Source organism: Haliotis asinina, chromosome 13 (genome assembly GCF_037392515.1).
Source record: "Haliotis asinina isolate JCU_RB_2024 chromosome 13, JCU_Hal_asi_v2, whole genome shotgun sequence".
NCBI classification, from domain to species: domain Eukaryota; kingdom Metazoa; phylum Mollusca; class Gastropoda; order Lepetellida; family Haliotidae; genus Haliotis; species Haliotis asinina.
In genome coordinates, this window is record NC_090292.1 from 45,987,081 (window position 1) to 46,054,691 (window position 67,611).

General features: G+C 40.8%; 2 protein-coding genes across 2 annotated transcripts; one reads left to right on the forward strand and one right to left on the reverse strand.

The window, feature by feature from the left end:
- Window positions 1–1,067: 1,067 nt before the first annotated feature.
- LOC137259594 (uncharacterized) lies at window positions 1,068–8,963 on the forward strand. The gene is made up of 4 exons (XM_067797212.1): window positions 1,068–1,107; window positions 4,899–4,967; window positions 7,175–8,568; window positions 8,954–8,963. The coding sequence occupies exons 2-4, from the start codon at window positions 4,935–4,937 to the stop codon at window positions 8,961–8,963; spliced, it is 1,437 nt and encodes a 478-aa protein (XP_067653313.1). The 5' UTR covers window positions 1,068–1,107; window positions 4,899–4,934.
- Window positions 8,964–17,659: 8,696 nt separating this feature from the next.
- On the reverse strand, window positions 17,660–50,956 carry LOC137259595 (sodium- and chloride-dependent glycine transporter 2-like). Its single transcript, XM_067797213.1, has 14 exons — window positions 50,743–50,956; window positions 49,025–49,156; window positions 48,257–48,430; window positions 42,581–42,710; window positions 41,561–41,693; window positions 38,580–38,714; window positions 37,618–37,721; window positions 36,553–36,677; window positions 26,548–26,660; window positions 25,472–25,600; window positions 20,975–21,074; window positions 19,573–19,673; window positions 18,627–18,794; window positions 17,660–17,764 (listed from the first exon to the last, which is right to left on the reverse strand). The coding sequence occupies exons 1-14, from the start codon at window positions 50,828–50,830 to the stop codon at window positions 17,660–17,662; spliced, it is 1,737 nt and encodes a 578-aa protein (XP_067653314.1). The 5' UTR covers window positions 50,831–50,956.
- Between the last annotated feature and the right edge of the window lie 16,655 nt (window positions 50,957–67,611).

Consider the following 67,611-nt stretch of genomic DNA (forward strand, 5'->3'; position numbering starts at 1 on the left):
GAGGGATGACCCAACACCGGACCCCCTCTCTTTGATGAGTTGAGTGAGTAAAGTTCTAAGCCACTTTTGGCAATATTCTAGTGATATCATGGCAGGGGACACAGCAAACCTGCCTCAAGTGTGACAAGCAAACTCTAGATCTTATAACCACTAGGGCAGCATTTCTCCTTGGTGGGGTGGAGTGGGATGGTATCTGCTTGTGCTGATGAGATTTTAAGTTATAAGAAAACATCTCTAACTTTGTTAACCCTTTGTCTTTATCATCACTTGTTAATTAATTTATGTATATATATCGCCTGTTCTCTCCCTGTATCATTTACACTTTGAAAACGATACAAGAACCTGTATCGAAACATCGTGTTCCAGTATTAAAGAAGTTGTCATCCATATACAGTTATCCTATCTCTAACTTCAATGGCAGTGAATGTTTTATCATTATAAACAGGCTGTAGACCCAGGTTTGATTCCCATTACTGGTGTCTCCTCCCCTCTTCTACTCCCCCCCCCCACTTCATTTCAGTATCAAAATGTTCTCGTCACGATATGGCTGAGATATTGTCGATGTGACGTTAAATATTAACTCACTCACTCTACTCCCCCCACCCACCCCCAACACACACACACCTGGGGATCTGTATAATATACATATATATTACTAAGCCTGCTTTCATCATGTAATTTCTGCACTTGAATAACACCATTTTATGACAACCTGCTCTTACGTAAATATCTGTGATGTTCTATTAGAAGTAGTTACACTGTTCTGCAACAAGAGGTTTTTACATATGTAATGTTATTGATCTTGGATGTAGTGATTAATTGTCCTCATTACATTATGACTGAATTTTGCTGATGTGACTATAAATATTAGCTCACTAGCTCACATTCAGAGTTACTGTAAGTCATCTCGGGCTTCAATGGCCCTGAGTGTCTAATACTTACATCAATATTGTCATTACAGGTTGAACAACAAACTATTGACTTGGCACTAAAAATAATCCACTCAAAGAGCATGATGGGTAGATTTACCCCACGTGTCATAAGCTGCGGAGCGTTAGGAAACAAGGATTTGACTGGGGGTAGATGTGTTCATAGACTGCACAGCAGGTAAGTGTTTGGGGTTAGGCACACATAGTAGAAAGGTCTTGTTTCCTACAGACGACCCAGTTCACTATAGCAGGTGACAGACCGACTGAATCCACAAGTGATGGGTCACTTATTTCACATGTGGCCTGCTATTTCAGGTTTAAGGAGAGCTATATGACAATGCTGACTGTATCAGGTCTCATAGTCCCTCAACCGTCACTACTTACCTTTCTGCCCTCTACTTATTCACACTGTGAGATTATGTATTATTTAACCATCTTTTGTTGATATGTTTATGTTGAAAATGCAATCTTGATAATTATTATGTTTTAACTGCATAACATGATTAAGTCATGTGATTCAAGTTTCTCGCACCCATTCACTCATCCGGTTTAGAATATTGCCTTTCAATAACCCATGCTTGGCATAAGAGACAACTAACAAGATCAGATGGTCAGACTCACTGACTTGGTTGACGATTTGCAATCGATGCTCATTCTGTTAATCACTTGATTGTCTGGTCCAGACTTGATTATTTACATTCTGCCGCCATATAGCTGGAATATTGCTGAGTGCAGCGTAAAACTAAACTCACTCATTGATGCATCTAAGTCCATTCTTCAAACAGAAACTGAAATGTAGGTTAAGAGCTGGGATTTTGTGCAGATAATGGCTTTATAAAAAGTGTGGGTGTTTTTCATTATTTGGGTGTTTTTTGTTTAAGTAAATTAAATACTTAGCATTAATAGCATACTTTTTTGGTTAGCAGAAGAATTATTTTTAAGTATGGAGTATTAATTTTTAAAAAAACATTTTGTTAGACAATTATTTTGCTTTTTATGTAAATTTGCAAATTTGGATGGGACTTTGCACAGAGACTGGCTGTGTTTCCAGTTACGACTGGAAATCAGTGTTTTTGTTTTTTATTTGGTTACTTAAAATTTTAAAGTTTCATGTATTCTGTTAACTCATATCTTTGAACAATGTATTTTTGTAGCAGAAAATTTGGTTTTGACAGCAAGGTGTTTATATTTGAAGCCCTTTCCTTGTCGGTTCATATTTTCACACACAAATATGAATAAAGATTACAGTTTTTAGGGTGTGAGGAGGTGTTTGCTGGGATTTTGTTGAAACAGTTATTTTCATCCAGGAAAAATATATTGCAGTAGTTATGAAAAGTGGCTATTCTGTCTGATTAAATTAACATCATTGAACAAATTATGGTGGTGTGTGGTCCTAACCATAGAACTTCAGTCCTGCCCCACAATGAAGCATGTTTGATACATGTGGTCTCACCTTCGGCAAGTGAGATGCTTCAAAACTGCTTCAGTTCACCTAGCACATAATGGGTACCTGGTGGGATGTCAAGTGACAGTTAACCTATTAGTGCCTTGGGTTTTGGGGGTAATGATGTTCTGTCCTTCGATTGTTAGTGCTATGAGCATTCAACTGGTGGATGGAGTTTAGCAAACTATAAATGCAGATTTTTTAGGCTTTTCCCAGAGGGCAGTGTTCGAAATAACGGCCAGCCCAGAGGACCAGCGCCAGTTGTTATTTTATCGGGCTGGCAGTTTTGAATATATGCAGGCACTTATCGCCTTCAGTAAATCAGTTGTCAGTCATTTTGTAGCTAGAATGTTTCCCCATTTTTCTACATTAACGTTTGGTGTTATCCAGAATGCATTGTGTTATGATAACATACAGTTTCACTTCCTGGTATTTCACCACTGTGGAGTATGATTGTCTGACAAATAAAAACTCCTCAGTGTGCCATAGGATTCACTTGATCTTGCAGAAACAGTGTGAAACTGTGTACAGTGCAGTCTGGCTTTTATTGGGCCTGTAGATTTCATTCAGGGCCTGTAGATTTCAAAGCCTGCAGTTTGCACCAGGTCCTGATGGCCAGCTGGTAAATTAAAGTATTGCAAACACTGCCAGAGGACTTTGAAGTCATTGTCAGAGTCCATCCATATTGACAACAGAAGGAATTGGGACTGAGCTGGTTCTATATATAGCCTGCTTGTTAGGTATTGCTTCAGTGTGTCATCATACGAGATAATCTTTAGGACAGGTGTGCAGCAGTACAGGTAACTGCATGATTTTCGCCTAATTCTATCACTGTTTTTAATCGAAGAATATTTATTTATTTTAGATACATGTCTAACATTGTATGCATCCACAAGCAGCTGAAGGAATGGTATAAATCCAGCTGGGGTACCATGCATTAATCAGAAGTATTGTAAGTCCATGGCCTCTAGTTTGGTGACATGACTTTGGTTTCCAGTGATGCTCAAGCTTCTTTTTGTGTCGTTTAATATTTCAAATAATAAACTATGAAGGATGATTTTACTAATAACAGTTCTTATGTAATTATTGCATATTGAAAGGAATTAAATTTGTTAACTGACGTGTAAATCAATAAATATTTTATGATTGGAAGTTTGATTGAGTAACTTTAGATTGTTACTGGCTGTATCCTCGAGTGGGGTTAAAGCAGTGTAAAAATATTGTCCTGAGAGGGTACTAAAGTCCCCAATCATTCAGAGTAAATTACAACATTCCACTGTTTTTAATCATAGCACATGTGTATTTTTAATGTATGGCTAGATGTGTCTAAACTGCCAACTGCTGAAGGGATGGTATGAATCCTGAGCTAGCTATAGGGCACATACAGGAAGCAAATAAACTATAAGTCCCCTTGGTCCCTAGTGTGGTGATCTACCTTGAGTTGTTGGCAATCTATAGTCTATTTTTATATTGCATTGTCCTCTATAGTTAAACTGTTCTGAATTTAACAACTAGCTTTAAATGGATATCTGTGGTATACTGGTAGTTTTACTGTTTTACGTCAGCAGGGTTTTAGTGTCTGATTTTCTTGGTATACAATGCAATCATTAATTGTTCTCGTCATGATATGGCTGCAATATTGCTGATGTGATGATAAATATAAAATATAAATATAAACTCACTTTCTCACTTTTATATTGTGTTGTTGATAAATAATGGTTTCTTTCAACTGATGTTAACTAGTTTTTTATTTTTTCTGTAACATTCTAGTCATTATGTTGTCCATATTTCTAATAAAGTTTAATGTTCAATTTTTCACATTAGAACTGAAACATTGACATGAAATTTTAATTTCACTCACTTCACCTGATTCTACATTGTCTGATGGAAAATACACCAAAATTTTGAAATTCCAAAATAGCTATGTTGTAATTCTACCTGTTGTGTGGATTGTTTGATAAGGTTGACTTCACATGGCGAGGTAAACTGTCTGATTTATCAGTCGTTGATCTGGCATCTGTCCAGGTATTGCTTCGTGTTCATTGATCAGGCAATGTATGTAGGTGGCTGAGCATTCATTGTAAGCCTTGCAGATTCTATGTCTTACAACCCGTGACAAGGGTTAGAATGGGTCTTTAGTAACCGATACTTGTAAGGTGCTACTAACAGGATTGGGTACAAGGCTCGCTGGCTTGGTTATCCCACTTATGTAGATTAATGCTCACGTTGTTGATCACTGGATTGTCTGGTCCAGATTTGATTATCCATGTAGATTCCTGCCTTATAGCTGGAATATTGCTGAGTGTGGCATAAAACTAAACTCACTCACTTCATCTTTACTGGATTAATCCTTTGTTATTTTGGCGGGTGATGGGGTAGCCGAGTGGTCAAAGCATTTGCTCATCACGACAGAGACCCAGGTTTGATTCCCACATGGGTAAAATATGTGAAGTCTATACCTGTTATCCCATGCTGGAGTATTCATGGGTCTATGTGAAGATGTAGATGAACACTCTCTGTTTCAGCTGTTACAGTGGTGTAGCTGATCTAAACCCATCACCATGAGATCTACCATGGGGAAAAACATGTTGAAGGTAAGGCATGATTTTGCTCATTGAATTATCATAATTCCGAAAGTTAATATATGGTTTGCATGTGTTCGTGAATATTTGTGCTTCTGATCACAGGATTGTATGGTTCAGACTCAGTGATTTACATAAATCACACAACATTCAAAGAACATTTAAACTTACCAGAATTTTTAACCATAGTATTTTCGTGATTCTAATGTTAGCTAAGTCATCCAACAATCACTAGCAACTGATGGGATGGTGCAAATCCAGCTATAGTCCATGCAGGTACCAAAGGCATTGTAAGTCCCCATGGACCCTAATCTACCTCCAGCTGCTGGCAATCTGTAGACCATATATTATGTTGTAATGTCCTAAAAGTTAAATGCTAGTTTGAAAGCTGACAGTTTTAGTGTCCTTTGGCGATATAATTTAGAAAGTAATAATAGGCCAGACCAAATTTATTTCTTGTTACGGATCTGCCGCTCGTATGTTTTTCAAGAATAAGGAAAAAACATAAATTAATCATTTTTCGCTGAGAACAGAAAATCCTACTGTTTTTAATGTAAAATGTAAACTTACAAGAAAACTTCATGTAGATTGTGTTTTATACACTTCATAAATTACCAAAAGTAAAATACTTTTAGTTGTCAGAAAGCATATTACTTTGACTGGTGATTCTATTCTTTGTTTTTTTCCTCCTACTTTAGTTTTTCTGCTAGTCCTAATTCTCACAGTGATGATACCGACAGGTTTTATAATATAAATACATACATACACATTGTTTAGAAATGTCCAATTTGTTCTCGTCATGATGTGGCTGAAAAATTGCCGATGCGACGTTAAATATTAATTCACTCATCACTTGTGAGATTTTAACCTATTCCCAACACAGTCAGTGGCTGTGCAGGTTACCATAAGTGATTGCACAAGTTCCAGATACGATTATGTCCTCCAACTGGGAAGTAAGTGATATGACTTGTTAGAAGAAACATTTGTGTACTCATAAATCAGTTGTAGAACAGTGATCATATGATTGAGATTTGTAAATTAAAGTAAAACAAAATTGAAACTGAATTATTCATAATATATCCTTATAGGGTCAGGTTCTGTTGAAGTTGTCTGATACACTGAGTACTTGTTATAAAATGTGCTTAGGCCAGACCAATTTTATTATTCGTTTTTCAGATCTGCTGGTCATATTTGTTAAAGAGTAAGAATAAAAAAAGAAACAATAATTTTTGCCTGCTCATAAAATACAATCCTTATGTTTTTATTGCCAAAAAATGTAAACTTTTAAGAAATATTTTTAGATTGTATTTTGCCTCATACAGAGTCATGCAAAAAGTATTCAACACTTGGCTTAATTTCCATAAACTTATTTGTTAATTTAGTGTAGCATAAATAATTTTCATGAATTTAATTTTCATAAGTTCCTATTCACATTTTACACATTTGTGAGGAATCATCTTACCTGGAATCACATAATTTCTGTTTGCTTATATATCGAATTGCAACAATTTAATCAACTTCCGTACAGTGTTGTGTACTCCTTCAACATGATGGCCTATGGTATTGTGCATTGTCGAACCATACGTTAATTGATAAATGTGATGCTATTAGTTAAATAGTGGTCAGAAAATTGATTGCTAATTATGTGCAAAATGCAGAGATGATTTCAAATTTGCCTGTAGCTGTCAAATTTTACAAAAAAGCTCACTTCAGGAAAATTATATATGCTGCATTACATGTAAAGTCTGGACATGACCCGTGAAGGTCCTGGGGTAGAATAGGCCTTCAGCAACCCATGCTTGCCATAAAGGGTGACTATTCTTGTCGTAAGAGGCGACTAACGCGATCGAGCGGACAGGCTCACTGACTTGGTTTACACACTTGATCGGTTTTCAATTGCGCAGATCAATGCTCATGTTGTTGATCACTGGATTGTCTGGACCAGACTCGATTATTTACAGACCGCCACCATATAGCTGGAATATTGCTGAGTGAGGCGTAAAACTAAACTCACACACTCACACACACTGTGGACATGACGTCTCGTTTATTTACAGACCTCCACCATATAGCTGGAATATTGCTGAGTGCAGTGTAAAACTAAGTTCACGCACTCACACACACTGTGGACATGACGTCAAGTTGCCAAATACTTTTTGCATGGGTCTGTAGCTTTAGTGTGGCCTAATATTACTGACAAAACTATGATTATTTCCCAGGGAGTGTGGGTGTTCCTGGCCCTAGTTGGCCTGGTGGTGGCACCAACATTAATTTCCAGTGGGCAAGGAACAATAACTGTGGTGCAGAAACCAGGAGACAAGGTTCTGGATGAGTATGACGTCTTCACGATACATATGCTTATGAGTCGCAGTCTAGAAAGTCTGGAACAGCATATCTCACACGACTGGTCCTATATCCCCAATCATGAAGGAGCATCATCATCGCTACTGACACTTCAGAGAAAACTTGAGGAACAGGATGTTTTGGAAACACTGATTGTACTTGACACACTACCCGAGTTGCTGGATGATGACCTCATCTGGAGGGCTGTGTTAAAGGCGTGGACTACACTAGAAGATGAAGAAGAATTACTGGAAACTCACTTTGGAAAGAAAACCTCACAAAACAAACATGTTGTACTGACAAAAGGTGCTTTTCAAAGCTTTCTGACTCAACTTAGAGGTGAACCATCTGAAAGTGATGAGGTTCAAACTTCAGCAAGCAAACTGGTCATTATGGATGGTGAACCACAACTTCTGAAGCTTCAAGAATTACGAGTTCTGTTTGAAGCTTATGTGCAAACCACTTTGCTGTACCAAGAACAACAGAGTAAGCAAAAACCTCCAGGAAGGTCAAGCAGAAAATCTGGGTCACATATCAGAGAAGCAGCAGCTACAGATAGCAAGGTTGTATTGACAAAAGATGCATTCCGCTGCCTTCTGAAACAGGTAAAACTTGACACATTGCAGGATGAAGATCATGAGTCATCTCGTAGTGTAGATCAGGAAGTATCTGCAAGCAAAGTAGCTGTATCTGAAGGCCGAAATACATCACCTCTCATGCTCCAGAAAGAGTTCCTCATTAAACTGGTATCGCAAACTATGAGCACAATTTACAGTCAGTCAGCATTGCAGGACCAGCTGAAGTTCCTTGGTGAATTACTGGACTACGACTTACTTGAGAGTCTAGAAGAGCCAGAGTCACCCAGCAAATTAATTACCCCCTTGATGTACCAAAGAGCGTTCTTCAGTAAAGAGTTATTGCAAACAGTGAACACCGTTTATGGAGAGTTGGGATTGCAAGAAAAACTGAAGATGTGGGATGCAATTCTGGACTTGGCATTTCAGGAGCATCTTGAAAAGACAGATTCACCCAGCAAACTAATTAGCCCCATGATGTTCCTCTCTAAAATACTATTGCCAACAATGAGTACACTTTATGGAGAGTCAGGACTGCATGGCCAGGTGAAGTTCCAAGGTGGAGAACTGAACCAGAACTTACCAGAGAGTGTAGAAGAGACAGAGCCACTAAACAAACTAATTACCCCGGTGATGCATCAAAGAGAGTTCCTCAGTAAAGAACTATTTCAGATAATGAGCAAACGTTATGGAGAGTCAGGATTACTGGACCAGTTGAAGTTCCTTGAGAGAGTGGACTTGGCATCACAGGACCATCTAGAAATGATGGCTTCACCCAGCAAATTAATTACACCTTTGATGCACCAAAGAGACATGTTCAGCAAAATACTATTGCAAACAATGAACACACTTTATGGCGAGTCAGGATTACAGGACCAACTGAAGTTCCTTGAGAGAGTGGACTTGGCGTCACAGGAGCATCTAGAAATGATAGCTTCACCTAGCAAATTAATTACCCCTGTGATGCACCAAAGAGACATGTTCAGCAAAATACTATTGCAAACAATGAACACACTCTATGGAGAGTCAGGATTGCAGGACCAACTGAAGTTCCTTGAGAGAGTGGACTTGGCGTCACAGGAGCATCTAGAAATGATAGCTTCACCCAGCAAATTAATTACCCCTGTGATGCACCAAAGAGAGGTCTTCAGCAAAATACTGTCGCAAACAATGAACACACTCTATGGAGAGTCAGGATTACAGGACCAACTGAAGATGTGGGATGGAGAGGTAGATGAGACAAAATACACAGTTGCAGCTTCATCTCAGATCTCCGATGGTCTGAAGCAAGATGCCTGGTTGAGTCAAGAGGTAAGTCTTCTCATTTATCCATTGAAATTCAAACATTTCCTTTAGAAATAGTGGTAAAATAAAGAACAAAGAATTCACGAATGTTCACCTTAATACTGATAGTTTGAAACAATATCATAAGTCAAATGAAAAATAATTACACTTTTTCTCTTAAATCTCCAAATGAGGATTGAAGTAATAGGGGTTTTGGTCAACTAATCCACAGGGCAAGCATTGGACAAGACAATGTCGTCGTGATCAAACTGTGAAATATATTTGAGATTACACTATCCTGGTAAAGAACAGATTCTCGTACTTTTCTTGGGTTGAGTCCCATCCGGGATGATTAGTGACTGCCTGTGTTAACAAACAGCACAACAGCTTGCTTTACTTGCTTCTTTTCGCATTTGACCCAATTAAACTGGCTTGAGATTTTAGAATTCATACCAGATAAACCTGAAATTGTGTGTTTGGATCAACTAATCTGAATGTTGGAACTTAAAAGTGGCAACCGCTTCCCCACAAACTGGAATAACCTAATCCATATTCTCTGATTACATGGGTACAATATGTGAAGCCCATGTTGTTGAGCAAATATTTGTACCTGAATATTCATCAAATTTAATGGTTAGTTGACTTCATTCAAGTGTGTTATACTAAACTAACAAAATTTTGATTAATTCTGATTTTTAATCCTTTTAATTGATTTTCTATTATTTCCAATTGTGAGAACACCACTATGGCCAGGGCACACAATGTTATCCCAATTATTATTTGATTTCCTGCAGGCAAGAAGGGAGAATACTGTGCTCAAGTCAAGTGCCTGTAAGTACTGCAGAGATCTCTGTTCAGTGTGAGTTAGTGAGTATGTCAAACTTTTATGTTACTTCACCAATATTTCAACCATATCCTGACAACAAAACGTTATGATGCATTAACAGTTTTTTTAGATGCTGTCAGCAATTAGGTTATCATAGTTTAATTAAAACTAGTATGATATCAACCTATGAAAGTCTTACTCAGTGTGTTTAGTACTGACAATCCCTCTCGCTCACACAGTAAGATGGTGTCAATCATGATAGTCTAGTTAGATTCTGGCCTAAGCAAACCTTGTCTTGTAGTAAACAGAATAGGGGTATGGGACCGGAAAGCAAAATCGCTATAGGGATTTCCAAAAGGAAGACGTACAGTTGCATTTGAGCAAATCTTAGAGACACTCAAATACAGCTGTACTTCTTCTTTCTTTTAATCCCATACCCCCATTCTGTTTACTATGTGCCCCAGTGACATACTAGCCTGTGGAATATGCAATCAGGAATAAGAATAAGGAATAAATATCAAAAGCAGCATGCCATGCCACCATGTCTTTTAAGATATGCTTTTTGTGCCAAGGAAGGGCATCCACTGAGTAGGTGTTGGACAGTCTCTTTAAATTCATTGCATAATCAACATTTCATGTTAACATTTTGATTAAGAATCAAATTCTGATGATTACGAGTGGGAAGTGACTGGTCTTGACCAACAAACAGCCCTGAACCCTCAGTCTCACATTTGAGACCAGCTGACTTCATCTAGACGAAGGAGTCGGTTAGATGCTGTTCTGTTCAACACACTGCATGTACACACGATGCAGTTTAAAATGCTAAACCAATTGTTGACAACACAATGTACAAAGATGCTGTAGATTTATAGGATCTAAAGGTTTTATCACCATACTATTTTGGGACCATTGGGACTTGCTGGACATTTGCTTCCAGCAAGACTGTAACTAGCATAGACTGTAACTGGATTAACACTTCTGGATTTACACATGCAAATGCTCTCAAACACATACATAATGCACACACACACACATACATAATGCACACACACATACATAATGCACACACACATACATAATGCACACACACACATACATAATGCACACACACACACATACATAATGCACACACTCATGGATTTACACATCAACATATACATGTACATTCACAAATCTGTGAAGAATTTAGTTAGAACTGGTAGCAATCCACAGTAGTTGTAACAAACAGGATCAGTCCGTCAAAGTTGAAGACTTGTTGATGCATGTCATAGTATCCCAATCATGCAGATTGATGCTCATGATGTCAGCCACTGGATTGTCTGATCCAGACTCCATCATTTACAGCCGTCCAACATATAGCTGGAATTTTGCTGAGGGCGTCATTATGACAAACAAAGAGACAAAGATAATCATATGCACACATACTCTTACAGACCCAAATCAAGTCCACAGCCACAAACAATCCACCATTTAAATTCAAATCTTGCTCATTTGAAATGTGCTGTATCCTCAAGGGGGTGTGAAGTAAGTGCATCAAATGTATTGCAAATAGCCATGGTCCCTTTTTTCTGATCTTCCTTTAGCTTTGGTGATCTGTAGACTGTTTTTTTTATTGTATTGTCTTCTATTGTTAAAATGTTTTAGAATACTCATACTCCAGCCATTGTTTATATTGTGTTGTCCGTCAAAGAGGTTTAATTTTAATGGTCCATGCTAGTTTTGATTATCTTCTTAGATGATCTAGTTATTTTACAGTCCTTTATCAACTAATTGCTTTAATTAACTTTCTCTGTTATCTGTTTAATGAATTGTGTTAGTCACTGTTATGTTAGCTCATTAATTTGAAATATATATCTGTTTTCAGTTCTCTCCATCTGAAGTTATAAAGAAACCACAGACATACACGCACATACACACAAATGTGCACACACACGTGCACTCATACACACGCACACACATGCCCACATGTCCACACACAGGTGCGTGCCTAAACGTACACACACACACACCATAATGTGAATTCACATCAACTCACATGTTATGTTTTTTGTTTATTTCCAGCTCCATCCAGCTGTATGTATAAAGAGACCCTACAAGTCGTGCAGCTGTATACAGACTCGTGTTACAAGAGGTCGGGCAGCTTCACACAACGGATGGCAGGTTTAGGGGGATTGTGGTATGACAAACTGAAGTATCATGTATTCAGTACTGCATATTCAAACCCCCACAAACTACATAATAACGACCTAGAAATGTTAGCCATTTGGGTTGCTTTAAAACTACATGGTAGAGGTTGGCAAGGTATGAATGTTGAAGCATATTGCGATAATGAGTCGACAGTTAAGTTGCTAAATGCATATTGTGACGGATCGTCTTTAAATTTGTTAAAATGTAAGACTAAGAGTCGAAAACAGAGGAGCAGTAAAATTCAAATGTTTATTATTAATAAGATTAATGAAGAAGTATGTAAGTATAAATTTAGTTTATCTACTATCCAAATTGGTGGAAAACAAAATTGTCGAGCTGATATGTTGTCAAGACGTGGAATTGAAGAGTTTTCATCTCATCTCCCTAGTGGTACAGGATTTTGTGAATATGATGTTGTGGCTGAACTAAATTCCTTTGATCGAGATCTAGAAAGCTGGATGAAAACATTTTAATGAGGTATGTGGGTGGATGGATGTGTTCAGATAGATATGCCTGAATGGATGATGGATTGACAGATGTGTTCAACTGGATTTTCATGAAGGATGGATTGATGGTGTGTTCAGATGAATATTCATGAATGGATGGATTGACAGATGTGTTCAGATAGATGTGCATGAATGGATGATGGATTGACAGATGTGCATGAAGGGGGTGATGGATTGACAGATGGATATGCATGAATGATTGACAGATGTGCATGAATGGATGGATTGGCAGGTTTGTTCAGATGGATGTACATGAATGAATGATGGATTGACAGATGATATGAATGGATGATGGATTGACAGATGGATATGCATGAATGGATGATGGATTGACAGATGGATATGAATGGATGATGGATTGACAGATGGATATGCATGAATGAATGATGGATTGACAGATGGATATGAATGGATGATGGATTGACAGATGGATATGCATGAATGGATGATGGATTGACATGTGTTCAGATGGATGTGAACGAATGGATGAGCAGATGTGCACAAACAGAAGAATGTTTAGATAGATTTGATTGCACAGATGGATGAATGTGGATGGGTGAATAATGCAGCACTATTCCAGCTTCAGGTGAGTAAGTAGGTTTGGTTTTACACCACACATTTTACGCAATATTCCAGCTATATGGCAGCAATCTGTAAATAATCAAGTCTGGACCAGACAGTCCAGTGATCAACAGCATGAGCATCAATCTGTGAAACTGGGAAACAATGACATGTGCCACCAAAGTCAGCGGGCCTGGCCACCTGATCCTGTTTGTCACCTCTTACGACAACCATGGATTACTGAATGGGTTTATTTAAGCTACGGTGTATTGAGTTGGTGAATTAGTGAGTGGGTGGGTGTATAATTTTTCAGTCGATGGATGAATTGTTTGTGAGTGTGTATATGGTGTAGCTGAGTCAAGTTCAGGTGTGTGTGTGGCTGGTGAGTTAGTAGATAAGTTGTTTGTTAGTTGATGGGTATATTGTTTATGAGTTGTTGTTTACGAGTGGGTTGGTATGTGGGGACAGAATGGATGAATTGCTCTATGATTTCTTGAAAGTAATTTTGAAATAAGGTTTACAAATATCATTAGTAGCATATATGGACTTATAGTTTCCTTTTTCAAAATGGAAACATGCATTTATCTTTCATCTGAATATTTACTTGAATCCTAGCTGAGAGCAGCATTAAACAACAAACAATCAATTTTCCACCTTTTATGACATCATAATTATGAAAGAATAAATCAACATGGTATTTGATGTTAATGTTGAGTGGACTATTTATTGAGAATTGATAAATAGCAAAGAAAGATAACTTTATTATCATTATGAAAATAAATTTGCTCTTTTCTCATGATTCTGGATAAGCCCTTAAACATTCTATACATAAAATATTGCATAGCATACCCAATCATGACTATCCTTAAAAACAAATTCCTTTTTGTGTAAAGAGTGAAGAGGATAAGCATGTTCTGCCCTACCTGTAGCACTCGCAGTGGGCAAGCTGGCTAAATCCAGCTAGGTTGTAGTGTCGGGATCTAGCCCACCTGTGACCAGGTGTGAAAACCTTGGAGTCAACTTTGTGTGCAGACTCTCTCCATGTTGTCACAACCCCTAGTGTGCAGTACACAACCCTGTGCACTTAAAAGAACCCACAAATCCGTTGGTATATGTCCAGATGGTGGCCACATGAACACGTGCATACACCTAGTTGCGGATACAGCAACATGCAGTAAACTTGGACAAAGTACTGTGACTATGTGTCCCAGTCTGCCCAGCTGTGAACTGGGTACCTCATGATAATACAATGTGATGCTGAGACCAGACATCCAGTGATTGAGGGAAAACAAATACCAGCACTTTGAGCAAGCAATAGTTGCATGGATAGGAGTGCTATGTTATGATATGGATCTCGGGTCCAAGTGAGGGTACCAGTGAGCTCCCTTATCTAACTGGCGTGCTGGTTTGCTCGGGGGAATTAACTCAGCAAAGAGTCCGAAGTCACAAGAAGCTAATTACAATTTTATTTACAAGAGATGGAGTAACAAGGGTGGCCACAGAGAGTCGGTACAACCTCTGGGCTGAGGGCTAGAGCTGACCTGTGTTGGGAGTCTAAACCCTACTGATGGACAAATGAAGTTGGAGACTATTTAACTACAATTTAAACAATACAAAGATTCTGATTTGCTGACTGATACAAAAATGGGTGTAACCTACAATAGCCAATGAAATACAGAATAAACAAAATGGTGTGTGTCCTACCATTACAACTTCAGTGACCAGACAGGGGGAGTACTTAATCTTTTAATCCTATTCTAAGTGGCATTAATCTTGTTGGCACATTTACTGGATGCTTGATTGCTTACTCTGGGCTGGATCTTTAACGACCCTTAACTGGTGTTAGCATAATGTTATTTTACTGTAGGTGATGGCATGTGTACCTCATCAAAGCAGTTTATTAACCTGTCTAGACATAACCCTTGTCTTAGTGAATGGTTTGTCTTACAGTGGTGTTCTGATTACCTCAGGCTAGGATTTTAACTGTGAAATTGTGTGGTCATAACTTATACCTTTTTCAATAGAATTTCTGTGAGATAAGCTTTACTACTTTTGAGAGGAGTCTTGTCTAAGCTATTACTGATACATGATGAAACTAATATTCTATATTCATATTTTCCTAATATTTGAATGCTAATATATTGCTTGTACTGGTTACAATTTATAATGAATTTTGGTATGAATTATCATTTCATGATAGCTATATGAATACCCTATAAGACAGGATAAGATTTACAAAATTTGTCATAAATGGAAGCATTTTCTTGCCTGCCACAAGACAGTGGCTGTAAACAAACCAGACAAGGGATTCATGAACTGGAAAATCCAGTTAGATATTTGGAATTACACCAGTAACAAATGAATGGTACCAGTGGTGACTTTTTGAATAAAAGATACTAAAACTGACAATGTTTTGTGAAGTTTATATAGCATGGCACGGAGTCATCCCACAGGTGACATCCATATCTTATAAGACAGCCAACAGGGTTAAACTCAGCTGATATGGAAAACATGTCAGACTTTTGATCAGAAGGTCTATGGTTCGAATCCAGAAATTTTATGGTCACTGCTTTGGCACCTGAAATGGTACTGAGCAAATTCATGTTAAATCTGAGCAAATGACGTCTCAGAACTTTGTTGTGTGGCCCAGAACTTGCATGGAGTTCACAGGTTTGTAGCAGGGCATTTAGTCATCCCATAGATGACGCCCTTTCCATGTGCGCATGAGCATCGATCTGTCCATGGCTTACTGAAGATCAGTATTCTGACCTGAATATTCAAGAACAAGAAGGGAAAGATGAGGATCTGCATGTAGTGAATGAAGTTGTAGTGTTGGTGCCCACAGAGCCCCTTTCATGACTTGTTTCCTTGAGACTTCCTCCATAAGTGACTGTAAGCTTGGCACCTGACCACTTATAACTCCTGACAAGTTAATGGTTGCTTCAAACAAAGTGAAGGTAGTCATGTACCCCACAAGGTTATGGCAGACTTGCTATACACCAGGTCAAGGTAGTCCTGCAGCATGCAAGGTGATGGTAGTTTTGCCAACCAAAAGGTCAAGGTAGTCTTGCTACCCACATATGCAAGATCGTCCTGCCTCCATAACGGTCAAGTTAGTCTTGCTACTCACATATTCAACATCGCCTTGCCACAATAAAGGTCAAGGTAGTCTTGGTACCCACATTATCACGATAGTCGTACCACAAGAAAGGTCAAGGCTGGCTAGCCACTCACATATTCCTGTTAGTCTTGCCACACACAAGGTCAGTGTAGCTTGCCACTCATATATTCGAGTTAGTCTTGCCACACACAAGGTCAAGGTAGGCTTGCCACTCACATATTCAAGATAATCGTACCACAATAAAGGTCAATGTAGGCTTCCCACTCACATATTCGAGTTAGTCTTGCCACACACAAAGTCTAGGTAGTCTTGTGCAACAAGCTCTGAAATATGCAACATGAAGCAGTAAAGTGCATCGAAGTGCAACATATAGCAGTGAACGAAATGCAACGTGTAACAGTAGAGCAAACGGAACGAGAAGCATAGCGCCTCACAGGCTGCTTTGGTTAGTAATAATAATAAGATCTGGGTTATCCGGGGTAAAAATAATCAAATTCTGATTACAGTGTCCAGGGGGCAGATAGATACTTGGCGCCATATAAGAGAATTATTATTTTAAAATCAAAATCAAATCAATAATACTTGATTACACTTGTGTTTACACTTCAGCAAGCATGGATTTCAAATTGTCATCTTGTGTCATCAGGTGTCATCTTGTGTCATCAGGTGTCATCAGGTGTCATCTTGTGTCATCAGGTGTCATCAGGATGTGTGAGTGAGTTAAAATTCAAAGTCGCGTTAGCTATATTTCAGCCATGCTGTGACTGGAACAAGTTCTGTTATTGCTGCATCTTTAAAAACGTCACCGAGGGACAGTATAACAGAGGGCTGTACATCACCACTAAGACAGGTGACATCACTAAGCCTGGGGCCATGTGGACTAACAGTACCTCTGCTTCCTTCAGGGATCCCAAGTAGGATGTATACAGTTTCCTTACTTTCTGGTGAATAGCCCAAGTGCAGCCAGAGCTTACATTGAAACACATATTCTGCTGTTAAAACACACACGAGGTGATAGAAGACTATCGTGACAAAATATCAAGATAGGAAAGGTGATGGATATCCTGACAAAATATCAAGATAGGAAAGGTCAAGATGTGTCTGTAATGATACAGTTTCCGATATGATGAGTGGGCTGTTCCCTGCGATACATCTGGCCTCAGAAATCTGATGATGCTCTGTGAAATACGGTTTCCGATATGATGGATGGACCGGTCGCCAGGATTCAGCTGGTCTCAGTGATTGGATGATTTTGTGTGACATACATCTCCCGATACGATAGGTGCGCCGGGCCCCAGGATTCAGCTGTTCTCCGTGATTGGATGATTTTGTGTGAAATACATCTCCCGATACGATAGTTGCGCCGGTCCCCAGGATTCAGCAGGCCTCAGGGATTTGATGATTCTCTGTGGAACACAGGGAACTTCGTTTATCACAGACTGAACTGTTTTTCGTCTTGTAAGTGATACACATGAAAGGTAAAATTGTGGATGTCAACGGAGGAACGAGACATGTCCCTGTATGTTGATACGCCTTTATCAGGTGATTGTCACCTTTTATATATTTTTGGCGCGATTAGTGGTTGTGTGTTTTAGTGTAACCACAAGCCTAAAGTTAGTGGCTTCCCACTTTCGTTTCATTTACTAAATATACCATTTGATCTGTTACAATAATTAAAGGGCATGTAGGGGCGGAGTCATCCTGCAGATGACATCAGTATCACATCAGCAGCTTGATCAGTTTAACCTCTTTCTTCATGCTCACATGGCGTGGGACTTCGGATTAGAAGGACCGTGGTTCGAATCCCAGCACAGGATCTGTATACATTATCAACAATTTCCACATTGTTGAACATTCAGAAATACAACTAGCGTTCTTGCCGGGGTAGCAATTGCACTTCAAACGTACACGCGTTAAACTGTGTGGATGGCAAGGCATGCTTGTGATTTGTCCATTACGTTCATTTATCAATTACAGCACTTTGTGATAATGGAATTTATTTTCACACTGGTTCTTGTGTATTTCCGATCTGGTGCATCTATATCTACAGCGGCGGGGTAGCCTTGTGGTTAACGCGCTGATGTTTCTCAATGAAATACGACCAATATGACCCAAGACCCGGTTCGATTCCTCTCAGTGTGTGAAGCTCGTCTTTGGTGTCCGCCGCCTTGCTGTTGCTGGGATAATGGTAAAGGCGGCGGTTATAGCTCTTGTAATCTGATATTTTTCAGCAGGTCAACCATTAAAGATCACACGCAGATATATTACCTGTAATATGGCGCCGTCCTCATTGTAAATGGTCACAAACATCATGACAACAACAGGGATGCACGGGATGATGGCGATGGACCAGCCGATGGAGGCAGCATAGTCAGGATACACATAGTTGCCATACGTCGGGGGCACATATTTTGTCAGAGTAGATATGAAAACAATCTGAAACACTCAAGAAAATAATTTCATAAACTTTATTGAATTTTACCTTTTTGTTTGAGTGTTCCAGCACTGTTCCAGCTGTTTGGCAGCGGCCTAGACCAGTGTCGTAACTGGCGATTTGGGTTTTAGTAACCCTAGTACCAGTTAACTGTTACGATGGCCGTTGTGACCTGTCAGGGGTGATGTAAACTCTGGTTGCATACTCGCTTGGTCCGTCCGGGCTGCTACATCTGGGAATGAGGGGTCTGACGACCGGGACTCCCAACTAACACATAGCATTCATGTACTGGCACCATGACATGCCAGGAATCACTGAACACAAAGTTCTGTACTCACATAGTTCTATCCCAACTATGGAAATGTACAATCCTGGCGTTCGAACGTTCTGCCAAATGTGTAAAATGCGCTCACACTGCTCTTTTAAAGGTGGTGGAACCTGATCCAAACCTTGTCACATGACCATATTCAATCCCTCTAATTTGTTAAAAGTTACATCATTCCACGGTCTCACGTCTGCCACGTGATCGGGAAAATTCCAAAATCTATTTTATTCTACTACTGATATATTCTCCTTTCCAGACGATTGGGTGTTCACCTTATCCCTAAAAACTCCAATGTCAATGGATATACGAGCCATAAATTATGACTGGTCCCAAAACACAAAACTACCTTACTTAACACATCCAACAAGATGGGAGGACCAGTTCTTACAGGTCGCCTGAGAGGAATTCAGATTTGATTTTTACAAAATCTGTGTCGTCATCATGCAGAACCGTACCAGGAGCATTGCTGGTGTGACGTACCGCCACGTGACTCGGAAGAAGCACGGTGTAGGTCGGCCAGTCATCAGTTCCATATCTGCACTCAGTCGATTCACCCCTGTTACAAAACATACAACACGTAACATATTTGTAAACATGCATACTGCAACACTGAAGGGACAGGCGTCAGTTCATCTGAAGTACTTTAGTTCTAGATAACCTAGGAAATTTCGACACACATTGAGTTTAATTAGAAAGACAATACAATCAGATGGAGTGATTGTATTTAGTTTTACGCCACACTCAGCAATAGTCCAACTATATGGCGGCTGTCTGTAAATAATTGGGTCCAAACGAGACCATCCAGTGATCAACAGCATGAGCATCGATCTGTGCAGAGAACTGAGAACCGTGTGCCATGTGTCAACCAAGTCAGCGAGTCTGACCACCCGATCCCAAGACACAGAATTAGTTTTTTTGTCTAGGTCAGCCTCAGCAATATTTTAGCTATAACGGAGGCTGGACCACATAACCCAGTGCTCAACATCATGAACATCGATCTACACATTAGGAACAACGGAATGTTTCTCCCACTCTAGCGATCCTGGTCACACAACACAAAGCATAATAGGCTGTGACAGTGAGTTGGTATGGTTTTAGCAACTTTTAGCAACATTCCAGCAATATCATGGCCGAGGACACCGAAAGTCAAACGGGCTTCACACATTATACCCAGGGGGAATCCAACCGGGGTTTCGAGTGTGACGAGCGAACGCTTTAACCACTAGACTACCCCACCGCCCCTCAATGATGATACCAATAATATGAATACCATATATCCGGGGTAGAATAGGCCTTCAGCAACCCATGCTTGCCATAAAAGGCGACTATGCTTGTCGTAGGAGGCGACTAACGGAACAGGGTGGTCAGGCTCGCTGACTTTGTTGGCACAATCATGTCATCGGTTCCCAATTGTGCAGATCGATGCTCATGTTCTTGGTCACTGTATTTTCTGGTCCAGTCTCGAGTAGTTACAGACCGCCACCATGTAGCTGGAATATTGCTGAGTGCGGTGTAAAACTAAGTTCACGCATTCATACACACTGTGGACATGACGTCAAGTCCCACATACTTTTTGCATGGGTCTGTAGTTTTAGTGTGACCTAATATTACTGACAAAACTATGATCACTTCCCAGGGAGTGTGGGTGTTCCTGGCCCTAGTTGGCCTGGTGGTGGCACCAACATTAATTTCCAGTGGGCAAGGAACAATAACTGTGGTGCAGAAACCAGGAGACAAGGTTCTGGATGAGTATGACGTCTTCACGATACGTATCCTTATGAGTCGCAGTCTAGCAGACCGCCGCCATATAGCTGGAGTATTGCTGAGTGCGGCGTAAAACTAAACTCACCCACTCACCATATATCCATGCAAGTACAATGCATTCCAGAAAACCAGCAAAGAAGAGGAAGACGGCCGCCATGTACCAGTCTATCAGCTGAAAGATGTACATTCCTCCCTGAAATGACGTATCGTTTGATTGACAATTTGAGAATGAGTGAATGAGTTCAGTTTTACGTCGTATTTATCAATATTTCAGCAACATGGGTGGGGAACATCAAAAATGGGCGTCACATCGAACCCGGGTTTTCAGCGTGATGAGCGAACGCTTTATCAATCGGACTACCCTGGTGGTGTCCCCTTGAAATAGGTGAATAATAAGACAGTTATAGTGATACTTTGTGGGGTGGGTGACATCAGCAATGTTTCAGTGACTAAAACCTGTTATACCTTCGTGAACACTCACATCGAGAAAATGAAAACCTGTTAAACAATCATGAACATACGAAAGCCATACGAAAGCCTAATGCTGCCACTTTTGTAGCATAAGATATTTTTTTCAAAGACAATTCTCGTTACTTCAATTATTTACTCGTTGCTTCGAGTATTTTCTCGTTATTTCAATGATTTTCTCGTAACTTCGAGTATATTCTCGTTATTTCAAATATTTTTTCGTTGCTTCGATTAATTTCTCGTTACTTCGAGAATTTTGTCGTTGCTTCAAGTTTCTTTTAAAAACTTGAAATTTCGAGTATTTTCTCGTTATTTCAAATATTGTTTTCGTTGCTTCGATTAATTTCTCGTTACTTCGAGAATTTTCTTGTTACTTCAAGTTTCAGTCAAAAACTAGAAATTTCGAATATTTACTCGTTGCTTCAAGTTTCAGTCAAAAACTTGAAATTTCGAGTATTTTCTCGTTACTTCAAGTTTCTTTCAAAAACTTGAAATTTCGAATATTTACTCGTTGCTTCAAGTTTCAGTCAAAAACTTGAAATTTCGAGTATTTTCTCGTTACTTCAAGTTTCTTTCAAAAACTTGAAATTTCGAGTATTTTCTCGTTACTTCAAGTTTCTTTCAAAAACTTGAAATTTCGAATATTTTCTCGTTGCTTCGATTTTATTTTTCTTAATTTCTAAGTTTGATGGAGGTAGCATGTATATTTTAGGAGATCTGCTCCGAGCAAGATGACATCCTCATAGTCACAGCCTAAGTCACATGTCCATGGATACAGCAAAAAAATAAAATTCATATCTGAGTATAACCATCAAATGGCACATCTATGGATCATGCTTGGTACGTGCGCCAAATTTCATGAAGCTAGCATGTATAGTTTAAGGAAATCTTCTCCGAACAACATGACACCCTCATATCCACAGCCTAAGTCACATTTGGGAGGAAACCGCAAAAGCTTAAGGTTCATATCTGGGTTTAAACCCCAAATGGCAAACCTATCTATCATGCTTGATACGTGTTCCTAGTCTGATGAAGTTATCATGAATAGTTTAGGAAATATGTTTGGGACGGTATCGACCCCCCAAAAGACAGGCCACTTAAAACAACACATTTTATGGTTGGTTGCACAAGGCTTAATTTAGCTGTGTCGTTGAAAATTGTGGTATGTGTCCTGATAAAAAAAACAACATTAAGTTTAGAAGTGGTACGGTTATACGACCTCTGGCCATATGAAACTTTAAGTGTTATTGAAATTGTTCATTTAATATTTTCAAGAAAACTGCTTCGCCACATGTTGTATGTGGAGACTGGAAGCAAAGCAATTCGTACTGATATTCATACCAAAATAGTATGCTTTTGGAGCAAATTGACTTCAGTCAAATCCTCAAAGTTATCGAATATATGGTATCATTTCACAGTTAAGTCTTATTTGCGGTTCACTCCAAAATGACCGACCTCCTGTAAGATAAATTCAGTGAGTACACTAGTTAGCTCAGCCATGCTCTCCACCCCTATTCCATTAATGAGTTCACTTGGAGTCACATAGTATACAGTCTGTTCAACCTTGGAATTTAAGCAATACTCAATCATCAAAAGGATTTCATTTCACAATGTATGAAATTGAACTTATTCCAGAACCCTATCTTAAATTAACCTTACAAAGTAGAATTTCACTGACAAAATTTAGGACAACAAATCATAGGTTACCAATGGAAACAGGGCGCTGTCTGAATGGTTTGAAAGAAAGCCGACTTTGTAATCTTTGTAAACAAGCCATATGTGACGAATTCCATGTTGTACTAATATGCCCACCACTTGTCGAACAACAACGAATATCTTTTCTGTGTGAATCCCTCTACCTGTACATGTATTTTTCCCATGAAATGTGATTATCAACCACTCACTCTCAAATTATCCAAATGTATGACACACTGTGCCTTCTCAAACGATATCATGTAAATATATTAATTATATTCACATATACAGGTATGTTCTATGTTTCACCTTTTGTGTTTTTGAGAAAAAAATGAAAATTCTGTTTGTTCTTCTACCAGTCACTACAGAGTATAGTAACAACACATTTCCATCTTTCTTAATTTACTTGTAATTAGAGTGAAAAGTAGTCGAGAACTGAGTTGCTTGAGAAGCTGAGAATGTTCTCAAGCACTTTTAACATAAAAAGTCTTAATATAAAAATCATAATTCATTACATGAATTAAAACAAAGTATAGTTTCCATATCTGGGCACATGTTATTATTATCAGCTTAATTAAGCCTTATGCAAACAACCCTAAAGTGTGTTGTTTTAAGCGGTCTGTCTTTTGTGAGGTCTGCTTTATGGGAAGATAAGATGTTGCAAGGGTGCGCATCCTCCCTATTGAACTGAAAGTTTGTTTTATGACCACTGAAACTCGGGTGGTGTAGGGTGTAGCTTGTAGGGTGTGTGTGACTATGAGGATGTCATCTTGACCGGGGCAGATCTCCTAAAATATACATGCTAGCTTCATCAAACTTAGAAATTAAGAAAGATATAATCGAAGCAACGAGAAAATATTCGAAATTTCAAGTTTTTGACTGAAACTTGAAGTAACGAGAAAATACTCGAAATTTCAAGTTTTTGAAAGAACTTGAAGCAACGAGAAAATACTCGAAATTTCAAGTTTTTGAAAGAAACTTGAAGCAACGAGAAAATATTCGAAATTTCAAGTTTTTGACTGAAACTTGAAGCAACGAGTAAATATTCGAAATTTCAAGTTTTTGAAAGAAACTTGAAGTAACGAGAAAATACTCGAAATTTCAAGTTTTTGAAAGAAACTTGAAGCAACGAGAAAATATTCGAAATTTCAAGTTTTTGACTGAAAATTCTCGAAGTAACGAGAAATTAATCGAAGCAACGAAAAAATATTTGAAATAACGAGAAAATCTCGAAGTTACGAGAAAATTATTGAAATAACGAAAAAATACTCGAAGCAACGAGTAAATAATTGAAGTAACGAGAACTATCTTTGAAAAAAAAATATTTTGTGCTACAAAAGTGGCAGCATTAGGCTTTCGTATGAACACTCACATCGACAAAAATAGAAAGTTAACCTGTTATACATTTGTGAACACCTACATCGAGAAAATAAAAACCAGTTGAACCACAACATACTAAAAATACCGTATATTAAAAGCAACCAGGAAATCACAGATACTGATGTAAAACTAACGTGTAAATCTAAAACCATAGATAGTACAACATAACAAACAAGCTCCAGATTGTCAACGACTGAAGGTAGATCGCCATACTGGTGACTATGGGGGTCTTACTGCAGGGTCGGTAGCTGTATTTAAACCGTCAGTTAGCGATTGTGCTGTCTTTCTATTCAGAAAAAGATATTTATCAAAACTTTCCAAACAATTCAATTTCGTTGAAAAGTTAAAAATTACACAACAATCGGCATTATAAAAAACGTCTTTATTATAAGCTCTTTATGAAAAGCAGGGGAACCTGAACTTTCAGTTTGGATTGGAAGTCTTAAGCGTAAACAAACTCTTCAAAAACAGACATTTCATGCATGAACGCACCGCCATTTCTTTTTATCACATATCTAAACACAGCGTATGGGACGCATGCGCACAATTTACTTTGACAGTTGCTCAAGTCAAATTCAAACGGATCTTCACGGGTCAACTTAAACACACTTACTGTATTAATTTATCATCCAAAACTGTGTTCCACAAGAGATATCGCTTGTGTGAGATCTGACGATATCTCCTTGGAGATATCGCTATGACAATGAAATTTTGGACAATGCCCTGACAATGCCATGACGTCATGAACTTGATGCCGTCACAATGACATGACATCGTTGCACTACCAATCTAATAATGTACATTTTTCACTGAAATCTTACGAAGAATGATTAGGGATGATAAATAGAATCTCATCCTTGTGTAAACCGATCAACACTTGTTGATAAAGGTAAAAATATCCTCGGCAAGCCTCGGCAAGCCTCGGAAATGTGTTGCTTTATCAATTCGTGTTGATATCAGTAGACACTATTCTCAATTTATCCACTTGGTAAAATATATTCTGCAAAAGGTATTCTAAAACAAAAAGGACAACATTCCAATACATACCTCTGTGGTTGTTACAATTCCCAGCAGAAAAGATCCGAAACAGTAGCCAAGCGTTACCGTGTTTCTCCATTTCAGTAGAGACGGGTATTCGTCAAAGATGACGGATGCTACAGTCTCCACCATTGAAAACTGTAAACAGGATAGGAGTGAGTGGGTGAGTTTAGTTTCACACCAGCTATATGGCTGCGGTCTGTAAATAATTGAGTGTGGACCAAACAACAAGGGATCAACAGTATCGAACGTCGATTTACGCAAATGAACTGGGACCCGACAACATGTGTCGACAAAGTCAATCCCAATAGTCGCCTCTTGGGACAAGCTTGGGTGAGTGACTTAGTGAGTGAGTGAATTTTGCTTTACGCAAGGTGTATGTAAATAATGGAGTCTGAACCGGACAATCAGGGCATCGATCTGCGCATTTGGGAACCGAGGACATGTGTCAACCCATTCAACCCCGATGACACGTATCAACAAAGTCAATCCGGATCCCGTTAGTCGTCTCTTACGACAACCATGGGTTACTGAAGAGCCTGACGACTCGATCCCGTTAGTTGCCTCTTACGGCAAGCATAGATTCCTAAAGACAAATTCTAATGCGGTTCTTCGCGGGCCTGGAACTGACGTACATCAATGTAACAGTGTTATATGTATATAAAGTTTGAAAAAAAAATGTATCTTTCACAGGATAATTAATTCACCGCCAACGTTGCAAATCATGTCTCGCCAAAGTTTAATTGTTTAGACATGTTTCCCTAGTCCCGATATACAGTATTTCGTATCAGTTTGGGCGTTAAGTTTGATTATAACGAATAGATTTAATAACACAGTGGAAGCTGTCAAAACCGGTATGTCTCCAATCCGGCAAGTTGTCAAAACGGGCATAAAATATCAGTCCCTCTCGTGGCTTGTACATTTTTCATCAGCTCTACAATCCAGCACATTGTCTAAACCGGATTATTTCTTCAGTCCCAACGAGTGCTAGTTTAGACTGCTTCTACTGTGATAGGGAATATAACAATCTTGTACCGGTAATAGGGGGAAAACAAAAGATTTCGATTTCAACAAACACCTCTCACCAATGTATCTAATACTAGCAGCATTAGCATAATAAAGAAGAGAAAACTCCATAGTTGAGGAACCGGAAGCTGTGCTAGGGCTTCTGGGTAGACAACAAAGCCCAACCCTGGACCTGGAACAAATATTGTTCTCATGGATTCTGAGAAAAATTCCTGGACGCATTTATATACCATGTCAAATATACCAGAAAATTTCTCTATCAACAAACATAATCGTTATTTATCCACAGGAACAGTCAAAGTAAACTTCGCCCCAGCGTTATTCGTTACACTCCTACACGGGGTCTAACGAAAACTAGTAGGAGGTCGGGTCAAGTAACCGTCCAGTCTAATTGACCAATCAGACAACGGCTACTGTTAAGGGTTTAGTGGAACTTACATAATACACCGGTCACTGACAATGATCTCTGAACAAACGACAATCCGCACATGAGCCATTCTCAAAAGTTGCGTCAAAAGACAACATAATATACATATGGAAATTAATTAAGCAACACCAAATTCAAAGACACATAAAAACTTAACAAAGTTTAACGAAGTAATTTTGATGATTGATTATTCAATTTTGATGTATTGACATACAGCATGAGCTTTTCATGGGTTGATATGACGCGCGTGAAGCTTGCACAGCGCACGTGCATTGCTTTAACCTCAACTTTCGAAAAATGCACTTTTTCCCTGGGGTGTTTACAAGCGCAGGTTGTCGATTGCATTCGGTTTTTCATTCATTTCAATGTCATGGCACGTAGGAAATTATCAGAGGCCACTCGTTGGCAAATAATCGGCATGAGGAATGCTGGTATGTCTCTAAGACAAATCGGGACTCAAATCGGACGACATCATTCCATAATTTCAAAACTTTTGAAAAAATACCGGGCCACTAATGAAGTTAAAGACCTGCCTAGACCAGGAAGACCCAGGAAGACCACAGTCCGGGAGGACAGAGCTTTACTGAGACTTGTACGGCGCAGGTCCTTCGACTCGAGCTCTCGGTTGAGACAGGAGTGGCTTCCAGGGAGACCCATCTCGAACAGGACTGTTCGGAATCGTCTGAAAGCTGCAGGATACCGGGCAAGGAGGCCAATCAAGCGACCCAGACTGTCTCCAGCCCATAAGGCAGCCCGACTGGCCTGGTGTAATGACCGTTTGCACTGGAACATTGCCTCTTGGAGGAAGGTCCATTTCTCAGATGAGAGCCGGTTCTTGCTGCACATGGTGGACGGTCGTACTCGGGTCTGGAGGCAGAGGAACACAGCAATGGCTCCACGGAACATCCAGGAGACTGTGGCCTTTGGGGGAGGTTCCGTTATGGTATGGGGGTGCATTTCCATGAACTGCAAGTTGGATATCATTACCATCCGTGGCAACCTTAACGGTGTTCGTTACCAACAGGAGGTTCTTGACAGGGCTGTGGTACCTCATTTTGAGAACCATCCTCTGGCAACGAGACCCATATTTATGGACGACAATGCTAGACCTCACAGGGCGCATGCTGTAAATGATTTTTTGCGGCAAAATGCAATTGACAGAATTCCATGGCCTGCCATGAGCCCTGACCTCAACCCCATTGAACATTTGTGGGACTTTATTGGCCGTCGTGTGAGGCAGAGAGACCCACCAGTCCATAATCTCAACGAATTGACGGCTGCCCTGCATGAGGAGTGGAACAGGATCCCCCAGAATCAGATCCGGAGACTCATCCAAGGAATGAGGAGGCGCCTGGAATCGGTGGTGCGTGCGCAGGGAGGACACACTAGATATTGATGAAAGTCGGTGTGCAGACTCTCAGATGACTGTTCTTTCTTTCCATGTGACATTTGTGTTAATACACCTGACAACAACGTCTGTGGATGAATAGTAAATTGTGTCCATTTTTTCATGAATTTAAGACAGTTTTAAGAATTTGGATTTCGTTGCAATAAAGCAAAGTCTTGATACTTTTTCCCTTTAAGTTGTTTGTCAGAGATCGTCTGTTGAATAAAAAAGTGTCAAACTATATCAACCCGGCATATTTTGATTGTCAGAACACTTCAAAGTTGCTCCAATAGAAAAAATTGGGGTGTTGCTTGATTAATTTCCAGGTGTATATAAATACAAAATAATCAATCACTATTTTCACAAATGACAAACTACATTGTTAAGGTTCACATATCAATATTATTTGAGGCTTAATTATGTTCAATATTTTCATGGAGACTAATTACACTATTTACGTCGAAGCCACGCGGTCTTTTCTGTAACATCAATAATACTTATATTTTTTCTTTAAAATACCTAAAGATTTTGCATTGCAAATTCTACTTTACCTGTTATTTTGTTACACACACTTAAAAATTCAGTTCTATGATTGCATGTTTATGAAATAAACCTGATCTACACTGTGTCAGATGAAAAAGTAAAATCTGCTGGTACTTTTCAATGTTCTTGATATCCCCTCAACAGTCTCTCATAAAAATATTGCACTGAAGGCGATTTGAAGAGAATATTTTGATATTTCTGATTGATTTCTGACAATGTCTTACTCTTTTGATCATAAAGCATCCAGTCCTTTTATATGAAAGACAGTATCGTTATGCCAAAGACACTCTACGTTATTTCAAAGAAAATATGTGAAATAAATTTCAAAAACTGTTTAATTGTAACAAAATTCTTTGATTCATCTGTAATGAAAGAAAGGGTTACAAGTAACAAATATATCCAAGTTTGGATCATCTGCCTCAAACTGTCAAAGTAACAAATAAATCAACAAAATTAATCTCTGTATTTGTCATACCAGTTCTGAAAAATATACAGAAATGAATGTTTCACTGATTTTTTGTTTTAGATAATCACCAAATAACTTTATTTAGGAAACTGGATGTTCAATGTTTTGATTGTTTAATTTGACTAATTATTACAGTGCCATAACTAGTATGATCAGTCACACACTGTCAAGACAAGACAAAGATATTTATTGTACTTAAGGCCTCCGGCCCATATACAAGTAATACAAGTACATTGTTAGCACATGTTACAGACATTTCACGGAAGAACTTACAGTGCAGATAAAATATTGCTTCTAAGGTTAACAGCATGTTTCACATAGAGGGCAAGATTACGTATTACATTTTCATTTTTGGAGGACAGAATGGAAGTATATGCAGTTGATGGATATTTCAACAGGTAGTTATTTGGGATATATTTTTTTCTTAAATCAGTGTAATGTGGACACACAAAAGCGAAGTGGATTTCGTCTTCTATGGCCGAGTTACATAATGGACATAACCTTAAATGTCTCTCTATTAAAAGTCGTCTGCCCTTATTGACTGATAAGTCTAATAGGCCCAATCGAAAATTTACAAATATACGTCTGATATTTCTAGATCTCAATACAGACAGATATAATTCTGGTTGGATTAAGCTCTTAAAAGATCTATACAACTGATATCTCGAACTGTTGTCTAGACAGAAATGCCATTCTTGATAATACATATTTACAGATTGATCTCGAAATTGTTTAAGAAATAGACTGATATTACCAACTGTTTGATTTAGCCAAACAAATCCAAAGCCATGAGAAAACAAGAGATTTCTAATATAGGAAGCCCATGTTGTCTTACCCCTAGCGTCTAAAAATACAAGCATATTATAAGCTAGTTTTGGGATTCTTTGTTCATGCATTCCAAGAATCTTTAACCAATATTTTAGACATCTGATTTGAGAATTTATATAGATCGGATATCTACCGCATTCTCCATAAACCATACAAGATGGTGTTGCTTGCGCTACATTTAAAAATCTTTTGCATGCTAAAAGGTGCAGTTTCTCCAGGCATTCATAACGTTGAAATCCCCAAATTTCAGAACCATAGAGCATAATCGGTTGAATTTGTGCATCAAACAATTTAAAATATATTTTCGGGGTTAAAATTCCAATATTTTGGGAGACTGACATAACGTTAATCAGAGCCTTCTTAGCACGTGATTTCAAATCTATAACACTCTTTTTAAAGTTCATGGTATGAGAAAACATTAGTCCGAGATAGGTATAGTGGTTAACAACAGATAGAGGTTTGCCATTCAAAAACCATTTTTCTTTAGAGGCCACAGGGCCCCCTCTTCTAAAGATAACTATGTTTGTTTTTTCAAAATTTACAGATAATTTCCATTCATTTGTATAACATTCCAAAATATTCAGTTGGTTTTGTAGACCAACAATAGTATCTGACACTAAAATTACATCATCGGCAAAAAGGAGGATAAAAATTTCAATAATATCTGGAACCATTTGCACACCATGTTTGCCTGAATTAGAAATATCATAATACAGTTCGCTTATAAAGAAGGAGAACAATATAGGACTTAAAATACACCCTTGCCGAACTCCCATGGGGCAGTCAAAAAAATCGGTGACATCATCACCACAACGAACACATGATTTTATATTCAAGTACATAGATTTTAAAATAGTGTACATTTTCCCCTGTAAACCAGATTTTCGTAAGCAGTACCATAATTTAGAACGATCCACAGAGTCAAAGGCTTTCTTAAAGTCAACAAATGCTACATAGAGTTTGTTTTTATTACGCGACAGACATGTTTGTATTATCGCATATAATGTAAAGATATGATCAATGGCTGAATATTGTTTTCTAAAAGCCGCCTGGCATTCAGGAATTAAGTTTCTCATATTTGACCAGTTTGAAATTCTTTTGTTTAAAACAGTTGTAAATATTTTCCCAATAACACTCATTAAAGATATGCCTCTGTAATTATCTGGATTGTCTTGAGTCCCTTTTTTATGTATAGGTATAATGACTGAACGAGACCAACTTTCGGGAAACGAACCACTTTCGAATACAGTATTAAAACACTTATGGATGAAGGGCATTAACACGGCTTGAGAACATTTAACCATTTCGATTATAATGTTATCGGGACCAGCTGCTTTTCCGCTCTTTAAGCTACTTATAGCATTCTTAATCTCATCAACTGAAATGTGCGTTTCCAAAATCATTTGATCAACAGTGTCAAATTCATTCGAAGGGAAGTTATCATCATCGAATGTGTAACCATCACTTGGAAAAACGGCATCATTAGAAAAAACCCTCATGAAATGCGTCATCCATTCACTTTTTGAAATATTACTTTTTGGATTTGATCTCTTTCTAAATGAACGAATTTGTTTCCAGAACATAGTAGTATTGTTGATAGAATCATTCAATCTGTTCAGTCTTTTATTACACAGGTTAGATTTGAATTTTCTGCATGAAGCTTTGTACATGTTCCTCATTTTACAAAAATAATATCTGTTGCTCTCCGAGGGTCTACACCGAAAACGTCTAAGTGCTTTACGCGCGTCTCGTCGTGCAGTTTTACACTCGTCATTTAAGGGTGCTTTATGATTTTGCTTAAAAGGCTTAATCTTTTTCTTCATACAGTCTGCTGAAACTAATATGACATGGACAAACTCGTCTAGAGCTCCCTTTAGATCGAACTCGAGCTGTGATAAGAGACGGTCATTATAAAGTAATAATTTACTTTTCAAATTATCTAGAAATGTTTCGCAGAAGGCGTCGTTCCAAACAATCTTTTCTTTATAATCATCAATATGGCTATTGTTATCTGAGCTGTTCATATTGGGAAACTGGCAAGTCAGTTCTAATGGTAAATGGTCGGAGTCTACTCTGTCTCCAATATTTAACGAGTTAATACATTGAAAGAAATCTGGTGAACCAATAAAATAGTCATTGACACTTGATCCATGTTGCCCATGAAACGTATATTCGCCTTGCGAGTCTCCATATACTCTACCGTTCGCTATGAAAAGGTTGAAGGAATAGCATAAGTCTAATAACAAATTACCAAAGTTATTAACAACACTGTCGTGAGAATTCCGATCATCGATAGGATAGAAGTCACTGTCAGCGCTCGCTTGAAATATATGATTCATATTATCATCATCATCAAGACTAAGGCACACATTGTTTTGTTTTCCTGTGCGGGCATTCAGATCTCCACAGATAACAGTGTGACTTTCAGCAAAGTCAGGGAGATTCGCTAGTAGATATTGCTCCAGTTGTTCAATATTACATTTGCGATTCGTATGCTTATAATATGTTGAACCAATAGGAGGGATATAAGTGCACATTAAATTCAAATCTTTATCAAGTGAAAACAATTCCTTTAAGAATTTGATACAGATGAAATTATCGATATCAGATGCTAATTGTCTATACATATTTCTAAGCGAATGGTGAATACAAATACAAACACCACCTGACAGTCTACCGTGATCTGACAACTTGACGGCAGGGCTATAAAACACATCATACCCATCCAGCCAACTGAAGGAGATGCTGGTTACAAATGTCTCAGTCAAACATATAATATGAAATTTACCAATGTAATCAATAAAACTAATGTCATCAATCTTTTCAGTAAGCCCATTTATGTTCCAACACAGAAAGTGGGTTCTCTCACTAACAGATTCAATCCGAGTGAAGCAATGATTATAATCACCGGTGTCATTGCTAAGAGGACCCGGTGAAATAAAGACCGGGCCTTGGCCGCCGTCCTATTCAGATATAGTACTTGCAAGTGGTTGACGGTCGTCACGAACGGTACGTGGCTGGCGTCTACGGTGTGTAATACGCATATGGGGACGGGACTGAGTGTGTGTATGTTCACTCGGTACCACTACAAGTTCGCCGTTCTTATAGTAACCAAACTGGCCAGTTTCCTTCAGATCCTGAAGTTTTTGACGTTGGCGTGTTGTCAGGTCACTCGAGATACCATATCCATTTTCCTTCAATACAGACCTAGATTTAAGTGCTCTAACTTTGTCATCTGACATTAGCATCTTGACAATTATCGGGCGTGACTTACTTGAATCAGCACGTTTGCGCCCAAGGCGATGGGCTCTGATTACGTCAGTTGGTTGCCACGTTTTGAACGTTAGGAACTTTGTGAACAGTTTTAAAATAGTTTCTTTGCACGCTTTTGATTTTTCATCTTCGGTTTCCGGTACACCATGTATGATGACGTTGTCGCGACGGCTAAAGGATTCCAACTTATCTAGTTCATCATCTATCATGGTCAAACGTTCATCAAATCCATTAACCTTTTCGTCCATGGCGTCCAGATCAGAGTACATGATGCCGTACTCATGTTTGGAGGTGGCGATGTCTGATTTGATATCTACCACGGCCTTCTCTAATTGATCACATCTCGATCCGATTGATATCATTTCAGTTTTCAAGGCGGTGATCTGTGATGACAGATCTAATTTGACGTCACGTATTTCAGCTATTAAGCAGTCTCTCACTTCTTCCAAAGTCAGGGGGCCGGGGTTAGTTTCAATGTCATTTGCACACATCAGAATATGCTTCACAACACCCACGGGCGGCACGTTACCACCCAGAAAGCAAATCCCACGTGCAATTGGAGTGGTATGCATAGCCAAAACTGGGTCACAATTGACAGTAGTGACGTTACATGATGTACAAAGGTAGATGTTTTCTTTCGGCACAAATCGCTCAAAATGGACATTTTCAAGTGCATCTATCAAGAGGTATGATGAGGTAAGATGCACAGCGGTGAGAAATGTACAAATTATCAGCCTAAAGTGAAGATCTGTCCCCGACACGAATGGTGAGTACTCACTCTCTTGTTTGTGCAACGTCACTTGTCGTGTTCCCTTCGGGTGAGAGAAACTGCCGATTCTGGCTCGATAGACATCAATCGAAACCATTTCGTCCTCCAGATGTGTAGACTATACTATATATAACTTCACCGTCCAATGATCGTTCCCTGGGAAGGTCTCTTAATCCATATTTTAGAGAAAAAACCCTCCCTCGATGGAAAACATGTTGCTCTCGGGTCACATGTTGCTCACTGCGCCACCATCCTTGGAGCCATCTTGTCAGTATGGAGAATATGTGGTTGAAACTGAGCTGAAATTTGTCAGTGACTTGTCTGTCCAGTGACAGAGGTGTCGTTCAAATAACAGTCTTTACAATGGATATAAGCATGCAAAGTTTCAAGAACAGACATCTGTGTGTTAAGCATAAGTTAATTTTGTCTCATATCTTAATGCACATCTGAATAAATCAGGGAAGAAAGCCAAAAATAAAAAATCATTTATATTAAATTGTCTTTGCAGTAACAACATAAGTCCTTTAAATAACGGGTATTTTTGAAAGGTGTGAAACATACAAATTGTTAAGGAAAATATCAGTGGTTACTTCAAATATAAACTTAATGATCCTAATGTGAGCACACAGCAAATCTAGATGAACAAAGACCTTCTAGATATATTGGGTATTTTCAAATTTGGATTGAATTGTCTTTGCTGTTACATAACTTGTCTCTCCAGTAACAACCTTTTACGAAAATAAGTATAGCTGCATTCAGAAGAGAAAGTGTAAAACATGTTTCAGTTTCAGCATATATACACCTTAGATCTTTATCACAATTAAGCTAATAATGACATTGACATTAAAATAGAAAGAATATGTGACTAATCAAGATATTTTTCCTTGAAGATCTTTCCAATAACAAAAGTAGCTATTACAGAAATTATTTGAGAGACAAATTGTAAAAGTAAATTCAGAAAAAAATAACGACTATTCACAGTCACATTTCAGACAACATCCTTGTGTTGTAATTTGGATTCCAAATGCAAAGAGATAAACATATTTGTGGAAAATTGTTTGTTTCTTTTGCTAATTGATGTTACGTAAAAGACCCATACAAAATACTTGCTAATGTTTACCTTTTCAACTTGATTATCTTTAAAAGTTTTGTCTTGAACTTAACGCCACATGTTTATCACTCTCAAGTTATTAATGAACATGATAGGGAGTTCCACTTTCACAGGACGAGAGATTATTTCACTGATTATTTCATACTTTTATGGAACTGTTACAGGAAAGACATTTTTCTTGTATGCAAGAGAAAAAGATTGTTTTTTACTTCAAAATTCACAAACATCTGCCAGGAATGGGAGAAAGGTCTATTCTTTTCAACTACTCCAGAAACAATATTTTCTTCAATGAAATTTAGTGCACAGCAGGTTTCTGCACCCGGATACATGACAAAATGCATATCCTTTGTTACAAAAAGGAATTTGGTCCTTTGTATTTGTTTGTCATAAAAAATTCCCAAGGTAGGTTAGATATAGCTAATGAAGGAGAAATAGGATTTGTAACAAATAAAATGTGACGGTTATATCGAAGTGTAAATGCTGACACGTGAAAAGGCTGCATCTTTTGAGAATGACTCATATGACACTGATATTTGACTTGCAGTTTATACTTTTGTTTTTGGTTTCTGTTGGCATGGTTACCATTAGTTAATATTTCCGCAAGCTGACATCTTTGAATATGGCCTAAAACGTTATTTTCACTGACTGTTTATTCACTGTTGTGGCGTCATGTAGCCAGTAGCGATCGTATGAAAATAGTGTCCGAAATCGTTCTGGTACAAACCTTTGCGTGGGTGAAAATTCAAAAGGAATGTCCACTTTCGCGATTTGGTAAGCTGTGCTCTGATTGGTCAAGATCAAAGGTTACCTGACGCGACCTCCTACAGCGTTTTGTTAAAAGCAGTGTAGGAGTGTAACGAATAACACGGGGACTAAGTATATTTAGACTGTCCACCAAAGTGTACACCATTCTTAACGATTTTTGAAGTGACTAACTTCAGGCGCAGCGTTCAGTGCATCTTGGATATGGTGACGTGTCAACACCGAGCTTGACCACCCGATCCCCTTAGTCGCTTTTTATGACCAATCTGTGTTTCTGATGACCAATTCTGACCCTGAACTTCACAGGTAACATCAGTAACAAACTGACTTAATTGGGAAAACCATTATTATCAAATTATTAAAATTGATTGATTGTTGTTTCGTCTACCGACCGCCGCTATCAGTGCGGCGTTAAACAGCAATCAATCAAGTGATCAATAGCATGATCATCGACCTACGTAATTGGGATACGATCAAATAATTGATAAAGCCAGTTACCCGAGGATGAGACATCAGTGACCGGTACATCTGCTTCATGTGCCATGAATCCAAGAACAGAGAAGACGACAAGTCCGGCAAACAGGCTGGTTCCTCCACAAACATAAGTACAGAAAAGGGCATTCCTTGAAGAAAAACCCCAAACACCACAGTGTTCGCATATATTTATAACATTAACTGGTTGTACGTCAGTATTAATACTGCTTGAAGACTGAGTTTAGGTTTATGCGGCAATCAGTAAAATTGCAGCTACATGGCGTCAGTCTGTATACAGACCTGATCTTTAATCCAGATACCGACAGTATGAGAATCGATCTACGCAACTGGGATACGATCACATGACTCATCCCTTCAGGCGACTTTTTTCGACACGCATGGGTTACTGGAGATTAAGTGTATCCGGGATCTTCAGCTGAAGTCAGATTACCACACTGGGGACCATTAGACTTGCAGGATTTACAATCAACCTTTGGCCATTGTACTCTAATTTATGAAAACATAAACACACCCATTATACACAGCTTGGGATCAGTGGCCTCTTTATATTGCAAGTTACTTCGACACTGTAGGTTGTCACAGCACTGTACGTTGCCATGACACTGTAGGTTACCAAAACATTGTAGGTTACCATGACACTGTAGTTTACCACAATGCTGTAGGTTACCACAACACTGTCGGTTACCATGACACTGTAGGTTACCATGACACTGTAGGTTACCAAAACACTGTAGTTTACCACAACACTGTAGGTTACCATGATACTGTAGTTTACCACAATACTGTAGGTTACTACAACACTGTAGGTTACCATGACACTGTAGGTTACCAAAACACTGTAGGTTACCATGACTCTGTAGGTTGCCATGACACTGTAGGTTACCAAAACACTGTAGTTTACCACAATACTGTAGGTTACCATGACACTGTATGCTACCATGACGACACTGTAGTTTACCACAATACTATAGGTTACTACAACACTGTAGGTTACCATGACAATGTAGGTTACCAAAACACTGTAGGTTACCATGGCACTGTTGGTTATGGCTTCCTTGTTCAAATTACCTGAGACAGTCAGCGTGGAACGTGTTGTAGCTTGCCAGTGTAATGATTCCACCCCACGCTGGACCCAGAGAGAAAAAGACCTGGGCACAGGCTGCCATCCACACCTAGCAACAGTCTGGTTGTTAAAAAAATTCACAAAACAAAACCAAAATCTCCAACGCAACAAACAAACAAAATGATATATGCCTTTATGAATACTAGACAATGATATCATAATGAAAATTGAAAACATTAAATTTAAACTGCAATGCAATGCCATGTATGCATCCCACAATGATTTAGAGTACTCTTGACTAACTTTGATTTGATTTAGTCTGTGGTTTAACGCCATAATGGAGTGACAGAATGTCTTCAATGTTCCTTATTCTCAAGACCCGTGAAGATGCCGTCAATAGCCCATGCTTGTCACAAGAGGTGACTAACAGCACTAGGTTGTCAGGCTCTATTACGTAGGCCAGTGCTCATGATGTTGGTCACTTGATTGTCTGGTCGATTATTTAAAGACAGCCGTCATATAGATGGAGTACGGCGTTAAACAGTAAACAAACAAACAAACAAACATCCTATGAATTCCGTGCACTGCTTGCTTCTGTTCCACCAATATCACATTTGAAAACACATAACTAGCTTTAATGGCTTTTATACAAACTTCCAGTTGTCGAAGGACCCGTGAGGGCCCTGGTGTAGAATAGGCCTTCAGCAACCCATGCTTGCCATAAAAGGCGACTATACTTGTGGTAAGAGGCGACTAACGGGATCGGTTGGTCGCTGACTTGGTTGACACATGTCACTGGCTCCCAATTACGCAGATCGATGCTCATGCTGTTGATCACTAGATTGTCTGGTCCAGACTCGATTATTTACAGACCGCCGCCATATTGCTGGAATATTGCTGAGTGCGGCGTAAAACTAAACTCACTCACTCCAATTCAAAGGTGCATGAAAAACTTATCATCAAGTACCTGTATGTCCAGTAATTTGCTGAAATCCGGCGTGAGGTAGAAGAGAGCGCCGCTTGGTCCCCCTGGTAAAGTCAAGCCACGGACAAGTAGGATGAAGAGGAAAATGTACGGAAGTGTCGCTGTGACGTAGACTGCCTGCAATAGATGTCACAAAGCGATCACTGGTCCATCTACAGCTGGAATATTGTTGTTGGTGCGACCAGCAATAGGACTTAGTGAGTGAGTTTAGTTTTATGCCGCTTTTAGCAATATTCCAGCAATATCACGTTTGGGGACACAAGAAATGGGCTTCACATATTGTACCCAGTGTTCAAAAGCATGAACATCTACCTTTACAATTAGGGAAAGCGGAATATTTCTCCCACTTTACACAACACAAAGAATAACGGACTGCAATAGTGAGTATGTCTTTACGCTGCTTTTAGCAACATTCCAGTAATATCATAGCGGAGGACACCGAAAATCAAAAGGGTTTGACACATTGTACCCATGGGGAGAATCGAACCCGGGCCTTCGGCGTGACGGGTGAAGGATTTAACCACTAGACTACCCACCGCCCTCGCAATATGATGTTCACCAGAATATTTTCTTGTCTTCAAGAGAAGAGTAATACCATTACTTTGTGTAACTATTAAGCTTTTGTTTTACAGTAAACCTTTCCGGGAATCAATTAGTCTGTCTCACCGTCCCTGAACCACATTATTTTGCCTAATGCCAAGCCTTCTCTGCATTGCTAAAGCCTTTAGTGAAGCAAGTCTAGATTTCCACAAGTGTGAATCTCTGATCTCCTTGGGCCTCCTTTGCAGTTAAATACAGTGTTAACAGAAATTATTGAGAAGATCTTTGTTTTTTTTCTAATGATGCTAAGATTGGAAAAGGGGCTTTCACTATGCACTAAGCATACTAAATAAGGGAGACAACTCTTGAAGGTTTAGAAGGCAGCTCATTACGTCAAGAGTTATCTTCCTTGTCTGAGCAGACGGCTTCCTGTGTTGGCATGGCAGAATTTACAGCAAGAGAGAAAAGAAAGCTCATTCTAGATGATTTTGAAAGGGGTGAGGCTGATGCTAAAGTGTTAGCTTGTAGACATGGCATTCCTCTGTCTACTGTATACAGAACTTTGAAGAATATTCAAACAGGAACCGGGATAGAACACAAAGCAGGGGCAGGTCGGCCTAGGAAATTCAGTGTTGTGGATCGCCGAAGACTTGGGCAGATTGCGAGTAGGGGCAAATTGAAAAGGGTTGAGAACATCAGAAATGAAATGATTAGCAGAGGAAGTCCTCAGGTATGCAATGAAACAGTTAGGCAGGAATTACAGAGACTTAATTGGGTGAAAAAACGTGGAATTCCCTCGCCGTTGATGAAAGATGCACAAAAGGAAAAACGTTTAAACTGGTGTCGGGCTCATGAAAATCAAGATTGGGATAATGTTTTCTTTTCGGATGAAAGTTCTGTTTGGCTTTTCCCTAATTGTGTGAAAATTTGGACCAAAGATACTGTCAAACCTATCTACCAGCGACCAAAACATAGCCCGAAGTTTCACATGTGGGGTGGCATATCGGCTCGCGGAGTGACGCCATTGTGTGTTTTCACGGGAAACTTGACAAAAGAAAGATACGTTGACATTCTAAATGGTCACCTTCTTCCGACAGCACAAACATTGTATGAAGATGATTGGATTTTCCAGCATGATAATGACCCAAAACACACTGCGCGCTACACAAAACAGTGGTTGTCGGGCGAAAATGTTCAAGTTTTAGACTGGCCCAGTTACAGCCCAGACATAAACCCAATTGAGAATGTGTGGGGAGTCATGAAGGACAGAATAAACCAAAAGGGACTGAGAAATATTGAAGATATGAAGGCCGAGGTGGTCCAATATTGGGATACCCTGTCACGCGATTACCTACAAACTTTGATGGGTAGTGTGCCTAGGCGTATTCAGGCATGCATTGCTGAGCGAGGAGGTCTAACAAAGTACTAAAACAAGACTGAGACTGTAAAAGGATGATGTTTTAACATGTTCATGTAAGTAAAACGCCAGAAGTTAATAAACGTAAAGAGTTACATGACGCAACATGACTCTCAATAATTTCTGGGAATACCATAGGTTTGTTTGTTGCTATCAAAATTTTATATGTTCGGAGACTAAGTCGTTGTCAGCTATATACCATCACTTTCATGGCGGTTGACACCCGATATTAACTTCAACTTCAGTCACTGCGCCCATACGTGTCGCTGGTTAGGGTGGGGAGATTTTGGGGTTGATAGGGGGTTTGAACCCGACCTTTTTGCGTGACGAGCAAACGTATTCACTTTCCGGCTCTCCCACCGACCTATTCTAAAACGTGCTCCAGCTCCTGATATGCGGGTTGCTATTGGGTTCTCTGTGGGTTAAATTATTCCAAAAGATATCTCCTTTGATCCATTATATATGGCCTTTCTCTTTTCTTTGTACATCTGATTGTAATTGTATGCATGTTGATGATCCATTATACAGTGGCAGTACACAGATTTCCCACGTATATTTCAATGATTAAACTTTCATTATACTTTAAATGCTTAAAATACAAACATCTGAGTATTGATTGCTTACCTTTCCAACGGACCTGACACCTTTAAACACCCAACCAAAGATAATCTGAGAATCGACATCTTACCTACCCAACGAACCTGACACCAGTAAACCCCCAACCAAAGATGATCTGAGAATCGACATCTTACATTACCGACGGACCTGACACCTTTAAAAACACACCCAAAGATGACCTCAGTATCGATATCTTACCTTCCCGACGGACCTGACACCTTTAAAAACACACCCAAAGATGATCTGAGTATCGATATTGTACCATCCTGACGGACCTGACACCTTTAAACACACCCAAAGATGATCTGAGTATTGATATCTTACCTTCCCGACGGACCTGACACCTTTAAACACACACCCAAAGATGATCTCAGTATTGATATCTTACCTTACCGACGGACCTGACACCTTTAAACACACACCCAAAGATGATCGCCCATGAGATGAAGAGGCACAGAAGAATTTCCCATTTTATGCTTCCAATGTGATCCAAGCCCGAGCTGATGCCGAGGACCTTGTGTCTAAATGTAGAAACCACCAAACTTAGCTTCTACGGTGCTGATCTACAAACTCCTTGTAGCGCTATGTAAATCGTAAACCCACGATAAACTATGACATGTCGTAAGGTGACGACCCAGGGCCTCTATTTTCAAAGCTCAGTTATAGCTAAGACAATCGTAAGTTAATGTCAGCGTGTAGCACTTACGGTCATCTTAATACTGGGATAGCTTTGAAAGTCTATATCGTAACGTTACGAATGCCTGTTGCGTCGGGATCGATTTCACGAAGCGACCTTAGCGCTAAGGTGATCTTAACTCCAGTACTTGAACATAGACGCAAGATCGTAAATTAATGTCAGTTTGTAGCACTTACGATCATCTTAATACTGGGATAGCTTTGAAAATCTAGATCGTAAGGTTACGAATGCCTTTTGCGTCGGGATCGATTTCACAAAGCGATCTTAGCGACAATTCCCTAAAGTCAGTATATGCGCCTCTGCTCACCCAGTGCACTCCATGGCATAGAATAATTATTAATAATAATAATAATTAATCTTGATCCCATCTTACTTGATTGTGTGCTTTTTGCCCATATTAGACATATTCTACGATTATATTCCTATCTTACCTAAGCGTTTTGAACAGTTTCGAACACTTGATTTGAACATATTAAAAAGAAATAAAACTATAACACAAAATATAGATGTTTTATCTCAGCAGTCACTTTTTACCCTTAAATGTGTTATTTAAATGTCATTTCAATGAGATTCAGCTTCACTTTTATAGGTTAACATATTGTGAGGGTTTTCGAGTTGACGAGTGAAGCTTTAATTGTCGCCCTGGCGAGTTTAGCAAATACATTGCAGTTAGTTTTTTCTCAACTTCCTTGAACAAGAAAATCTACTCACTGCCAGAATTCTTCAGCAGCTGTGTGAGCTAATGCTGATTTCTCCCATCCTTCAGCAAAGCTTCTGGTTCTGTTGTGAGTTGTGAGTGTTGAATTAATGTCGCTTCCATTCAACTCGCTAGATGTGATATCTGAAAGTTAACAATATTGTAATGCCCCTTTTCACGCAAGGCATATTGTTATGTCAGTCTGGACATAAAGGAGAAAACAGCAATTTGTAAAATAAGGCGACAAGAACTTTTGAAGAACCTATGAGATCATTTTGAAGTGATTGGCTGATACCTGTAGAAATTAGGTATGGTTCTGCACACCGCACAATGCTATCACAAAGCAAGCAATACATTCTTCAATTTCATTCCCTTGGTGCTCTATCCATGAAAACAGCTCCACAGCTAACGGCACTCTGTCTGTCTATGCTAGACACCTCTCAAAATCTTACGTGTTTCTGAATACATCTAGTCAATATACCATGCACAGTTCAAAACAAATTTCAAGGCCATATTTAACACAAATGACTCAAATTAACATTAAACAAAGAGACAAAGGCGTCAATATCCCCCGCTATGACAAATATTTTCGTGATAATGTCTACAAGTTACGATCATTACAAATGTTCAGGTGTGTATAGTGGAAGGAGAGTATTGAAAGGTCTTTACGTTCTGCTCCATAAAGGAGCAATACCACCATCTTCAGTTGAATCCAACCTTTTCGCTATGGAAACACAAAACAATATTTAAATCAGAGTTTCAACTACCAAAAGGCACCAATCCCCTCTAGATATGTGCATGTATGAAATTTAGTGAAGAAACATTGAACGGTTTAAGGTTCTGCTCTGGAAAAGATCACTACCATCAATATGAGTCAAAGTCAAATTTGTTGCCAGGGAAATGGCAACAAAAATATTTAATTCAGAATTCCACCAAAACCACCTAAAGGCACCAGTACACCACCAGACCTTCCTATGTGCAAAGTTTGGTGAAGAATCATTGAATGATTGAATGAGTTCTGGGCCTAGATTTTCGGAGCTCTCTTAGCGCTAAGATAGTCGTAAGTGTCATACGTTAACATTAACCTACGACGGTCTTAGCGCTAAGATAGTCGTAAATGTCATACGTTAACATTAACCTACGACGGTGTCAGCGCTAAGATAGTCGTAAGTGTCATACGTTAACATTAACCTACGACGGTCTTAGCGCTAAGATAGTCGTAAGTGTCATACGTTAACATTAACCTACGACGGTCTCAGCGCTAAGATAGTCGTAAGTGTCATACGTTAACATTAACCTACGACGGTCTTAGCGCTGTGATAGTCGTAAGTGTCATACGTTAACATTAACCTACGACGGTCTTAGCGCTGAGATAGTCGTAAATGTCATACGTTAACATTAACCTACGACGGTCTCAGCGCTAAGAGAGTCGTAAGTGTCATACGTTAACATTAACCTACGACGGTCTCAGCGCTAAGATAGTCGTAAGTGTCATACGTTAACATTAACCTACGACGGTCTTAGCGCTGAGATAGTCGTAAGTGTCATACGTTAACATTAACCTACGACGGTCTTAGCGCTGAGATAGTCGTAAGTGTCATACGTTAACATTAACCTACGACGGTCTTAGCGCTAACAGAACGTCGAATGTCTAGACCCTGCTCCGAAAAGAGTACTGCACCACCAGTTTGAGTCAATGTCAAATTTATTGGCATAGAAACGCCAAATATATTTCATTCAGAATTCCAAACCTACCAAGAGGTACTAGTGCACCACCAGACCTATACATTAGCCAAGAAATATTGAACAGTTTCAAAGATCTGCTCCGGAAAAGACAATAACCACCGCAAAAAGCGTTGCGGGGGATAAAAACAGTTGATTTTCAAATTAATACCCATCAGACAACAGGCCATGCGTCAAAAAGCCTAACACGATGATATGAAACATTTCAATATTTCTTCTAGCCATTACCCAAGAAAGTTGGCGCTGACGGCTAGAGTGAGAGCAGCAAAATACACATCTGACGTTCCACAGTTCATTTCATTGATCAGTTAAAAGTTTCATTATGACAGTTTCATTATGACATCACCAAAGCGAACAAAAGATAATACGGATTTAGATGGCCTTTATTTATTTATTATTTTTTAACACAAGTCAGAACATGACAGGGGATCCTCATATTTTCAGTCATAAAATGAAGAGGCGGAAGACATATCTAAGGTCTGTGTGCCTTGACCTCTGAAAAATAAAATGACAAAAACATAAATGACTTGACAAGATATTTATTTTTGATGTGCTGCTTGGTATGAACATTGGCTGATTTAAAACATCTTTGTAACCGGATCACAGGAGAGAAAAATATACTCATCTGATCTTAATAATATCAAGTTTTATCATATCATATTTTATCTAGATATTTTCATTCTAGACTATAGTTAAACTAGTGTTGCATTGTGCATTCCTCATTGTATGGGCACATGGGTTTGAGTCACCACTCATGTGCTTGAAATGAATATGCTGCCGCAAACTGTAAACATTGCCTGCGCAGAAACCATAAACTGTTACATTCATGAGCAATATATTTACCTTCTATCTTATTTCAGATCCTCATGTTCTTTTAAAACTGGTTATTTAAACATAGCGTAAACTACTCAAAAAAGAAACGCATAGGTAGTACTTCTCTATGTAACTTTTCGAATTTGAATCATTGGTGTCTATGTAATCAGTATATCTATGGTGAACGTTGTCTGCAAACATTTCCGAGTTTGAATCTATTGTCATAGAGGACAACTCGTCAAACGCACCAAAATCTGCTTTCTTCAATAAATGCAATAAATTGTGAACGGGAAGAAATGCATGTGTTTCCTTTTGCATGCACATGCCATGCATCATTTCCAATACAAGTTGGGTTTCAATGTTCTTGCGACAGTTGACAATCTTAAATTCGGTGTTAAATTCATGCCTAGACTTACTGAGGCTCAGCTGAACAATGCAATTGGTCATTTGGAGACTGGGAGTCTCAGTATGCGATTGCAAGGCAACTGAATGTGTCACAGAGGACCATAGCAAGACTTTGGCATTGCTACCAGCAGCAAGGGTCAACACGTGATCGCTCCAGGTCAGGTCGACCCCGTGTGAACACGCCCGCTCAGGACAGGTTTTATTCGGCTTCGACATTTGCGGAACAGGTTCACCACAACATCCTCCACAACATCGGCAGTGCCAGGACTCAGAGCAATTTCTGATCAAACCGTCAGGAACCGCTTACGTGTGGCTGGTATTCGTTCCAGAAGACCTTTGCGAGGACCTGTCCTTACCCGTCAACATCGGCATCAACACAGAGTCACGTTACATGCTGCGACGTCCCGACGGAAGAGCACGTGTATATCGACGTCGTAGCGAACGCGACGCTGCAACTTGTGTCAGGAAGTGGACAGATTTGGTGGCGACTGTGCAATGGGCTGGCATCTCATACAGTGGCAGGGAAGATCTCATTCAGGTCCAAGGCAATTTGACAGTTCGCCGTTACCGTTATGAAATCATCAGGCCTTATGTCCTTCCTTTCATGAACCGCCAGAACATCTTTTTTTCAGCATGGATAACGCTCGGACGCATACAGCAAGAATAAGCAGGGATTTCTTTGCCCAGAACAACGTTCAGCTTCTTGACTGGCCCTCACGATCACCTGATCTTAACGGTATTGAACATTTGTGGGACGGATTGCATCGCCGTGTGCGACAGCGTGACTCTCAGCCACAGACGTTACTTGCTCTGTTTGTGGCCTTGAGGGAAGAATACCAACTCATTCCAAAGCACTTCATCCGGAATATGGTCCAGTCTGTGGGACGCCGATGCCAAGCAACCATTGGTGCTAATGGTGGCCACACAAGATACTGACTGCTATGCGACCTTGACCTTAGAACACTTGTCATTTGTGAAAGAGGGTTTCTTGCAGCACTGGACCGTTAGTGTTCATTCAGGTTTCCTTCATGACTGCCCTGTATTACTGAACTTTAAGTGTATAAACTGATAACACTTTTCAGCTATGCGTTTCTTTTTTGGGAGTAGCATATATGCAAAAATACAAGTGTTGAGAAATTGTTTAAATAATGGGGATTTTTAAAATCTGATAGGTTAGATGCTGTCAGGAAATGCCGAAAAAACAATGCAGTCGTTTTAGCGAAATATGTTTTTTCGACATTATTGCATACATAACCACTTTGTTCCATGTTTAATTAGATCCTATTTCAATCCAATGGGTAATGTGTAATTCCAGGGCAGCAGTTTTAAATTGCTTGATATTCATAACTAATTAAATACTAAACCATGAAATAAACCCCAAAAAGCAACAATTTCGGTAATCATGTGGGTGGTTGGATGTTCATCCCGTACTCAAGAGTTTTAAATTTCACGAAACATAATCATTAATGTTGTTTTTTCCGAATGAACTGTTTTTACGGTGAGCACAGTTCAGAAATAAAGCTGAACAAAAGAAAAACGCATATGTACTCACCGCTATATATTCCAATGACCAATCTTGTGACTGTGTTGTCTGCTCTAGGAACCGCAGCGCCCTCTAGGAAAAGCTAAATTTCCGCGATGCTACCCAACGCTGAGCCAATGTATTAAATACCAGGGAACCTCCTTTCACTTAGATGATCGTAAGTCTCTTAGATACCCTTACTACAATTCGTTATGTCTTTGTTGACGTCATGAAATCAGCAAAATGACCAGCTTCCTACACATTTCCTATACAACTAACTGGAAATCGTTCCTCATATGATGTCACTGCAGGGCTCTGGCGACAGAATTACGTAACCTGTCTGTGGTTTCGTTGGCGGACGAGAATGAAGCAGACGGCTTTTTGGCAACTTTTAATCGCTAGGTATGAATTAACCATCTAACCTATCAGTTTTTTTAAGATTGAGTTTGGTATTCCGCTTACATCTAAGCACAAGTCTTTCATATGTAAAAATGTGAAAAAATGAGTTTATGGTTCTATAAAGAACGAGGTTTAAGGTAAGGTGGTAGCTTCTGACGGGAGCCCAATGCAGGTAACTCCAAATCGTTTCGTACCCGTGAAGGTCCCGGGGTAGAACAGGCCTTCAGCAACCCATGCTTGCCATAAAAGGTGACTATGCTTGTCGTAAGAGGCGACTAACGGGATCTGGTGGTCAGACTAGCTGACTTGGTTGACACATGTCATCGGTTCCTCATTGCGCAGATCGATGCTCATGTTATTGATCACTGGTTTGTCTGGTCCAGACTCGATTATTTACAGACCGTCGCCATATAGCTGGAATATTGCTACGTGCGACGTAAAACTAAACTCACTCACTCACTCACCAAATCGTTTCATGTATCAAGTATTAAAAACACCAACTTATCACTGGATGCATTTCTAAAAATACTGGGTGGTATTTTCAAAACTGAAAAGTTTATTGCTACTAAGAATAATAAAATGTTACAATTGGACAGAAAATGGTCACCACTGCTGCCATATATCCAGTATGTATAATTTTTATCCATCATTTATTTATGCATCTGTCAACTGAGTTGAATGAATAAGAATAAAAAAAAATTTAAAAAAACTCCAAATAGTAATGTTAACAAACTAAAGAAAGTGATATCTAAAACGTTTTGACACATGTTTATCACTGTCAATTCCCCGGATCTCTGCCCACTTTTACCTTTAAATGATTTTATGCTTTGGACACAATATTCTGAGTTCCAGGGGTTCTGGCAGTCTCTCCAGGGTAGGATTGTTGCACAGGAGTAATAGACATAGTAGAGGGCCCAGGCACACACAACCGTGTACTCCACCAGTCCAATTCCTGAGATTGTCAACATGCCAATTCCAAGGCCTGATACATAAATCAGAGACATTTTGTTTTTGTTAGTTTGTTAGTTGGGGCACGGTCATGTTTGTGTCACTCTTTGGGGAGACAAAAATATACCTTGACCAGAACATTATCATGGCAGCACTAAGGTGATATGACATATGCTACCGGGTACCCATTTCTGCAGGATGTACAGCGGCAATTTCGAACAAACTCACTTGACTTAGGTGAGACCACGTCTGTCATATTCGTTGTTGGGCAGAGCTGAAGTCCCAGACACTCTCAGGACTCAACTTGCCAGACGTGCCGTATCTAAGGTATCTACGTAACCAATGTTCCTTGGGCCATATATATAAATATCCTTGTTTCTCACTATCGCACGACCAGAAAATTGGACTTGACCCTAAGATGTTTTCAGTATTTATTTCTATGTTACACAAGAGAAATACAACTTTGTCCCTTCTAAATTTTGATTTTCTTTCGGAGTAAAGGTTTAAATTTCATCCACAGATATCGACGGGTTTTGGACATGCAGCTGACAGTGAACTGTGTTTAATGATGTTGTTTGCATTATAATTACTACAACAGGGATTATGATGACGTCACAAATGGTGCTACCTTTGACCAAGGGGCAGACACTCCACACATGGGCTGCGCTCTTCCCACAGAACTGACCAATGGTGACTTCCAGAGAGAACAGTGGCAGGCCACACAGCGTAAGACAGACGATGTACGGAATGAGGAATGCACCTAGAAACAATGAGGAATGCACCTAGAAACAATGAGGAATGCACCTAGAAACAATGAGGAATGCACCTAGATACAGTTAAAAACAATAGTGTTGAGGATTTTAATGTTAAACACTGGCACTGTATATTTGCTAAATTTGCTAAGGGACCGTTCATAATCCAGGGGCTGGACGTGATGAGGACTTAAATAAAGAAGCATGTACAAGGTGAACGAAAAATATTTTTATGTGCAAAACTGCTGAAATCGCTACCTCCTTTTGCAATAAATTCTAAACGGTCTCTAAAGAGGCGATTTCATAAATATCATGCGCAAATATACTGGTTTTGAATTTGTTAAATGTTTTCCGACATACATATATGGTGCAGACGTTTCTTTCTTTTTTTTCTTTCTTTTTTCTCTTTATTTTTTTTTACTCCAGTCGGAAACATAGTAACTGTTCATAGCATTTTCTGGGTCATGAAATGTGGCAAGTGGATACATGTATGTATAATCTTACTTTCTTCATCTTTGGAATGAGGGGCGGTGGGGTAGCCTAGTGGTTAAAGCGTTCGCTCGTCACGCCGAAGATCCGGGTTCGATTCCCCACATGACTACAATGTGTGAGGCCCATTTTCTGGTGTCCCCCGCCATGATATCGCTGGAATATTGCTAAAAGCGGCGTAAAACCAAACTCACTCACTTACTCTTTGGAATGAGATACAGAATATCACCCCAGGGAAATTGCTTTCTAACGAGATTTCTTTTCTTGCAAGCTTGGAGTGATAAAAGTTGTTTTGTTTTTGTTTTTTTACACAAGTACTAATGCAGACATAATCATATCAGTTGTAATAAGATATTATACGTAATAAAGGATGATGATGATGATGATGGTGATGATGATGATGGCGATGATGATGATGATGATGATGGTGGTGGTGGCGATGATGATGATGGTGATGATGATGATGATGGTGGTGGTGGCGATGATGATGATCATCATCACCATCACCATCACCATCTTCATCATCACCACCACCACCACCACCATCATCATAATCATCATCATCACCATCATCATCATCATCGCCATCATCATCATCATCATCATCATCATCATCATCATCATCGCCATCATCATCATCGTCATCATCATCATCGCCACCACCACCATCATCATCATCATCATCATCATCATCATCATCATCGCCATCAAATGTCTACTCCATGACTGCAACTCCATTTCCCTGCCATCTGAATCTTGAAAATCAAGTTTCACACACTTGGTTTCACCTGTCTGTTGAGAGACTCTCCTTTCACGTTTGAGTTAGACAGACAGTCATGGTGAGGAGAAAGTTAACTACCGCTGAGAGATGACAGGTGATAGGCATGAAAAATAGTGGCATGTCATTCAGGGTCATTGCAAGGCAAATGGGTCGTCATCACCCGTTTAGTTGCCAAACATAATCAAACCAATGAAAAAAGTAGTGGACTTTTGTTGTTGTTGTTTTTGTTTGTTTGTTTGTTTGTTTGTTTGATTGGGGGGGGTGTCTTTTTTTGTGTTTTGGGTTTTTGGGGTTTTTTTTGTTGTTGTTTCCAACACTACTTACCTCCACCGTTTCTGCTGCAGATGTAAGGAAAGCGCAGCACGTTTGTGAGGCTAACGGAATAGCCAATAATAGACAACAGGTATTCCATCTGTGAGCCCCATTTATCTCTGTGAGTAGCCTTCTGTTCATTGTCAGTATAACCTGTTGGCAGCACATCGGAGATGGGGTCCAGTTCAATGTCGCCATGTTCAACTTCATCATGGGCTTGGCGATTCATCACCTTAAAACATCAAGTTTTTAACAACAGCATATGTGGAGATGTAAATAAATGGCCACCCTTGGGTCAAAGCCGCTTGCGATTTTGATACAAAATCTCTTACGCGTTTAATGAGAATGGTATTTCACGGAAGCGGGTTTAGTATTCTGTTATTACTCGCCAACATAAATTGAGAGAAACTGCGGCAAAATTGCTTACAGTGTGAGGACTCTCAGCTTTCCGCGAGTCAAGCAAGGTCTAGTAAGATTGCGACATCAACTTTAGCATTGTGACGTCACTTTGAATCATTTTGACGTCATACGTCAAGCGGTATTACACGTGTAATATGGAAGTGAAAATATTGCACTGCAGTATCTTCAACGGGCGAGTAATTATAGGATCTTAAACGAGCTTCCCCTTTCATATCAAGTTTATGTCCCTCGTGAAATAATTTTGGTTTGTCAAGATTATTTCACGAGGGACATAAACTTGATATGACGGGAACGAGTTTTGTATCCTATTTATTACCCACGTTCTAAAAAATGAAATATCGTTAAAATAAGCAGTATTTTGCTTTCCTATAAAGAACCATGTAACACGAATTAATACATCATATTGGTGATTGGAATGTCAACCGTTTCACTCCAGGAAAACGTACGCTGCGTAAAGGCAATGTATTTCCTACACGGCTCAGAAAATAAACATATTATGACAGAATCAAGTCGGAATGAAAATTTAATTCTTGCCTGAACGTCAGTCGGCCATCACTGTCGGGCTAGTCGTCATGTTGAGAAGTGTTCACAAAGAAGAAGATTCTAGGGAGCATGTAATTAGGAGCGGCAAACTCAACAGCAAAGATGAATGTGAATGACAGGGAACTGTATGTCTCAAATAGTTGAGCTCATTGTTCTTCATCGGAGGACGAGTTACTGTAAATAATTCGGCGACGCTTTGCGCAGGATGCCATTCACGCCTTCTCATCTCGGCTTGGAATTCCCATTTGTCGAGATTCGATGTTTATGTTGAAGACTCCACCGAAAATTGGGTCTGAAAACACAGCCTACAACCTCGAACGAAGACGATTTCAAGCCTATAGTGCTTTTGATCCCTACATAAGAAACAACGGGAGGCATGGCAGTGACAATATGTTTGTGCGGGAGGAGTAGTATATACAATGGGGGTTCTGGACCACTTTCAAGAAATGTCTCTACAAAGCCTTATTTACTAAATAAGGCTTTGGTTGGGACCTTAGCTCTTGCTACTATTACCCCTACTACATATGTCACGTTTACCGTGTATTGGTTGGAGGTAACACTGTGCCGTACGGTACGATTAATAATTCTTCTCTTACAAACCCCCTACCCGGCCCACCCCTCAAGTAGTACAAGTTAGGTTCATCGGCTTTCATATCCACTTTATCTATATTGTAAGTTTTGACTGACCATATAGGATCGCTGGCCCGCTTACGGCTATCACCCTCGTGTTCCCCCGGCTGGTATAGATACCTCACTAGGGCCCTATCTGGTATCTGTTTCTCCTTCCCACGCAATGGAGCGGCCGACTCTGCAACTATTGATTTTAGTTTGATAGCGTCTGTCGGTTTCTTACCGGTGAGACGGGTGACTTCATGGTTGATTGCCGACACCACCTTGGGTAACCTCGTGACCCATTCAGTCGATCGTTTTCCAGGGGTGGCCATCTCCCTAGCATACTGATAGCCGAACAAGCGCTCAGCTAAAGTCCTATTAAATCTCTCAACTATGGCTTGGCTGCGATGGGCTCCGGCCGTGCCACGTCTGACCTTTGTATCGTGTTTGGCTAGTAGTTGTGACACGGCACCCATGAACTCCCGTCCGGGGTCAACTTGCAGCTCTGTTGGCCACGTCAGAGGACTGCGTTTGTATATGCGTTCGAATCCTCTGGCTACCTGGGCCGAATCTTTCGTGGTCAAGGGTTCGGCTTCCTTGTAACGACTGGCTACGTCCACTACGGTTAAGGCATACTTGTACCTCTTGTCGTGGGGTAGGAACAGTAGGTCTGCCTGGTGAACGCTATTAGGTATGTTAATACCAAACCTCCTTCTAGGCACGTAGCATGGTGCCGGTAAATAGATCTGCCACAGGGCTTGTTTTTCAAGCCATGCTTTGGCTTCCTCCGGGGGTACTCGCGCTATTTTAGCTAGCTTATCTACTGCGCTAGCTCCTTTCCAGTACCCACGCGGGCTGTAGTAAATAGCCTCAAATTTTTTCATGTCCATACGCGTATGTGTTTATCCCATCAATAGCTATCCAATGTTTCGTGTCCATAGGCGACAGGGACGTCTTGTTTATAGTCAGTCCGTATATCTTATGTCCATCACTTCTAAGTGTGTTCATTTTATGTCTAAAGGTACGGGTCTTGAACAGGGCTTCCTTGAATCTGGCGTGTTTGATGTGTTGTTTCACCACATACTTCTTAACCCCCTTAGCCTTCCGGATCTCACTATTGTCGGCTTTCAGTATGGAGTACATCTTAGGTCTCAAACCTATGTACTCGGCTATGGGCGTGCCAGCACACTCGTCCTTCATCTTACCTAGGACCTTTTTATTTACCGTACTGTGTAGGGCATGGGTCTTAGGGTAGTCGCTGGTGTCGTATAAATCGAGGTGTTTTTTCATGTCCTCGTACACGTCCTCGGTTCGAATCTCCATCAGCAGGGAATCCGTGTCAGTGTACAGCACTTCACACCTGTCACCGTACTGTTTCTTGAGCTCGTTGTAGTAAAAGTCGTACATCAGGTGTTTGGATAAATCGAGGATGCTCATCCCCACGTAAACAGGCCGGTTGAATTTTATGTGGCTTTTCTTCATGTGTAGGGCAACCAGGTTGTCTGTGAATATCTTACTACGGTTGAATGCCGGACTGGCTATCAGTCTCCTGAGCTTGTCTTCCTCACTCGACCGAACCAGCTTCACGGTCACGCGTTTCCTCAGGTTCTCCATAGTCTTACCAAACACCGAGTTGTTCATGAGCTTGTAGAGATTTTTCTCAAAATCACTGGTGGCTTTTTTTCATAGGTCTGTGTTCATTCTGATGTAGGGCTCCATCCATGGGCTCTGGTCGAACATGAGCACCCTGTGTATTTTGGTCAGCCTCATACCCAACGACAGGTACAGCTGTAGATTGTGATAGTGAACGATGTACTTGGTCTTATTCATTAAGTTAGGAACGAGTTTTTCAACGTCTGTCACACGCCCACCTGACAAGTTATGTTGGTACTCAGACATCCAGTCTGGGTTAACCCTCATACGTTCGGGGGCCAGGGGGTAGCTGTTGTGTGATGTGTGTAATTCCTTGGTATACTCTAAGTCAACCTCGAGGATATACCCTTTGTTCGAATCTGGTGCAACCCCCATAACATCAACGTGGGGTACCCATTCGAATCCCCCTGTAGGTAGATACTGGCTCATGGCCCAGCCGTACAGGTTGTTTGCGTCGAGGTAGAGAATGTGATTGGTTGGTTTGTTAGGATCGTAACCTTTCACGTATTGATTATTTGCTTTCGCGTATCGTTTGGATGCCATGGAAATCCCACCTCGCAAGCCTTTCTCAATGAATAGGTGCATGTCGTAATCTGTGAGCAATTCCAAATTAACTCCGGTCTTTTTAAGCAAGGCGTCCCACGACAGACCTGGGCTGGTGTAATACCATGCGGGGTCGAGTTTATACTGCTTGAAACACGTCCGCCTAAATGTTTCAAACACGTCGGCTAACAGCAGTACATCTGTCCTCAAGTACAGGTCGTGATAATCACCCAGGTTCTTACAACCCAGTTTATTCCATACGTTAGTCGCGTGCGAGTAATCATCTCGTGAGACGGACGCCTCATTCAGCTTGCTATAAAAGCAGTCAATAGGGGGTAGTCTTGTCTCGGTGAACTTGGCCCAACTATCCATGTACTCATAGGGGTACACACCCTTCCTCATAAGCAGGGGTCTAGTCTCGGCGTCTGTGTATCGATCGGTGATAGGGAAGGTATTGTTGGCCTTGACCAGACTGTCGAGTGATGATAGGAGGAACTGAAACGAGTCAATGAACCTAAGTCTGTTTAAGCTGAAGGAGATGTATCTCTCCATGTTGTTGGGGATGCACGTTATATTACCATCGATTTTCGCGATGGCCTGCATGATCAAGTGTGAGTCGTACCCTCTCAAGTTGTGAAAGACAACGGGGATGTTTATTGTCTTAGGGTTGATTTTAAGCTTGAGGTTGCACGTGCTGTGAGCGGCGCCTCTATACTTACCAGTTATGTGGCAGTGATCTCTCACCGAATCACCGTTAAGTGGTGAGTCACACACGTGACAGTTAGTGCTACTAGCGTGAGCTAGCTTGTCGTCTTGGGTCAGACGCATGGGAGCGATTCTATACAATGCATTCCTAATAATTTTTTCTTCCTCCTGCAAACACTTTAGAAACCTTTCAGCCGCGTCAGGGCCCCTATACACTTTCGTTTCCCCGTCACAACAGACGACAATGTATCCAAACGAACAGGCTTCATGCTCTTGTGTCTTGTGGGTGAAGCTACCACTGGTGGAATCCCCACCCACAACTAAGGCTTCGAAGTCGGCGTATATGATATAAGGCACAGACATTTGGTTCTTGTGGTTACTGAATTTTAAGATATTATCACCTTCCTTAGGCATGTCGACTCGTATGGCCGTCTGCCCCACACCTTGACAATCATCCCGGTGGGATTCTAATAAATCAGCTCGGGTGAAGCCATGTAGGCATCGTTCACAGAAGTGGGTCTTTTCTCTGTGTGCCGATTGGTCATACAACAGCCTGCTAAAGTGTTTTATCCATGTGTAGTGATACTTGTCACCTCGCTGGATCATGAATATATTGATAACTTGGCGATCCTTCACCGGGCTGACCCTGTGTACTATTGTTGTGTTACCTTCGTGCCCAAAGACATTTATAGCCAGATTATTCTGTTTTTCTACTTTAGTGATCTGGGATATGGGGGTGGGTTCATCTATACCATCCCAGTTGAGCCCATCGTCTTGGGGATAGCTAGAAAGCCTATCTGAATGAGTGCCAGCTGGAAATAAGGCTGACCTGATAGCTAACCTCAGGCAATCGTTTCCCCTATTCTTAACGTTTACTATGGCATGTTTGTTCCTATAGTAGGGAGGCAAGGCTAGGTATGACCCGCCTCTGAACGGCACGTAGTTAGCTATGTCTAGATAGACATTATCGATTTTATCTACAGCCCACCCGGAACCCAAGTGTGTGTAGCGTTCTAGGTATTCTCGTATCTGCTGAAAACTGGTATCGATTGATGCGTCTATGGTCTCTGTATGTGTGACGACCTCTTGTTTACCTCGGAAGTAAGGCTGAACATATTCAGTGTCCTGCTTATCGAGCGACATTTTCACTGTGATCTGAAACTTGATACTTCCTAGATCATTTAGTTCCTGGTTGACCTTATCAGCTATCAGAGGCTTGATATCTGTAATGTCTATGTTTCTATCAACGTGCATGCGCCAACCTCTCAAATAGTTGCCTACAGCGCGCTCAGTGTGCACGAACTGTAGGTCAATAGCTCTATTCTGTCGTAATAATTCTACAAGCTGTGGTTTTCTCATACGGGAATACCCGCCTAAACCCAAATCGTGTGCCTCGGCTTTCAGTTGTTTTACAGTGGGAGGTTTTGCTACGGGGGCATGTGATAACAATGCTGTTAACCCGGCTCTCCCCAGGTTTGAATAACCTGTGTATCCAAGCTGTTTTGCTTGAGCTTTTAATTGTTTTACTGAAGGAGGGGCTTCTAAACCTAGTAATCTCAACAATGCTGACTTCCGCATTCGAGAATACCCGATCACACCTCTCTGTTTTGCGACCCGCTTCAGCTCGCGTACAGTAGACATAGTGTTTACACCTAAGAGAACCAATGTCTAATTGCTTCACAGTAAAGGGAGGTAACCCTTTCACGCATTGGAGTCTATCTTGAGCAGTCGCCTACGTTCTTTTATGTAGCCTTTTTTATTCTCGTAGACGAGTTGATGTCTGACTACGTTCGCTCCGTGTGCTTTACATAGACAGTAGTGTCCTTTAACCCCGATACCACACACAGAACACGTGTAGTTAGGACTTCCCATATGGAAACAACAGAACCCCTGATTCCTGTATTTCCTACCACAGGCCTCGGTCTTCCCCATAAGTATGTATTCGCATCGGTATGGAGCGGGTCTCATGTTTACTTATATAGGTATTTTAATTTAATTGCTTCGCAACCAACACAGTAGCTGCTATACCCAACACTATGAAGACCAGTTCACGATTCATTTGTCCCTTGGATGGTGTGTAGTACTGAGCGAGTGTGGGTTTATTTAGCGGTTCCAATTGTTTACCAGTTAGTAGGTAGTATTCTTTCATTGCTTCATCAACATCGTTGAATGTTTGAACGGCATGGTTTTCACGCGTGAGTTGTTCGTTAATAAAATCGATCCTCTGGAGACGTTTTTTAGCGTACTCGGCCTGTGCTCTTTGTAATTTCTCAGTAGCGAGATCGTGCCGCTTCCTTTCTTCCTGTATCTCAGCCGCGTGATCATCTCGTAGTTTCGAGAAGAGGAAATTACTCCCGGAAAATGCCAGGGCATTCACTAACGCCCCACCGACCATCATAGCTATCGTGGCCATCCCTATATTTATTTCATTATATTATCAGGTATTATTCCTTGTTTTACCAGGATGTCTTTTGTGGCCATCGCCATACCAAGGTTCATTATGAGCATACCCATATCCTGCAGGTTGAAATCTAGCTTGATAGTTGGTTGTTTAAGCACCATTTTAGTCAACCGAGCGTACCCTACGGCTAGACTGGCGACCACTGTGGCGTGGTATGCGTCGTTGACGAACGTTTTCCCCTCAGACATTATGTATATGATATAAAATATTAAAATTATAACATGATATGCGGGTCTATCGTGTGGGTGGGGGGCTCACTGTTGGGTGGTGGATCACTGTGGGAGGGTACCCCCACGTATAACCATGTTATAACCACGGCAGCAGTTACGCCTACAGCCAACAACAGTCGGGTTGGGTTGGTCACTTTATGTTGGTTACACCACCGTTTTTTACCGGCAGCTACTCTCTTAGGATTCTTCTGCCTGGTTACTGTTGAAGGGGTTTCCACCATCACTGTTGGGGGTGGGGTCTCCACCGTCACCTCGGGACTCACTGTTGGGGGTACCTCCACTGGGGTTTCCTGTGCAGCATCCATCTATACTATTATTATTATTCTTTCTCTCAAATTGACAATGTTTTTCTGTGATAATCGCCGCCGTCACTGGAGCCAACAACATACCATATTTGTGGTACAGCCCGCAGCTGATAGAGCTCACAGCGTGTTCGATAAAAGGGTCTTTCTCGAGGTCCTCCCACAGGTAAAGTCGGCGCTCTGGTGGAATGGGAAGGAAGTGTGATACAATACCGGTGTATATCTGGGTCATAGCCGATCCTATTGTCTTTGTCATTTCTGCTCTGAGCCGGGACTCGTATCTAGCGTACAGCTTATCGATTTCTTCGGCTGACATTTTGTGAATTTTATCCGGAGTGTAGTCTCCAAAGTAATGTTTGGCTTTACCGCCAACAGCCAACGCCACCAGTTTCTCTCGCTTGGGGGAATCCCCCACACCCCCACTGGGGGTACCCCCCAACTGTTCGAGCAATTCCTCACACTCCATCTTATAATATAACAAGTAAGATTTAGTTTTAACTATATAATACCCGATGCAGACAAAACACAGAGAAATGAAGGTTAAGTTGCACACGACAAATACTTCAAATATCATAGCTATGCTTAGCATTTGCTTAGCTTTGCTTAGCTTTGCTTAGCTTTGCTTAGCATACTATATATGCTACTGGTTGGTCGGTCTTTAGCACGAGCTTAGCGTGTTTAGTTTCAGCGAGCTGTTTCTTCACCCGTTCCCGTTCTAATTTGCTCATCACATCGTTCTCTCTCAAACACTCCTCGAACGAATCCCTGTCCTTGCAGTGAAATAAGGCCACCCATCGCGTCTGCTCCCTGAGGTCTTTCAACACCGAGTTGAACTTCTGCGTTAGCACCCAGACGCTGTGATTTGCATGCCGGCCGGAGAAGGCCAGGTACGATAGCATGTCTCTCTTTTTTGTTATCTCGCGATTAGCGCTGCAGTCGTCCAGTATGAACAGCGTCGGTTCCCCTTTAAATTTCTTGTGAAGAGCTTTCAACCAGTCCTGCAGGCGTGTTCCAGGGTCGATTTTGTGTACGTCCGGGTCCGTCATCACCCAAGGTCGCGCGTACGTTTTATTCATGCTCAGAGTAGGGCACATGATAACGATGTTATCGAACACATCCTTGTAGTAACCCTCCAACATATCCAACACGAAAACGGTCTTCCCACAGCCAGTCTGCCTGCACACTATGGCGCAGTGTGGGTCAGTTGGTAGTTGTGGGTACCCCCGGGGGGTGTGGGGGCCTTGTTTATTGTTGGGGGGTGTGGGGGGGTACCCCCCATCAGTAGATGGCTTGCACGAATCTCCCATTGTCTATATTAAGTTGCGCGTCCATAATAACGTACAGATATAATTTCAACTTAGCAGCGGTTTGAGCCTTCTTAGTAATCTGGATGGTTATCCCTTCGCTGCCGTTATCTATACGGCGCCCGCTACCGTGCAGTTTATCATCATCCGTGGATCGCATGTCCAACCATAGGGCGTACTTGGTGGTCAGGTATTCACCGATCTGCACAGAGCCGAGGTCCAGGTCCTTTGTTATGTAATCCCCCACTGGTAGCTTTTTTATCTCATCCCACTGCTGGTGTGGTCTCATACCATGACTGAACAGCTGGTTGGGCACGCCCTCGATGGTCACTTCCACCTTTTCAATCTCGGGGTTAAAAAACTTCTCGCTATCCCTCCGGAATGGATCGTAATCCTCCACGGGGACGACCAGGATACCTTTCATCGATCGCGCCGGCACGTTCAGGTTGATATTCCACACAGTGTCGCTCTTATCTCGCACGACTGATCTATGTCTCAGTACGCGATCATACAGGATAGCCATCTTCCCAGAGTACTGACTTCGAACCTGCCTGGCCAGCTCCGGGCTAGTGACCATGTCGAACTCCAGAGAGATGTTGTCTATGGCATAACTGGCCTCATCACCGTTCGGCGTACGCACTACTTTGCTATAGTCGTTAAACGTGAGCTCGTATTCGAGCCTATCACCCAGCGCGGCCTGGTAAAACGGCGCGTGTCCCGTGAGCAACTCGAAGTCTAGCGGCACGCAGAATCGATTCCCGTATGCTCGAGTGATGGCCTTTTCACCGTCCGATAACTTGTCTTGCTGGTCTTGCGTGAAGACATACCCTATGCGCGCCCGGGTTGATTTGCTGATGCCCTGGTACACATCATTGACTCGTTCTCCCTCGCTTTTCCAGAGATCCCTGTAGCAGTGAAACACGTCGCTGTCGTCGATGCTCAGCACCTCGTTACCGCTGATCTTGACGGTCGTTTTCTTGATGATAGCTCTACCCACGTTCCGCACTAGCTCGCGTTTGTCGTTGTCGGAGGTCAACGTGATATTGAACGCCAGTCGAACAGTGCCTGGTACAATGAGGTCATTCTCACCAAGGTTTGGAAATCTAACCAGCAGAGTTTGATTCTGGTCTATCTTGCTGGGATTGTTGGTGATGGTCACCGACTGACGCACGGCTCTGGCCCCTAATGGCTCTCTCAATCTTCTGAAAGGATCTAATTTTCTACCGTACATTGTTATATATAAATAAAATATATTTAAATACTAATGGATGAAGACATAGATATGACGGAGATGCCGGGCGCTAGTGCCCAGGAATCTGATGAGCAGGAGACCTCATTTACTAGTTCACCATTGAACCAAGAACTTTTGGCAACAACAGTAGATGATTATTACGAAAGTTTAAGAAGTGATAAATACTACGTTGATCCACAGGGCCGATACCTTGATAATTTTTTTATTGATACAAAGGGTGTTCTACGCCTTAAGTCTAACCCAGAGGTTGACCTCGTTAACAAGCGCAATAAAAAACCACTGGCCTTGTCAACTCTAGCCAGACGCCATGGTGTCGAATTTATCCGTGAACATCTAAACATGCATGATTACGTTGGTACAATACCTAAGGCCGTTGTTGAAGATCTGCAAGCTACCAGATCCCACCTCACCACTAGAGATGAAATGACACCACAGCGTGCTACAGAAGCCTCGGACAGCATAGAAAAACTGTTGAGCACCTACTGGGACAAACCGTTACCGGGGTTTGACTTTCCGGTAAGGGAACTGCGTGGCTTAGACGAAGCCGTGAAACGCGTGCGTGGAGAACTCGTGAACAACATGGGGAAACTGAACGAAATCGACGAGCACATCGCTAAGGAAAAAACCAAACTCAACGAAACTGAAAACGATGATATGAAGCGTCGTATCAATGAACGACTACGTGATTTAGAAGACGAGAGACGTACACGATTGGAATCCGCTTCCTCGAATCGTGAACAGCTTCGATCCCAGATCAGTCGCATTCGGGAAACAATCGATAGAATACTGAACGAGGATACAACTTTAGCCAACAGGATTCGGATATTGTTCCGGGAGCAAGGGATCACCATCGCCAGCATTCTGACTGCATTGGGTTTCATCATATCAACCCTGGTGGTGTCACTGGTGGGAGGAACCCCCACACCTGGCGGCGGGGGAACTCCCACAGGCGGTGGTGTTAAAGACTGGATAAAAAAACTCGGGGAAGGCCTAGCTAAACTGGCTGGTAAAGCCGCCGAAGCCCTTCCCGGCATCCTGGGTAGCATCGTCTCGTGGTTGTTGGGCGCTCTGGCTAAAACTGCCATGTGGCTCAGTCAAAACATGTGGGCAGCCATCGTCGCCGTGGCGGGTCTGGTGTACGTAGCGGCTAAGAAATCTTTAACCAAATAAGTCCCAAAGTTACCCCACCAACCACCAGGGCCGTTTTATTATCAATATGCTGCTGATAGGGGGGTACCCCCACATGTATATGGGGGTGTGTGGGGGGCACATGAACTTTAGACTCCGGGGGTGGCGCCACTATACCCGTTTCACGTGGTGGGATGTGTGGGATATAGGGGGTGTTAATATCGGGGTTGATACCCAACTTTTGATCCGCCGTGGCTATGACTATTTTGTTGTTATAACCCACCACTTTTTTTACTCTCAGTTGCATATCACTCGGGGCCATGTACAACCCCACGCCGAACACGTAATTGACTTTCGATCTGGCGTATTCTAACACGTTTTGGTAACGGTCGATGGCCCTCGGGAGATCAACTGGAGAATTGATAGCATCCTCAACGTTGGAAACGAATTGTGTCTGAGCGTCGTAAGCAGTTCCCTTACCGAGGATGTTGGAACGCGTCATAGACTGCGCACCCAACAGCGCCCACACGTACGTTCGAATCGAGTCGTTCAAGCGTATTGTACCAGCACGAGTGAATCCTTTCGATGTTTTTGAGATCATTTTAGCCCAGGCTGTGGCTGCATCAGGATTGGTTTGCTTTATACAGCTGACATGGATCTTTTCATTCGTTGTGGGGCCTGTAAATGTATGACGGTTTGGGTTGTATGAACCATCTTTAGAACCGGCATAATATGTTCCGGACCTGTAGAAGTACACGAGAACTATACCGAGACCATGGTTCACACCAGGAAGGCGAAAGTCTTTATTCGTTGGAATCTCAAACTCCCCACAAACACGTTCATAAGCGCGTCTATCATAGGGGTTATTCGTCATACTCCACGCTTTATCTTGGGGAAGAGGAGCACTTATTTCCTTCAATATTCGTCTCGTTTGATAATAAATATGAAACAAAATAACCGCCTTACTCAGTTCGTCTATACCGTAGTCTGGTGTCACACCCGACCCTGTCGTCGCACACCACACAGCAAAGTTTAGTTGGTTCTGCCAAAACTGCATTGGGTTTTGATTCCAGTTTACCACCGCCTGCGCGTTATTAACGGACACGATATAGTTTTCAAAGATATTAATAAAGGTTGTTTTAAACCCCGTACCATCTGCATTCACCACGATTTTCAAGTGTGCTAAATCCATATTATAATATATAAATTATATATTATAATATGTACATAACACTTCCAGGAATAACGAGCGGTGAGGCCGTTCAGCTGACGCACGCGATCGATAACATGTCAGGTCAACTCGAAGTCGCACTCTGCGATATCACCTACCTACCGCAATGGACTAACATCAACATCAGCAACAATAAGCTGTTCGTCAGTGGAACTCGCAGCCAGATAACTGACGGCTACTACAGCGTGTGCTCTCTAAACGACGAGGTCTTCAAACCCCTTGGAGCCGAACTCAAGATGAACGACTCAAACGGTACAGTGGTGTTAATCAACAACGGAAGAAACCCCTTGAGGCTCGGCCGACCATTAGCGAGGATACTTGGTATGTCTCCTGACGAGATAAAACCAACAACAACCGTCACAGGCACGAAGTTACCCGACCTAGTACCGTACTGAGAGCTGTACATTCATCTCGGTCAGGTGAGCACAACGTACAACATTCAAGGAGGTCACCCTTCCACTATACTGAGAGCAGTGCCGGTGAAAACTGAGAAATACAACGACGGTAGAACCGAGTCGTTTTCACCACGGCAGTATAAGAGATTAACCCAGGGCAACATACCTGAGCTGACAATATCGGTGTTAGATATAAATCATAATCCTGTAAATATAGGATACCTCAGCTTAACACTTCATGTAAAATGACCATAGCACAAGGGCCCGGAGTGAAAAAATGCGTCAATATCGGGATCTCCGACCTCGGAGACACGCGCGGTTTCGACGCTCCCGGAGTAGATGGTACATCGTACGCCTTGCAACTGAAAAACAACATTTACAAACGCGTTGAAATCCCCTCCGGTGGAGCCCTAAGTGATATGATAGATACCACAAGAGCAACAGTCAACACTAAGTACGCCCTTGTCAACACCGGTGATAATAATTGGATAATATACCCATCGTTCGGTGGTAAACTGTTCGACTTAGACGATGTTGAGAGCACTACCGTCGCCCGAAACAAGCCATATATGCTCGTCTTCACCGAAGATGACAAGTGGGTGTTGTTACCCGATAACGACGACTGGTTTCTCAATATTAGACTCGTCTCTCCCTACGTGTTCACGGATAACAAAGACAACCACCTAAACAAAGTCGTGAACAATGGAACCCTGCTCGTGGCTTACGTCCCAACTCAGAGACGTAGCATAGTCGTCAGCCCACTCGACACTATGGCAGCCCACATGCTATCGAGTAAACCGGCCATACAAAACGTGAAATTGCAGTTGGTGTCTGAATTCGAAGGCGTGGTCAGTATACTAGAGGATCTACCGGCAAACTCAACACTGATCATCAAAGTCTACTTAGGGGAACCATCGGGGAATAATATCGAGATCGTGAAGGGGATCAAACTCGGGTGGGTGAAACGACACCAGTATCAAGTTTGCAACGTTTACGTGCGGGTGGGTTCCGACTCCAACACCAGTCTGCAGGGGGTCAACGTGATCGTGGAAAACAAGATATCACTAACCAATATCTTCCTGCCTGCCAACATACACTTCATGGGTATGAAGTTCACCCCTGAACTATTATCAAAAAACCAGTTGGAAATTATATCGTAATAGTATAATAATGACCAGTCATCGACCCAACACTACGCTTAACGACCTGGGAGATACAGAGGGATTCGATCAGCCTGGTGAGGAAGATGAATTATACATCCTACACTTCAGAGACAACGTGTACAGACGGGTGTCGTTATCAGATTTTAAAGAGCCTAAATGGCTGATCAACTTAACACTCACCTCACCTTATATCACATTAAAAGACGAGTGGGGGGCCATCTCTAAGATTAGGAATAACGGTATCTGGCCCGGGGATTTCAGTTTTGAGGATAAAGCAACATCCTTGATAAGTCTTCGTAAAGGGAAAAATAGGTTAAGTTCTGGAATAAAAAATAAATTAACATTTAACAGTAAGTTTATCCCCCAGTGGGATCTTGATAAAATATTCTCCCCCTACACACTCATCATAGAAGTCTTCTTTTATGAAAACACCTCAAGAGTACACCAATTTTTACCCGGGGTGTCAATACACTGGTTTGACGAACACCAAGACCAATATTGTCGTATTGTTATACAACAGGATACCTCCACGGGTCCTATAAACCGCTTAATAAACCTCAGTGGGGTTTTTATTACAACAGGAAAGTCTATTAGCCTCTCACCTATTACCCTGGGTAATCTAGAACTTGTAGGCTTCAAATTCATTCGTGAACTATTAACTGAAACCCAATTAAAATATCTTTCATAATATATATTATAGGATGGGTCTGTACCCAGTCGTAGAGGAAGTAGCGAAGACGTTGGAAACCGTAGATGGGTTCCGTTTGAGGCAGTTATGTGATGTGAAACGTCAACTAGAACAAGACCGTGACACGCGGAAAGCACTATGTAAAAAGTATAACAGAGCTTTCAATATCGTGGACGGGGCTGACACTACCCTTATGGTAACCAGCATGGGACTAGGGGCGGCAGGTGTTGGGTTGTTGGCTACCATCGTGGCTGCACCTATAGTGCTAGGTATTGAAATAACGGCAGGGGTGGCAGGGTTGGCAGGATTGGCGCTTAAGTTAGTATCACGCAGACTTAATCGTAAGGCATTGAAACACGACGAGATCAGGGTTCTGGCCGAAGCAAAGCTCAACACAGTGAGTGAGTGTATTTCCACGGCACTCTCTGACAGTAAGATCTCAGAAGAGGAGTTTCGTTCAATCCTCTCTGAACTCAAAAAATATAACGGAATGAAACAAGATATTCGATCCAAGTCTCGTAAGTCTGCTATCAGCGAGGACGAGAAAAAAAAGTACATAGAACAGGGGATACAAAAAGCCCAGCAAGCCTTTATTATGAACACCAAAGAGATCGTAGGCGGTTCACGTTAAACTGTTTCATCGATATAAACATGACATAGGCACAGTGTTACCTCCAACACACGTTAAGTAGTAGGGGTAATGTATCTATACCAGCCGGGGGAACACGAGGGTGATAGCCGTAAGCGGGCCACCGATCCTATATGGTCAGTCAAAACTTACAACATAGATAAAGTGGATATGAAAGCCGATGAACCTAACTTGTACTACTTGAGGGGTGGGCCGGGTAGGGGGTTTGTAAGAGAAGAATTATTAATCGTACCGTACGGCACAGTGTTACCTCCAACCAATACACGGTAAACGTGACATATGTAGTAGGGGTAATAGTAGCAAGAGCTAAGGTCCCAACCAAAGCCTTATTTAGTAAATAAGGCTTTGTAGAGACATTTCTTGAAAGTGGTCCAGAACCCCCATTGTATATACTACTGGAGGGCGCGAATGGATGCGGCTGACAGTGACAGTGATATAGATCGTGTTTTGATGTTGTGTGTTACTGTGCAGTCCTGACAACATACACGCAGAAGGTATTCGATCTCTTGATAACATTCACAACTCTTCCAACCAATTGTCCGTCAGTTTTGACGAAATCAATAACTTTTACGGGGGACGCCATATTTGTTTACACTCATGAGAGGCCTGCTAGACGTATTTGTTTACGTATTTTCATAGATTGTTTTATTTTCGTTTTTATTACAGAAACTTGAGTTATCATGGAATTGAAATTAATGCTAGTAACCACAATAAATGAAATAAATTTTATCTAATTCCATAGAAGTGTTTTCGTTTTACATGCTCTCAGGTGTGAAAACTTGAATGAAAATCATGAATGGAATTGGTAATGAAAGTAGTGCCAATAATGTCAAAGTTCACGTATTAGCCAATCAAATCACTCGAAGGTGTTATGACACATATTGTCATAACACTTTGTTATAAAACACCTTTACGAAGTACCACGTGGGTAATAATAGAGGATACTAAACGACCTTCCGTGTAATACCATTTTTATTAAACGATTTAATGATTTAGTATCAGACGAGCGAAAGCGAGTTTGATACTAAATCTTTAACGGGTTTAATAAAAATGATATTTCACGCAAGCGAGTTTAGTATTCTGTTTATTACTCACCAACATAAATTGACAGAAACTACCGCGAAATTGCTTACAGTGTGAGGACTCTCATCTTTCCGCGAGTCAAACAAGGGCTAGTAAAATTGCGACATCGGCATTAGCAGTGTGACGTCACAACTTTGAACCATTTTGACGTCATATATCAAGTGGTATTACACCTGTGCAATATTGCCGTAAAAATATTACACTGCAGTATCTTCAACGGGCGAGTAATAAATATGGTATCTGACGTCATCACGGTCCTGGTATGTTGGTCTAATTTAGGTTACAAATGATCTTTTTTAACACGGTGTTGATTATTGACAGTAAAACCCCCCGTATGATTTCAAACTAGTTTTAAATAATATATAATAATCTATGATTTTATTCCTTTTAAATATATCTTTAAACAACAATCAGTCCAAACTGTTTCAACTGTCTCACGTCTTACTCACTCATCCAATTAAAACGCAAACACCCGTGAAAATAGTAACAATAACAGTTCGCTTGTATGGCGTTCATATC

Excerpts from the sequence above, each read along its gene's own strand:
- LOC137259594 (XM_067797212.1), top strand. The coding sequence starts at position 4,935 with ATGAGATCTACCATGGGGAAAAACATGTTGAAG. Across the intron at positions 4,968-7,174 it reads TGGGGAAAAACATGTTGAAG|GGAGTGTGGGTGTTCCTGGC; the intron begins GTAAGGCATGAT and ends ATTATTTCCCAG.
- LOC137259595 (XM_067797213.1), bottom strand. The coding sequence starts at position 50,830 with ATGGAATACCTGTTGTCTATTATTGGCTATTCCGTTAGCCTCACAAAC. Across the intron at positions 26,661-36,552 it reads CACTGATGTCTCATCCTCGG|GTCCAGGGTTGGGCTTTGTT; the intron begins GTAACTGGCTTT and ends TATTTGTTCCAG. Across the intron at positions 18,795-19,572 it reads TCACACCAGCAATGCTCCTG|ATTGTTTTCATATCTACTCT; the intron begins GTACGGTTCTGC and ends TGAGTGTTTCAG.